Source organism: Oryctolagus cuniculus, chromosome 15 (assembly GCF_051225735.1).
Source record: "Oryctolagus cuniculus isolate XC-2025 breed Fujian yellow rabbit chromosome 15, ASM5122573v1, whole genome shotgun sequence".
NCBI classification, from domain to species: Eukaryota; Metazoa; Chordata; class Mammalia; order Lagomorpha; family Leporidae; genus Oryctolagus; species Oryctolagus cuniculus.
This window is the reverse complement of record NC_142881.1, coordinates 88,081,600-88,148,846: the sequence shown is the minus strand read 5'-3', so window position 1 is coordinate 88,148,846 and position 67,247 is coordinate 88,081,600. Positions and strand designations below refer to the sequence as shown.

General features: G+C 50.2%; 1 long non-coding RNA gene across 6 annotated transcripts; it reads right to left on the bottom strand.

Annotated features, from left to right (window-relative positions):
- Positions 1–11,046: 11,046 nt before the first annotated feature.
- LOC103345547 (uncharacterized) lies at positions 11,047–44,136 on the bottom strand. 6 transcript variants are annotated; one of them, XR_016221845.1, is made up of 6 exons: positions 43,231–44,136; positions 36,442–36,639; positions 32,251–32,383; positions 31,225–31,428; positions 23,194–23,282; positions 11,047–22,914 (listed from the first exon to the last, which is right to left on the bottom strand). It is a non-coding gene; the product is annotated as an uncharacterized LOC103345547 (long non-coding RNA). The 6 variants fall into 6 exon arrangements; XR_016221846.1 differs by having other exon boundaries at positions 11,047–22,911; XR_016221847.1 differs by having other exon boundaries at positions 31,225–31,425.
- Positions 44,137–67,247: the final 23,111 nt, after the last annotated feature.

Genomic DNA, 67,247 nt, shown 5'->3' with positions numbered 1-67,247 from the left:
GCTCCCACCTGCATGTGGGCAGGGCTAGAGGGAGGTGGGGCTGTGGAAGACCCTGCACAGTGAAGGCCAAAGCCAGCCGGCACTGGATCCCCTTCAACCATCTGAAGACCCCTGGAAGGCCCTGGTGCCCTGAGCCCAGTTATGGGGGCCAGGTCCACTCCTGTGAGCAGGGTGGGCACAAAGGCAGGTACTGGGGGCCCCCGCGGCAGAACCCAAGTGCAGCTGAGTGTGGGCTCTGCAGTCCTAGCCTCGGGCCAACAGAGTCAGCGGGACCGGGAGCAGCGCTGGCCTCTGGGCTCTGGTGGGGAGGGGTCCCCGTGCTCATCCCTGTTCCTGCTGCTGCCGCCATCAAGGACCTGGGCACCTGGGTCCCCATGCAGAGCAGAGATGGGTTTGTCCCAGCTCTAGAGGCTGGCGGGGGTGGGGGGAGCCCGGGTGGGGGGGCCCAGCGGCAGGCTGTTCAGGCACTGGGGAGGCCCCACTGTGCTTCCAGCTGCTGCCTCCCCTGGGAGCTTGTGGGACAGAAGCGGTGACAGCCATGTCTCCCTGGGAAAGGGACAGTGGCCCAGGGTCAGACGACAAAGGGTGCCCCTGCCACCTCTTTAGAAACCACATTCCCTGTCCCCAAGGGCCTGAACCAGACCCCATGTCTGCCCCACAACCCCAGCTCTCCCCCATCACCTTAGGCTCAGTTCATTTCCAGCCATTTAGGAGGGACTCAGATGCGGGTAACTCAGCCAATGCACTGTTAGGGCGCAGGAGGTCAGGTGGGGTAGTGCCAAGGGTCCTGAGTTGGTGCCTCAGTCCCCAGAGATGAGAGAGTGAGGCGGGGAGGTCAGGGCCATCCACACTTGGGGCTGTGCAGGAGGAGCCGGAGCTGTCCCAGGGCTCCCCTGGCCCAGGCTGCACACACCCTCCCCTCTGGGGCCAGCAGCCCAGAAAAGTCCTCAGCATCACACGGGGTGATGGGGACCCCATGATGAGGTCGGGGCAGGCACCCTGCAGTCCATACGGGGGCTGTGGAGAAGCAAACTGCATCTCCTCTTTTCCCAGCCAAGGCCATCGAACGGTGCGGCAGGCCCCTGGGGCAGGCACGCGTCCCCCAGAAGCACGTTCCTGCCCCCACTGCCACGAAGGCCAAGATCGCCATTCAGGACACAGTGGCAGTGTGGGAGCAGACCAGGGGTCCCGCTGCCCGGGCAGTGATGATCCATCCTCCAGAAAGCTTTGGCCTCCGCATCGCCGTGAGGGAAGGCATGGAGGAGGAGGAGAGCTGCGAAGGCAGCCCAGAGCCCCTCTGCCTGGGCTCCCCTGTGGGGACCGCAGAGTCTCCACATGTGGCCAGCCCCACAGAGACTCCAGAGAGCTCGTGGGGGAGGGGAGGGCTGTGCCAGTGTGCTAATCTCCCTAATCTGACGGGCCAGGGCACAGGGAGGACGACTTCTGATGCTGGCACCAGGAGGGCCTGTGGATGTGGGCTCCTCCACAAGCCTCGGAGCCCCCAGAACCAGGGCCCATGCAGGCCACCCCAGCCTGGGGGCCACGGCTGAAGACTCCCCCCTACTGGCATGGCAGCCCCACGCACTCTGGGGACAGTCATGGGCTGGAGCTGGCCACCTGGGCTGGGAGACCAGGCCCGTGTGCTCTCCCTGGCCTGAGGCCTCCTTACCTCCTACTCCATGGGGCACCTGGATGATGGGTGCCTCCTAGAAGAGGGGACGAGCCCACCACGTGTCCTGCCCAGCCTGGGCAGCAGCCTTCCATGTATCTTCATGGCATTCTATACACTTGATTGAGCCCCGACCCCCAGGCTCTTCCTGGGGCCAGGACACCCCATCTCTGGAAGACAGCAGCAGTACCAGGATCCACTGTACTACCTTCCCCCCACCCCCGCCACCCTCAGGTGCTGCTGACCCTGTATTACATGGTTATACTGAAACCTGTTTGCTCCAGTTTGTGACCCCGGCGCCCAGCTGCAGCAGAGCTTCCCGTGTTCCTGGAGAGCGTGGGTGGCTCCACAGCCCCCAGCCCCAGGCAGAGACCCGCTCAGGACCCCGCAGGCAATGCCTGAGATTCACCTGTGCCCTGCGGGGTCTGGGTCAGGGTGGGAGAGCAGCAGCTGTGAGTGCCCATGAGCTCTGGGACAGATCGGCACAATAGGAACAGTCATGGGGGGAGGGCCTGAGTCACCTCTATGCTCTCGTGGACCTGGGCGGCCATGTGCAGCACCCTGGCTTGCCCCCACGTGTTTCTCCCTTCCATCCTGCACGTTCTGGAACCCAGCTCCTCTTCACCCTGACCACGGGAGAGGGCACCGAGCGTGCTCGGCTGGGTCTAGGGGGATGCCAGCAGGGCCTTTTTGTACCGTTGAGCCCTGGTGTCTGCACTGAGCTGTGGGGGGAGGGCTGCCATGGGTGCTGTGGGCTGGCCCCACTCACCCCAGGCCCGGCCCTGGTCTAGTACAGTGACCTGCTTTGAGCCCATCCCCTCTGTCCCCACCTGTCCCAGTTCCGCACGGCCTCCTGTGCCACAGCTGTCTGCTGCTGCCTGCAGAGCTGGCTGCCTGGTGACTCCGGGTGCCCTCAGGGATGGGGACGGGGCCTCTCTCTGGGCTCGTCTGGGCTCTGCAGGTCAGCCCTTGGGTCCCAGCCAGGCCCGCCTGAGCCTGCACTCTGATGAGGGAGAGATGTGCCTGGGGTCAGAGCCTCCCATGGGGTGTTCCACAGTCCAGTTGTTCCCTTGAGTGTGTTCCCTTGACCTCCCCACCCCCATCAATAACTGCCTTTCAAACAAATCTCTAAAAATAAAACAAAATAAAATAAAATAAAATAAAATAAAATAGTAGTTACTATCAGACACAGAATCCTGGAGCCATGGCTGGAACAGAGCTCAGAGGGATTCTTGGGTTTCTCTAAGTTCCTGTGTTTTCCTCCATCTGGATGCTTGTACCATGGGTACTGAGTCTCTGTGATAAATTCACCAGGTTGTGTGCGTATGCATTCGAGTGCATGTGCTCATTTTCCTGCACGCATGTTATACTTCAGAACAATGTCTCCTGTTCCTGGCCTGAGCCTGGTAGCACTGGGTCATTCCCAGGTTTGCCCAGCCGTGTTTGTGAGGAGAGCAATTCCTCACAGCTCACATGAGTTCCGACCAGAAGCGGACGTGGGGCTGGTTCCTGCCAGGGAGCGGTGCTGTGCCTGGCAAAAAGGGGACATGTGACTGGCTGCACTTCCGGATCACAGCGCCTGGCACAGGCATGCTCCCCACCGGCAGGTGTCCTGGGGAGGTGTGAAACTGACACGCCCTGTTGCACCCTTTGTCCAACATGCCAGTGACACTTCTGGTCCCACTGCTCCACACTTGTGAAGCATGCAGATAGCAGGTGATGGCCCAAGTACTTGGACCACAGCCACCCTCATGGGAGACCTGGATGGAGTCCCTGGCTCCTGGCTTCTGTCTGGTCCAGCGCTGGCAATGGCAGCCATTTGAGAAAAGAGTCACTGGATGGCAGATCTCCAGCTCCCACTCTCTGTTCTGCCTACTAATTAAGGAGTAAAAATCACATACCCCCCCACACACACCCAAACACCTGACCCAGAGTGTTTATGGTTACCCTCAATTGACCCAGAGGTCCAGTTGAGACTCAGGGAAGAACTAATGGAGGGAAAGTCTCGCTCCCAATGCCGGAGGTGAAACTACAGCCCCACAGAGGGTGCTGGCCATAGCTGGTCCAGGCCAGGGGCAGGTGAATGGTGGCCCGAGGTGCACAATGTGACAGCAGGTGAGGTGGTCAAGCTAGAACAGACCACTGCCATGCCCTCAAAATAAAGGCAGCAAAATCCAATGCAACATGGCTAAAGAGATAAGGAAATGCACAATTGTAATGGAAGACGCTGAAGTCTCAGTAACTGAACAAATAGGATCTGTACGAAATCCCAAAATCATCAGCAATTGATTGGACTCCACCTAATTTAGAGAACACTTTTGCTGATGACAGAAGCATACACATTTTCCAATACACATAGAACACTGGCCACAATGCACTGCATTCCAGGTTACACAGCATAACTCAACAATTTTATAAATATCATGAATTATCTAATATATGTTGTTCTTTATAACAATAGTAGGAAAACAAAAATTATTAACGAAGATAATGGGAGAATGTCAAAATATTGAGAAATTTAAAACCGCAATTCTAAATGACATTGGCGTCAAGAACCAAATCAAAAGAGGGCAAGAAAAGACAATCAAAACAAAAGGAAAACACAGCATCCTCACACTTGTGCGATGCACTACTGGAGATGAAGTCAATGAAACATTCTGAGAGTTCCCCAGCACTACAGTCCCAACGTGGCGGCCCTGCCCCAGGGCCTTCTACCTCTTCCTCATCAGCCGTGTTCTCCCTGCCTCCCCAGAGGGCCTTACCCTGACTGACTCAACACCGGCTTCAGGCCTGATGGCCACAGCTGTCTGCACACAGGACCCTGATACAGTGGGTGTGGGCATGGTACCCTGTTATGGGTGGGGCTACCAGGAGTTGGGGCAGTAGAAGAGCCTGTGCAGTGAGGGCTGAAGTCACCTGGGCACATTTGGAAGCCCCACATGACATCAACGCATTTGTGGAGCCCCAGTTCCACCCTAGGGAGCAGGGGAGGGCACAGAGGTGGGACCTAGGGCAGCAGCCAGAGAGGCTGATGTGGGCTTTGCAGTCCTAGCCTCGGGCCAACACAAGTCAGCGGGACCAGGAGCAGCGCTGGCCTCTGGGCTCTGGTGGGGAGGGGTCCCCGTGCTCGTCCCTGTTCCTGCTGCCATCAAGGACCTGGGCGCCTGGGTCCCCATGCAGAGCAGAGATGGGTTTGTCCCAGCTCTAGGGGCTGGCAGTGGGGGCCCAGCGGCAGGCTGTACAGGCACTGGGGAGGCCCCAGTGTGCTTCCAGCTGCTGCCTCCCCTGGGTGCTCGTGGGACAGAAGCGGTGACAGCCATGTCTCACCTGGAAAGGGACAGTGGCCCAGGGTCAGATGACAAAGGGTGCCCCTGCCACCTCTTTAGAAACCACATTCCCTGTCCCCAAGGGCCTGAACCAGACCCCATGTCTGCCCCACAGCCCCAGCTCTCACCCCCATCACCTTAGGCTCAGTTCGTTTCCAGCCATTTAGGAGGGACTCAGATGCGGGTAACTCAGCCAATGCACTGTTAGGGCGCAGGAGGTCAGGTGGGGTAGTGCCGAGGGTCCTGAGTTGGTGCCTCGGTCCCCAGAGATGAGAGAGTGAGGCGAGGAGGTCAGGGCCATCCACACTTGGGGCTGTGCAGGAGGAGCCGGAGCTGTCCCAGGGCTCCCCTGGCCCAGGCTGCACACACCCTCCCCTCTGGGGCCAGCAGGCCGGAAGAGTCCTCAGCGTCACACAGGGTGATGGGACCCTGGGTTCAGGTCTCAGAGGCACACCCTGCACTGCAGATGGTGCCTGTGGAGAAGCAAACCACGTCTGCTTTCCCTTCAGCAAAGGCGAACGAGCTTTGCAGCACGGCCCTGGGGTTACCGCAGGTCTCTCAGGAGTCTGCTCCTCCCCAAAACCATAGAGGCAAAAGAAGATGGCGGAGGAGGGCCTGCGGGTGCCACTAGGGGGTTCACTCCCCCCAGAGGAGAGTCATCCTCTGAGAAGTTCTAAATCCCAGATGGCCCCTTGCCCACCTGCCCTGGCCCCACTGGTCTCACGTCCCACTCGGTCACCTTCAGCCCCAGGCACAGGGCTGAAGAGTCCACGCCTGCACCCTGTCCTTGGCAGCCCACTGCACGAGACACCGCTGTGTGGGGACAACAGCCCCGGGTGCCCTCACTTGCTAGTGGCATCTAAGCTGCCCACTCCCTGGGACAGCTGCTGGGTGGGTGGGCACAGTGACTTGTTGTATAGCCCAGACTGGGCAGCAGCCTGCCCTGTCTCTACATGGCTGCCCTCAGGGGCTCCTGTGCCCCTCCCTGAGGAGCCTCTCCCTGGTCATCTATGCCCTGACTCCAGTTGGGGATCATAGGTGCTGAGGGCATCCCCAGAGCAGGGCAATGACTCAGTTTATGGAGCAGTGCCTGATGCAGCTCCTCACCCTCCAGGGAACCTTATTCTTGATGCTGACCATGTATTAAAGTGTTTCTAGGTATTCAATTGCTAGCTTGGGACTTCTTTGCTTCAGTTTTTGCCCACCCCCAGCCCAGCTGCAGCAGAATTTCTCTGTGTTCCTGGGGAGCGATTGTTGGAGGCTCCACAGCTCCCATTCCCAGACAGAAACCTGCTCAGGACCCTGCAGGCAATGACTGAGATTCACCTGTGCCCTACAGGGACCGGGTCAGCACAGGGAAAGTAGCAGGCATGACTCTGGAACAGATCAGGACAATAGGGACAGTTGTGGTGTCACCTCTATGCTCTCGTAGACCTGGGCGGCCGTGTGCAGCATCCCTGGCTTGCCCAAATTCTGGAACCCAGCTCCTCTTCACCCTGACCCCGGGAGAGGGCACCCAGCGTGCTCGGCTGGGTCTAGGGGGATGCCAGCAGGGCCTTTTTGTACCGTTGAGCCCTGGTGTCTGCACTGAGCTGTGGGGGGAGGGCTGCCATGGGTGCTGTGGGCTGGCCCCACTCACCCCAGGCCTGGCCCTGGTCTAGTACAGCGACCTGCTTTGAGCCCATCCCCTCTGCCTCAACCTGTCCCAGTTCCGCACAGCCTCCTGTGCCACAGCTGTCTGCTGCTGCCTGCAGAGCTGGCTGCCTGGTGACTCCGGGTGCCCTCAGGGATGGGGACGGGGCCTCTCTCTGGGCTCGTCTGGGCTCTGCAGGTCAGCCCTTGGGTCCCAGCCAGGCCCGCCTGAGCCTGGACTCTGATGAGGGAGAGATGTGCCTGGGGTCAGAGCCTCCATGGGGTGTTCCACAGTCCAGTTGTTCCCTTGAGTGTGTTCCCTTGACCTCCCCACCCCCATCAATAACTGCCTTTCAAACAAATCTCTAAATTAAAAAAAAATAAAAAGCTGTACTTACTATCAGACACAGAATCCTGGAGCCTTGGCTGGAACAGAGCTCAGAGGGATTTTTTCTAAAGATTTATTTATTTGAAAGTCAGGGTTACAGAGAGAGTTAGAAACAGAGAGAGAGAGGTCTTCAATCCGTTGTTTCACTCCCCAGATAGCTGCAATGGCTGGAGCTGCGTCAATCTGAAGCCAGAAGCCAGGAGCTTCCTCCAGGTCTCCTACTCGGGTGCAGGGGCCCAAGGACTTGGGTCATCTTCCACTGCTATCCCAGGCCATAGCAGAGAGCTGGATCAAAGAGGGGCAGCCAGGACTAGAACCGGCGCCCATATGGGATGCTGGCACTTCAGGCCAGGGTGTTAACCCACAGCACCATAGCACTGGCCCCAACACAGAGGGATTCTTGGGTTTCTCCGTTTCTGCTTTTTCCTCCATCTTAATGCTTGTAGCATGTGTCCTGAGTCTCTGAAAAATTCACCAGCTTGTGTGTCTATTCATTTGAGTGCAATGTGCCCGTTTTCCTGTACACATGTTACACTTCAGAACAACGTCTCCTGTTCCTGGCCTAAGCCTGGTGGCACTGGGTCATTCTTAGGGTCCCAGTGCCTGGTGCAGGCTCCCTCCCCATGGTTGGCCACCATGGTGCCAGGTGACAACTCATCTGTGTGCTGCCGCATCAGGCGTCTGATGCCCCAGGCCCATGTCCAGTCTCATTGCTCCAGGCTGTGACCCAGGGAGGAGCCGCTGAGGGCCCAGGTCCCTGGGACACAGCCTCCCTCCCTCGTGCTAGTCCTGATGGAGCTCCTGCTGCCTGGCTTCTGCCTGGCCCAGCGCTGGCCATGGCAGCCGCGTGGCAGAGGAGCAGTGCGTGATGTCGCCAGCCTCTTTCTCTCTCTGAGAGGGCGTCCGTCTGGGTCCCCCCCCCCCCCCCAGGTGGCTACAAAGGCCAGGGCTGGGTCAGGCCAAAGCAGAATCAGGCACTTCATCCAGTACTCCAGGGTGGGGTCAGGGGCCTAAGTCCTGGGGCTGTCTCCTCTGCTTTCCCAGGCTGTGAGCAGACAGCTGGATCCCAAGGGGAATGGCATCGGGAGGGTCCAGGCTGTGGGGTAGCAGGTAAACCCCCGCCTGCAGGGCCGGCATCTCATATGGGTGCCGCTTTGAGTCCCTGGTGCTCCACTTCTGATGCCGCTCTCTGCTCTTGTCTGAGAAAGAAGTACAAGATGGCCCAAGTCCTTGGGCCCCTGCACCTACTCAGGAGACGCCCAGGAGGCTCCTGGCTTTCAATCTGCTCACTTTCAGCTGTTGTAGCCATTGGGAATGGGCCAGCAGATGGAAGACCTCTCTCTCTCTGCCACTCCACCTCTCTCTGTATAACTCTGAGTTTCAAATCAATAATTAAAGCCTTTTTAAAAAGGTAAAAAAATAAAAAAGGAAGATATAGCTATATATGAAATACTACATCAAGGCCCATTATAGAGTGTATTTAAAATTTGATAATATAAACATAACATACACTGTTAACACAGACTTTTAAAAAGAATTTAACTCAGTCTTAGAAAACATTTTGGTACCCATTCATTTTCTTCTTCCTTACAAATATAATAGAAGAAACTGATTAATTTTTATACTGGAAGGTGGGATTCTTTGGATATTTAGACAGTTGGATATTTCTAAAATTAAGGATTTGTAATGTATATTAAAGAGTTACATATGGTATCTTTAAAAATGTATTACAAGAATGCTGGTATTAACAACTTTTTTGCCAGGAGTAATAAATAAACAGTTAGGTATATACATGCACACGTGAGTACAGAAATATGCACACATAGACATAGGATTGCCCTTCCAAAACACCTGACTCCAGAGTTTGCTGGTCACCATCACTTGACCAGAAAGCTCAGGGAAGACCTGATGGAGGAGGAGGTCTTGGTCCCAAAGCAGGAGGTGAAACTGGAGCCCCACAGATGGTTTGGCCTCAGCAGCTGGTCCTGGGCATGGGCAGCTAAATGGCGGCCCTAGGTACAGAATGCGCCAACAGCTGAGACTGTGGCACTACCAGAGCTGACCACTGTGCAGAATGGCCAGGTCATGATGAGGACCCCTGGGCATTTCTGTGCCAGCAGAGACCTCAGGAGAGGGTCCCAGACATCCTGGCCCAGGGCCAGCAGCATGGGCACCAGGGGGGACAGAGTCCCCAGGCCCAGGCATGAGGCTGTGATGGCCCTGTGCATCTCAGAGCCTCCAGGACACCTCCAGCAGATATGAAGGGCTGTTGATATGAAAAGCAGGTGTCCAGGGTGGGGAAAGTAGATAGGGACAGAGGAGCCCAGCTCTGACTGGATGCCGCTGTCCCAAGTCCCTCAGTGCCTGGCCAGGCTCAGGGCATCCATGTGGTATCCAGGTGGCCATGTCTCCTTCTGATAGAACACAGGGTTCCCTGCTCCTGAAAATGGGTGAGCAGTCCACAACCACTCTCATTAGCAGGAGGCCTGGGTGTTGGAGGCCCTTGCTGAGAGCCCAGCCACCCTTCTGGCCCTGCTATCTCATCCCATGCCCTTGATACCTGTGGAGCTCATGGTGTGGGGACGCCTGTGTGTCGACCTCAGTGTCTTCATGGCCAGAGGCTGCACAACTCGTTCCCAGCCTGTTGGGAGTGGCAGAGTTCCCAGCTGCTTATTGATTCTGACCTTACCATGTGCCGGCTCTGCCCAGTGTGCAGAGACTTCAGACCGCACCCCTGCCCCAGAACTGAGGCCATCCTGGGCATCAGCACAGGAAGTGAGAGCTGTCTATGGGGAGCCCCAGAGTTGTGGAGGGGGAAGTAGTACATGGAGATCCCTTGGCTTGGGCTGTGGTGCTCCTTGGACACATGGATGCCAGGCTCAGGGAGGAGCTTCCTTGCCGAGGGCAGGGGAGGTAGCCAGGGGCTATCCCTGCCCAGCTGTCCCTAGTCCCTGTGCTCTCGACGAGTCATACTCCTGGGAACTGGCCACCAGGTACCCACCTGCCTGGATGTGGGGCTGTCCCCATTCTGATCGGGGGACAGACCTCTGGGCAGCAGTTCCTGAGGGCTCCCTGTGCTGGTTCACGTTTGCGTGAACAGCATTCGAGCTGTGTCCACAGGATCTGGGCACCACCCGAGCAGGGGGGCAGTTGTCCAGCAGGTGCCTGGGTCAGGGGCCAGGCTAAAGGCTTATTAAACCCAGCCTGAGGGAAGGCCAGTGGTGTGACATCCAGGGCTCTGGACCTGCCTGTGGGCACACAAAATTCAGACAGGGGTGGGGGGTTGTTGTAGCTGAGGGTCCTGCCCCTGGGTCTGTGCTGGGAGGAGTGGGGCCTGTGGGCAGGTGGCAGACTTGGAGGCTGTTCCCAAAGATGTCTAGGAGAGAGGCCCCGTGGCTGGATGGTGGGCTCTTATCACTAAGGGGGATGGAGCCATCTCAGGCCTTCTCTGGTGTGACTCAGCAGCCCCCCTTAGCATGGAGATAGGGGGTTCTGGCTCCATGTTGTGCCAGAACCTGGAGAGAAAGGTGAGTGGTGGAGGGATGGTGGGCTGGCAGAGGAGGGGTTAGCTGGGGAGCAGGAACCTCAGACAGCCAATGCACGGGGGGAGGGTTGGTGGGGAGGGGCCATGGGGGATGTGGTGGTCCCAGGTGCCTCAGCCCCAGGTGCACACTCAGCACTGAGCATCTCTCAGGCAGGCCACCCAGACCTCGTCAGTTCCAGGGTGACTTCCTGGGGAGAGCTGGTGTGGGGACACTGCTCCCTCAGCCCTGGGCAGCCTGGCCCTGCTCAGGACAGCAATCCCCCAACCGCTGTGGGGGTGCTGCCACACGCCCAGGAAGGCGGACCTCTGATGGCCTGGAGCCCCCACTGACAGCAAGGGCCCCTGCCTAGCCCTGGGCTCCCTGTGCTCATGGTCACCAGCCCCTCCCTTCCCATCTCAGTCCCCTGGGCTGAGGGTTGCGGGTTCATCCTGTGAGGCCCGGGCTTTGTGGGATATGGGGCGACGGCCTTCTTTGACAAGAAGCAAGTTTCAGTGAACATACCCATTTTATTAATGATCAGGCACACCTCTTAAAGGGCAGACAGAAGGGGCGTAGCTAATTCAGGGCAACACTAAGTCTATAGGATAGAGCCAATATTGGCCCTGCTAGGCTCCTCCATCAGCTTGAAGGTCACATGGACTAGAGCCTTCCCGATGGGCCTGGGCCACACCCGGAAGTATTTCCCTGATAGGCAATTACAGGGCCAGGGTGGGGGAAATGTGCCTGTGGCTTCTGCTGCCTGCCAGCAGTCAGGCTCATCTCCTGCATGGGCTGGGCAGGCAATCCCCCAGCTAGGGGCAGAATCACCCACATCACCCTGTCTATATGGACAAAATCTCTGCCCATAGTATAGCCTTTCACTCCGCCAGGCCCATCGTGTCCCAGGCCTTTAATCCACTTCCAAAGAGGAGAGCTTAGTCTGACTGGCAGGTGGGTGTACAGATGTGGTCAGGTAGGGGCATGAGGGCGTGGTCTTCCAGCTCACAAACCTAATCCTATATGCCCGCCTACATCACAGCCCCTTCAGAGACTCCAGTCCCTTAATCCTAAGGGATGCTGAAGGCTGTAGAATCATCACATCTTCTATAGCTGCTTCCTGCTTATGAGGGGCGTAGTGCAGGCCCTGCCTTGCTGGGGCTGGGAGTCTCTGCCTAGCTCATCCAACAAGTTTGCTTTGTGAGCTGGAGCGGTCTCGGTCCCTGCCAATGTCTGTGTCCCCTGCATGGTCAGCTACTCCCAGAAGTTAAGTTCTGAAACAGATAAGCTTGTTAAGTAGCATAACAGAAGTGGAACAGGACCAAGAAGTGAACAAAAGTCCAGTGCCCCATAAGATGGAAAGAATGTACCGTATAGACTCCCACATAGTGGGTGCTGATAGATTATAAACCCATTTCACTTGAGCGTAGATTTCAATAGAAAAACACATGAGGACTTGCATGTCAGTAGCAGCTCCCAGAGAGAATTGAGAGAGGCAGGCACAGGTGTCTGAAGGGACAGCAGCACTCTTGATGTGAGGACTGTCAAAGCTTTACTCTCTTTGCTCAAAGCCTCTACTTGGCTTACAGGAATAATCAGCTGTGTCTTTTGCAATTCACCTGAGAAGACTTAAGAGGTAGAACTTTCATCTTAACCTCACTGGGGTGGGCGTGCTCAGTAGCACCTGGTGAAGTCCCTTCCATGTAAGCTATAACTGACCTGAAGAGGATCCTTCCATGAATGCCTTCCTCAAGAATTCCTGAAGTTGGAACTTTGTTAACAGTGCCTTCATTCCTTGGAACACCTTTTGCAGCTAACCTCCTGCATGGGCTAGGCAGACAATCTCCAAGCTAGGCATACAATCACCCACAGATAATGAAACTGGTTCTTCCCTGGCCCACTAGGGAGCCAGAAGTGTCTGATCAGGGACCTGTCCACACCACCTCTCCATCTCCCTTGCTTTCCAGTGAGCAGAAATTGCCCCAAGACAGCATCCCAGGGGCAAAGGTAAGGACAAGTCCTTGGCCATGGGCCAGTCATCTGGAAGCAGAGCTGGGTGGAGGGGGCACATGGGGCTTGGCAGTGGTTAGTGGGAGTGCCATAAGGTCCTGCGATGCAGTACTTGCAGGGCACCTGCTGACACCTTAACACACTCACCTGTGCCAGAACTGAGCCACAGCTCGGGGTGTCTGCCTGTCAGCTGCCAAGACTCATTGGCATGGTTGGGAGTGACCTGGCTGGAGCTCAGGGGCTCTGCCTATTGGGGTGGGGCAGCTCGGGTCAGAGGCCAGGCCACCAACACTCCCTCAGACAGAAGACCTGGGGCTCACGGTCTGTGCCTTTTCTGGCTCCTTCCTTTGAGCACACACAGAGCTCCGGAGCTGCATCCGAGAGCCACTGTCAGAAACCTGCATCTGGGCTCATGCCATCCTGTCTCATTTTCCAGCATAAACAGGTGCGCAGGATCCAGAAATGGATCAAAATGATGAAAAACCACTCCAAATACCATGGCAGCGAGAAGGTACCGTGGAGCTGAGGGCCCCTCGGGAACACTGACAGCTGAGTTGGGGTTTGAGCAGTGCCCATTCCCGTGCCAGGCACCGCCTGCCTCTCAGATGCCCAGGGGCAACTGTCCAGCCCCCAGGGACACAGGTCATGTGCACCCCTTCCCCATACACGCAAGACACTGTCTTGGTAGAAAATCTGAAGTCACTGCTGAAGACAATCCCGCATGCAGGGCAGGTGTGGTTCCAGGAGCCCTATAGGGGGCTGGCAGTGCACGGTGGAGCCAGTGCCCCTGAGCCCTTGGCCCCCAGTCACTGTGGGTCATAAGGCCCCCATCTGGGCAGATCCTCCCTCTGCCAATACTCACGGAGCCCCTGGCTTCTCCCTCCTGCTGTCTCACCCTGCGCTCCCTCCCCGAGTGGCCACGTTCACCACTCACCAGAGCCTCCTCTCTCCTGTAGTTTCAGCAGAGAATCTACAAGGGCATCCATGCTCAGGTGCGCGGGAAGATGTGGGCCATGATGCTGGAGGTGGAGAAGAAGAAGGCCCAGAATCCAGGCAAGCACACGGTACGGCTCTGCACTCAGCTCAAGGGGGCAATGCGCCTTATTTGAAACCTAATGGCCAATTCGGTATACAACCTGGTGAGTATTCTGGGATCATGTCCCAGGTCCTACCCCAACAGTCCCCAGGAGCTTGGCAGTGTTGGGATGCTCCTCCCAGGACTAGTGCCCCACAGGTCGGGGTGGGGATGGAGATGAGCCCTGTGACTACGCTGTGGAAAAGATAGTAGAGATGCGTCCTGCTGATGCCATTGCACCTGTCAGATATGTGGCAGGTGCCAAGGGCCCGAATCCCACTCCACACCATGCCACTGCCACAACCACCCACTCAGACCTTTCCAATGAGGTGAGCAGGTGCAGGACTCCATGGGTGACCCACCAAGGCCTGGGCATCCCCATCCCGCTGACCTGCCACTGACCAACTTTGCCTGGAGCCCTGGGGCCTGGCACTGCCTGCACCCATGACAGAGGCACACTTCCCTGTTCCGGCCCTGGCCTGGTGCACTTCCTGGCTTACTTCTCCCTCATGTGAGAAAGTGCCAACAGGTCACCTGTGGAGCTCACGGATCCAGCAGCTACCATGGGTGTGGAGCCTGGATTCTTACAGCAGCCTGGCCCATCCTGACATCTTGGGGGTGCAAGGTGTCCTTGCTTCTGGTCTCCCCCCTGTGCTGCATGAGCTCAGGCCCTGTAGGATTCTCCAAGAACACTGAGATGTGGGCTCCAATTCTTAGGATGCCAACACCAAGTGGCAGGATTCAGGCTGAGGGGGCGGCCAGAGGGGCTGCCTCCTCAATCTTCCTGGGCCCTTCAGTGGGTGACCCTGGTCTCCCTGAGAGGTGGGCCATCCCAGGAGAGTTCATTCTTGCCAGGGGAGGTCAGCTAGAGGCATTCTGGGGTCTGGCAGGAGGTGGGCTACAGCCATGTGTTGGGGTTCTTGCTTATGTTCATGACCGAGGGGACTCTTTCTGGGCCCTGGCCCAACTCGTGGAAAACAGCAAGCACATGATGCATGGTAGGTGGTTGGCATGTGGGGACCAGTGCATGCAAGTCCATATACAGCCCTCATTGGCTCCTGAATGTGCAGGACAATGTCCCTGTGGTGGGGCTCCCTAGAAACCAGGGCTGGCAGAGGAATCCTAGACTGAGCCAGTCCCTTTCTCTCCCCAAAACCCAAAATCCTTGCAACCAACCAAGGCCATCGTGTGTGTGGGAACTTTCAGAACAAGGGGTCCTGTCATTGGTCATATGACACAGGTCCCGAGTGTCCCTTCTAACTCACAAACTCTATGCTTCCTCTCAAGCACAGAGCCACACCCAGGGAACTTGCAGAAGGCAGCATCCCCTGTGGGGTCACCCCCTCCTCACTCCTGAGTGTCAGAATGGTCAGGAGGCACCCAGTTTGACAGCACCCACCCCAGCGGGCTGCAGGGGCAGCCTGGCCTGGGCTGTACACAGTCACCCACCTGCACCCATCTCCCAAGCAGGTCCTCTGCCCTGGCCATGTTCGTTCCCACCTGCCCCTGGCCGAGCCTCCCCTGACCCTCAGTGCTCAGGTACACCCCACCCCGGCCTTGGGCTCTCCAGCCTTCCTAGGAGGAGGCTCTAACGTGGGGGTGTGGCTGATACTACTCAGGTTTCTACAAACCAAACACCCCAAAACTGGAGCGATTCCAGCAACACCTGGGAGATATTGTGCATCGCATGCTCCCCTCCCTGGAGACAACCGGGTAAGTAAAGCATCTCCTTTCTCCTCTCGAGGGACTCTGTGCTCAGGGAGCAGAGGTCAGAGAGGGGTCCTGACTCCCTCCTGGGCCAGGCTTTGCTTGGTTACTGGGGTCTGCAGCATATTGGGTGCTGGGTTGTTTTCCAGCACTTGTTCCCCCAGAGTTTGCGTAGATTGCAGGGAGACACTGTCCCCAGGGCAGAGTGGACTGAGGGACCTGTGTCCCTTCAGGAACCTGCATGGCTGGGAGAGGGGATGCACCTGCTGCTGGGCTTCCTGCACCCAGGGGCTCTGCCACAGGGCTCAGATTAGAGGGAGTCAGGCCTGAGGCCTGGGCCCTGGGCCCTGGGCCCTGGGCCCTGAGCCCCCTCTGCCTCTTCTTAGGAGAAGGAGGGTGTGTGCCTGGAGGACTCCACCACCCACTGGTACATCCAGTGCTTCCTGGATGGGGTAAATGCCCCAGGGACCCCTTGCCCAGGAAAGCCCCTGCCCCAGTGCCTGGCTCTCTGGTCCTGGTGGCCTGTGACTCTGAACAAGGCTGAGCTCCCCCAGCCCCAGCAGACACAGGAGGGAGTCTGCTGTGCAGACCAGGCAGGTCCTGCCCTGCTGAGGGTGGTCCAAGCTGAGGCTGAGCCTTAGGGCCAGCAAGGAGGGGAAAGGTCCCACCAGGACCCATCCTGAGAGCCTGGCAAAGGCCAGAGCCCTACAGTGAGAGGCAGGAGACCCATAGACCCCCAGTGGCAGAGGCTGGTGTCAGCACAGCCCAAGGACTGACCCCTCCCCCAGGACCCTGGGGTATCTGGCATCTCCAGTGTGGCTTCCAAAGTGTGCAGATGCCCAGGGTCCAGGACAGGACATGGTCATCACTCTGGGTGTGGTTCCCTGAGTGGGTGGGGGTGCCACTGTACACCCACCCCCTGTGGGCCCTGCTGAGGCCCTGACGCGTGGGGTCCTCCAATGCCTGCTGTCCTCCAGGCGCCTTTCTCCCTGGTTCTGAGGATGTAGGACATCTATATCCTTGAGAGTGAGCACGTGCTCACCACCATGACCTATACAACTCTCAAGGTCCATCACAGTAAGTCCTCAGAGCCCACCGAGGCCAGGGTGCAGGGATGAAGGAGCTGCCTGGCTGTGGTGAGATGGACTTATGGGAGGGACTAGGAAGTTTCTGAGTCCTGGGTCTACTTGGGGAGGGCACTGAGAAACCCCTGTTACACTCCCAACCCCAGCAACACACAGTGCACAGATTGGGATGGCCAGGGTCACTGCCCAGGGAAAGCGGCCCCTGGTCCTCCAGTGCAAGGCATGACATCCATGGGTGTCCAAGGGGGCTACTCTCCCCCCATGATTCAGGGGCTGGGCTGTGGAGCTGTCCTTAGGCCCTGCTTGTGGCTTTGGCTCCTTGGCTGACCTCCACTCTGGGGTAGAGTCGAGGCCCTGCCTTTAGCTTCCCCGCCCAAGTCTGGAGCAGGTGTCCTGGCTCACTGTCCCCAGGAGCCCGGAGCACAGCTGGACCCCCACTCCAGCAAGATCAGAAGCAGCCCTGCCTGCCCAGGGGGCCTCTCACAGACTGACCCCACGCAGGCTCCTGGCACTATGACCACAGCTGTCTGCACACAGGACTCTCCTAGCACAGTGGTGGGAGGGTCCTACCTGCATGTGGGCAGGGCTAGAGGGAGGTGGGGCTGTGAGAGACCCTGTGCAGTAAAGGCCAAAGCCAGCTGGCACTGGATCCCCTTCAGCCATCTGAGGACCCCTGGTGCCCTGAGCCCAGTTATGGGGGCCGGGTCCACTCCTGTGAGCAGAGCAGGTGCAGAGGCAGGCACTGGGGGCCCCTAGGGCAGAACCCAGAGTGTAGCTGTTTGAGATTTGCATTCCTAGCCTGGGGCCTACAGAGAGCAGCAGAATCCACAGCATTGCTCCTGGTGGGCTCTGGTGGGGAGGGGTCCCCATGCTAGTCCCCTGCTGCTGCCATCAAGGACCTGAGCACCTGGGTCCCCATGCAGAGCAGAGATGGGTTTTCCCAGCTCTAGAGGCTGGCAGTGGGGGCCCAGGGGCAGGCTGTTCAAGCACTGGTGAGGCCCCATGGCAGCCCTGCCACCTCTTTATAATCAGCACTCCCTGTCCCCGAGGGCCTGGCCCAGACTCCAAGTCTGCCCCAGAGCCCCAGCTCTCACCACCACCACCTCAGCCATTTAGGAGGGGTACAGATACCTGTCCTTAGGGTGGTCCTGTGTCAGGGCACAGGGACGTCAGGTGGAGCAGGTGTTGGGAACAGCACAGGGTCCTGAGTTGCTCCCAGTGGTCCCCAGAGATGAGAGAGTGAGGCAGGGAGGTCAGGGCCCCACCACACCTGTGGGGGCTGTGCGGGAGCAGCCGGAGGGGTCCCCAGGCTGCTCACACCTTTCCCTCTGTGGTCATCAGCCTACAAGAGTCCTCAGCATCACATGGGGTGATGGGGACCCCAGGGTGACGTCAGGGCAGGCAGTCTGCAGGCCAGATGGAAGCTGTGGAGAAGCAAACCACGCCTGTTCTTCCAGAAAAGGAAATAAACATTGCAGCAGGCCCCTGGGGCAGACACGCAATCCCCAGAAGCACATTCCTGCTCCCACAGCCCTGGTGGCCAAGATCACCGGGGAGGACATGCGGGCACTGTGGGAGCAGACCAGGGCTCTAGCTTCCCACCCAGAGAGGAAGCTCCCCTGTGGGGAACTCACAGTCTCCACGTGTGGCCAGTCCCTCTGAGACTCCCGAGAGCTCGTGGGGGAGGGGAGGGCTGTGCCAGTGTGTGAGTCTCCCAAATCTGAAAATGCCCCAACACACGGAAGATGAGGAGTCTTTCGATGCTGGCAGCCAGGAAGGCCTCTGGATGTGGGCTCCTCCACGGGCCTCAGAGCCCCCGGAACCAGGGCCCATGCAGGCCGTCCTAGCCTGGGGGCCACGGCTGAGGACTCCCTACCTGTACGGCAGCCCCACACACTCTGGGTACAGTCACAGGCTGGAGCCGGCCAGAGCCAGCCCTGTGCTTGGAGACCAGGCCCAGTGCCCTCCCTGGCTCAAGGCCTCCGTGCCTCCTATTCCACGGGACACCTGGATTATGGGTGCCTCCTGGAAGAGGCTGAGCCCACCATGTGTCCTGCCCAGGCTGGGCAGCAGCCTGCCGTTCTCTACACAGAGTCCTCTACACTGGATTCAGCCCCCCACCCACCCAGTGGCCCTCCCCATCCTCTTCCTGTTTCAGGGCAGAGGGGTGTCAGGACTGCTGTGGACATCCCCAAAGCTTGAAGATGACAGCACAGAGCCAGGAGCCACTGGACTGTTCCCACCCCCACCATCAAGGAGAACCTTTAGGCCTTTATTCTTGATGCTGACGTGTATTAAATTGTTCCTATGTATTTAAGTGTTAGATTGGAACATGTCTGCTCCAGTTTTGTGACCCGCATAGCCCAGCTTCAGCAGGGCTTCTCTGTGTTTCTGACGAGTGTTGGAGGCTCCACAGCCCCCACCCCAGGCAGAGATCTGCACAGCACCCTGAAGCTAATGCCTGAGATTCACCTGTGCCCTCCAGGGGGCTGGCTCAGGGCTGGGAGAGCAGCAGTGAGTGCCCGTGAGCTCTGGGACAGATCTGGACCATAGGGACAGCTGTGGGGGGAGGGAATATCCATACAATGTTTCATTTGACAATATTGCTAGAGGAAGCTTTACAGATACAAATGTATATATTAAATAATACAGATGTCAAGTCAATAAATTTTTACCTTTAAAGACTAGAAGAGCAGAAGAACCCCAAGGGTAATGGAAGGAGGTAAAAGAAAGATAAGAACTGCAATCAATCAATCTGAATAGAGAAAACACATGACCAAAATTCCATGAACCACAAGCTGATTTCTGCAAGGATCAGTGAAAATGACAAACTATTCTCTAGAGAAGACAAAAGAAAAGGAAAGACGCAAGTTATTTCAGATCAGAAATAAAGAAGCAGACATCACTACTCACCTCACAAAAAGGATCGGGGAACTCTATGGAAAATCATAAGCCAGTTCTTTAGACAACATTGATAAAGTGGATGATTTTCTGTAAACACACAAAGTGCCAAATGTCACTCATGTAAAAATAGGAAATCTGATCATATTGTACTCAAACAGATTGAAGTAGTAAGAAAGAAATCCCATGAAGAAATGTGCAGGGCCCAATGGCTTCACTGGTGGGATAGCCAACACATATCAAGGATGATTAAAACCAGAATTCAGAAACCCTCTCGATGCCGATGAAGAAGAAGTGCCTGCCATTTGATGTCAGGGCACCAGTATGAGCCTGATGTGAAAATAAAACTACATCATACAGAAAACTACAAACAAGTATCACCTGTGAATATACAAAAATGATCAGCAAATGGAATCTAGCATAATAAAAGGTTTACACACTCTGATTAACTGAGCATAATTCCAGGAATTCAAGGATGGTAAACACGAAAGGGCAATCAATGTAATAAACAGAATAAGGACACACACACAGGCCTTTAGAGACACAGCAAAGGTATCTGAAAAAACTGAGTGTGTCTCTATACCCCAAACCCATCCTCCTCTGACTATTTTAGTAAATAGTAAAACCTATGAGAGATCAGGTACGTTTTCAGAGAAGAACATTGACACCATATTGCATACAAGTGTGCTAGTCCCACAGAACCCAGATGTGGCATTATGTTCCTAGCCATCTTTCTGACTAGGAAATGACTTCTGCATAAAGTTTCAAAGGAAGACCACAAGGAGACCTTAGCCTCTCCTTCTGAGAACGGATAGTTACCAACTTACACCACCCACTGCTACCTGATCAAGTCTGGAAAGTTCTTGAAAAACCAAAATGCACCTCCCGAGGCAAGGGTTGTGAGAAGACAAGTTTGCCAGCTTTCACCTGGGCAATGCCCACAACCCACAGTGGTTGAACCAGACAGTGGACAACACTGAGTCAGGTGTGAGGGGTCTTCAGAGAGTTCATGGGAAATACACATTAACTGTTAAACTCCATTGATCCAGGGAGGTTTTGAAGAAAGACATAGACCACCATCAGGAGGAGGAAGCAAATCTTCCTGTTGGGCACCTGGATGGTCTATGATCTATGGTCAACATAGATATAATAGACTGATTCAGAAAGACACAAACTGCTAAAACTGACTCCAGTAAAACTAAAAACTCTGAATATACTTATAATTTGAAAAGAGATTGCTGTATCAGAAAAACAAAAAAACCATGAAGAAAAGTCCAGGACCAGATGGCTCCAAAGGCGAAAACACACATTTAAAGGATAATTGAAGTCCTTGATTCGCAAACTCTCCCAAAAAGGAGACAAATAGGAAAAACATTCCATTTTATTCCATCAGACCAGCATTAGCCCAACAGCCAACACAAACAGATCATAAAGAAAATGGCACACAAATATCTGTTATGAATGTGTCCCATGCCTCAACAAAAGGTTACCAAACCCTATCCAGAAGCCCAACAAAAGGTTCGCACACTCTGTGCATCTGGGAATTACTTCAGTAATGCAAGGATGGCTACCATATAAAAATCAATATATCACAGAACAGAATAAACATGGGAAAAGCCTACAAAGCACCCCTATAGACACAGCAACCTATTTTGCATAAACTTAATTACCTTTGAGATATTAAAGAAATCACCAAATTAGGAACAAAGGCCAACCTCGGCCGGACAACGATCTTTCATGAAAAATGCACACAGCGCGGCATCACACTGAATGCAGTAACCAGAAACCATCCTCGGAGCCCAGGAAACAGACAAGCATGTTCGCTCCTACTCCTGGGTCAGGGGGCTCAGAGGTCTAGAGCAGGGTGGCTGGGCCATCAACAAGGACACAAAGGGGAACACGGGCCGTTCCGGGAGCAGGCAGAGCCACCTCTGCTCTCCACAGCTGCTCACACACTGGGCAAAGTTCCAGGGTCCGCACAGCACCACTGCGACTCCGCCCACGCCCTGCTCCCTGCAGGACCCCAGAGCAACAGGCAAGGTGCAGAGGCCTGGCCCAAGCCAGCAGGGAAGCCCCCAGCAGGAACCCGGGACACCCCCTCACTCACCACAGGGAGCCCCGTTGTGCTTGCTGGACATAGGCCCGCGAAGGCCTTTGCTTCAATGCTGCCTCAGGCCTTCAGTGCAAGGCCCACCCGTGGGAGCCGCCGCCCAGCGCCCTGCTCCACCCACGATGCCCCCTGCAGTTCCCATGGAGCACCCAGGAAGCCAGTGGCCTCGGTGTGGTGAGGGCGCTGTGGCCTGCGCTGAGACCCAGCACACACAATGGCTGCCTCCACCCACCTGGGCCCCTGCACCCGCATGGGACCTGGAAGACTCCAGCCTCTGTGGCCATTTGGAGAGGGAACCAGCAGGTCAAGACTTGGCCTTCCAAAGAAGTAAATAAATCTTTTAAAAAAAATAAATGAACACCTGTGCATGGAATTCAAAATTTTTCATACCAAATAAACTTCTCTCTATTTCCTTATTTCTTTTCATCTGAAAGGCTCACCACACCACACACACACACACACACAACACACACAACACACTTATATCCACTACTTCACTCTCCAGTGTCTGCAATAACCAGGGCTGTGTCTCACGAACACACACGCACACATACACACACACAATCCAATCTGTAGCTCTGAATTCAAATACACAAATAGCCTTAAAAACATAAAATCAAATAGGGGCCAGCATTCTGGCATGATGGGTAAAGCTGCCGCCTGTGGTGCCAGCATCCCATGTGGGCACCGGTTCCAGTCCTGGCTGTTCTGCTTCCAATCCAGCTCCCTCCTTGCCCTGGAGGGCAGTGGAGGATGGCTCAGGTGCTTGGGTCCTTGTATTCCTGTGGGGGACCTGGGGAGGCTCCTGGCTCCTGACTTCAGATTGGTCCGGCTATTGCGGACTGTTGCGGCCACTTATGGAATGGACCAGCAGATGGTCCCTGCTACTGTTCCTGGGAAACAGCCGAGGATGGACCAAGTATTTAGGGCCCTGCCCTATGTGTGAGACCTCCATGAAGCTCCTGGCTTTGACCATCTCTGTAGCCTCTGTGGCCATTTGGAATGAACCTGTGAATAGAAGTACTCTGTCTGTCTTAACTCTGCCTTTCAAATAAATCAATCTTTAAAAAACATTAGAAACAAAAAAATGGTCTTCAGCAGGTGCCACTGCAGGCAAAAATGGAAATGAAAAGCAACCATCCTGGGAGAGGCAGAATCACCCCTGTTCTCCCCTAGCATGAGCTCACATTCAGAAAAGTGCTAAGCAATCCACAGCAGTAGTAGAACTCCCAGCATGAGAGCAATATGCAAAGAAGAATGGCATGGCACAGGCTGACAGGGAAGAATCACAAAAGGAAACTAGAAGTCTTCCTCACTCACCTTAAAAGGTCTCTATGCTGGATCAGAGAAACAAGTCCACGAGATTTTCCACTTCGCACGCTGCTTCAGCCCAGAGCCCGAGGCTCAGGCAGAGGTAGCAGCCGACCATGGACCTGAGAGCAGCTGGGCCAGGTGGCTTCCATGGAGCACCAATGGGAAGCAGCCGGCTGCTGGAAGAACCACCACACGTGGTGCTAGGTGCAAAGGCCTTGGTGAAATCCACCTCAAACACGGAGGCTGCACACACATTCCCTGGGAGAGAATCCGCCCCATCAGGGACACGCCCTGGGAGCAGAGACTCGGAAACTCACACACAGCCACCTCTAGCATCCAAGCTGTCAGAGGTGCCCAATGGAGGAGGGGCAGGCAGGTGATCACCCGGTCCCTCAGGGGAATCGGCTTCTGGCCCCCAGTGCGGTTTTCCTCTAGGTATCCACACTGACACTGACCTGGAACACGGAGGTCACAGAAGTGCCTGACAGCCACGTCTCCAGAAAGATGAAGCGCAGAGATGACACTGTCTTCCAGGGTTCCATGCCTAACACAGAAAAGTACATAATCATAGCATCAAGGAGCAGAGCAAAGGGGCTTATAAGCTGGTAAGAGGTCCACAGTTCATGTGAAATGGATGGAAACATTGATTCTAATTAGGCTGTGATACAGTTAAGGAATTTTTGCAAAAAGTAACGGAAAATTTTTGAAAGAAGGTACAAATATAGTGGGTTTAATTAAAATGGGTAAAATATGTCCTGGTGGATGTTCCAAGAAGGTGGAGCATGGAGGGAACTTACTAATCTTGCTCAGGAGAAGATAGTTTTTAAAAAGTAGAGACAAAGTAGCCTAAGGGAAGAGTTAGGGAAAAATGGTAGAAGAAACTCTACCAAAATTAGAGGGACAAGGTGGACCTCCATGGAGGGTGTGGGCGCCCATGGCTCAGGACTCCAACTTCTGGGAGCCAATGCAACAGCGCTGGAAAGTGAGGTGAGACTAGACTGCAGCAGTCCAAGCCACTGGTGAAAAAGCGGCAGGAAAAGCCTAGAGGGAACCAGCCTCGGTGCCCCATGGGGGAAAGTGTATCAGCCAAGTAGAGGAGGAAAAAAAAAAAAAGAGGAAGGGACGGACATGTTTCCCTCTCCTGAATCACTTTGCAATGGTGTACCACAACAAACCGATAGAGTGGGTGCCGTTTTGGATATACATACAGCTGCAATAGCTCGTGGCTACACCCGGCACCCAGCCAAGCAGAGACTCCTGACTCTGGTGGGGAGAACTAACAGGGGGCTAAGAGCTGGTGACTGTGTGAAGCTTGTGAACTGGGAATGTGAAAGAAACTGAGGGTGTGTGGGAGGAATCACGATGTGGCTGGGACTCTGAGTAGTCTCACTGGGAGACTCCACAAGCTCAGGGGTTCCTGGTTACCTGGTGAGAGACATTGCTGGGGAATCTGAACTTACACTGAGGACCACACAGATCCTTGAGCAGACAAATACTATATCCTCTGGGGCTAGCTTTCAGACACTGGTCTCCATAGAGGAGAAGAGCTCAGCTGAGCAGTATACCTTGCTTTTGATTGCAAAAATAGAGAAGATTTGCCACACCAAACCTGGGTGTATCACCTTAGGCACGCCCTTACCCCTGGAGAACTGAACATAGTTCTCTGGACACAACCACTACAAGCCTCTAGAGATTCACTGAGCAGACAGTCCACTTATCTACAGAGTCATAATACAATGATAAAAGACACTACAGCAAAAAAAATAAAAAAGAGGAATACCAAACATAGCTCATTAGATTATATAGAGTAATAAAAATCAAATGCACAAAGTACTAAAATTCATGCAGGACATGAAAGATAATTTATCCCATGAAATTGAGATCTTAAAGAGGAATCAAAATGAAATGAAGAATTTATAGAACATGAAATTGAGATATTAAAGAGAAATCAAAATGAAGAATTCAATAGGATAAATAAAAATGCAGTGGAGAGCATTAAAAACAGAATTGGTGAAGCAGAAGAGAGACTATCGAACTAAGAGGACAAAGCACAGCAAAGTATACAGTCAAATCAAGACAAGAAGAGGAAATTAGAAAACTGAAAAACACTGTTGGGAATCTACAGGATACTATAAAAAAAAAGTATGGGTACTAGGAGTCCCTGAAGGCATGGAGAGAGAGAAAAGATTAGAAGGCCTTATTAGTGAAATAATAGCAGAAAACTTCCAGGGTTTGGAAAGAAAGGGACCTCCAACTATAAGAAGCACACAGAACTCCCAACTGACATGACGAGAAAAGATCCTCACCATGGCATACTGTCTTCAAACTCACCACAGTGAAATATGAAGAGAAGATTCTAAAACGTGCATGAGAGAAACACCAGGTTATTTTCAGAGGCTCTCCAATTAGACTCATAGTGGACTTCAAACCCTACAGGCTAGGAGATAGGCAAGATACAGTCCAATTCCTAAGAGGAAAAAAAAAAAAAACTCATCCCAGAACATTATACCCTGCAAAGCTCTCATTTGTTAATGAAGGTGAAATAACAACAAACAGAAATTGCAATAATTTGTCACCTTCAGTCCAGCCCTGCAAAAGATGCTTAAAGATGTGCTGCACAGATACACAGAAACTCAGACACATGGTCATCAATACGAAAGAAGGTAAAGGAAGAAAATCTCTCAGTAAAAGGTCAAAGGAAGTTCAAAGTATAAATTATGAATGTCTTTGGAAGCTAGCAGGGCAAAGTCCTTCCTTATCAGTAGTCACATGGAATGCAAGTGGCCTCAACTCCCCAGCATAAAGACACAGACTGGCTGAGTGGATTAAAAAACAAAACTCATCTTTTTGATGCCTACAAGAAACACATTTCACTAACAAAGATGCATGGAGACTGAAAGTGAAAGGATGGAAAAAGATATTCCATGCCTACAGAAACCAAAAAAGAGCTGGTGTAGCCATCTTAATGTCAGACCAAATAGGCCTTAACACAAGAACTGTTAAAAGAGAGAAAGAAGAGCATATGTATAGAATGATTAAGGGACCAATGCAACAGCAAGATGTAACTATTATAAAGGTATATGCACCTGATTACAGGGCACCTGGCTATCTAAAAAGAATGTTAAGGGATCTAAAGGGAGACATAGACTACACCACAATAGTACTGGGGGAATCAGGTTTCTACTTTCAGCAATGGACAGATCAACCTGACAGAAAACCAACAAGGAAACAGCAGATTTAGTTGACTCTATAAAACAAACAGACCTCACAGATATCTACAGAACTTTTCATCCTACAGTTGCAGAATAAACACTCTTCTCAGCAGCACATGGAACTTTGCCAGGAGTGATGACATACAAGGCCATACAGCAAGTCGCAGCAAATTCAAAACAACAGAAATCATACCATGCATCCTCACGGACCACAACAGAATGAAGCTAGAAATCAGCAGCTCAGGAATCCCTAGAGCATATGCAAACACATGGAGACTGAACAACATGCTCCTGAATGAACAGTGGGTCACAGAAGAAATCAAAAGAGAAATCAAAACATTTCTGGAAACAAATGAAGATGACAACACAACATATCAAAACTTAAGGGATACAGCAAAAGCAGTGTTAAGAGGAAAGTTTATAGCAATGCATGCCTATTCCAAGAAATTGGAAAGGCACCAAATAAATGAGCTCTCAAAGCTTCTCAAGGATCTGGAAGAACAACAGCAAACCAAACCCAAAACTAGAAGGAGAACAGAAATTATTAAAATTGGAGAAGAAATCAAAAAAATTGTATCCAAAAAACAATACAAAGACCAATAAAACGAAGAGCTGGTTTTTGAAAAAATAAACAAAATTGACACATCATTGGCCCAAATAACCAAAAAAGGAAAGAGAACATCCAAATCAATAAAATTACAAATGAAAAAGGAAATGTAACAACTGACACCACAGAAAGAAAAAGAATCATCAGAAATTACTACAAAGAGCTGTATGCCAACAAACTGGGAAACAGCAGAAATGGATAGATTTCCTGGACACATACAACCTACCTAAATTGAGCCATGAAGATAGAGGAAACCTATACAAGGCCGGCGCCGCGGCTCACTAGGCTAATCCTCCACCTTGCGGCGCCGGCACACTGGGTTCTAGTCCCAGTCGGGGCGCCGGATTCTGTCCTGGTTGCCCCTCTTCCAGACCAGCTGTCTGCTGTGGCCCAGGAGTGCAGTGGAGGATGGCCCGAGTACTTGGGCCCTGCACCCCATGGGAGACCAGGATAAGTACCTGGCTCCCGCCATCGGATCAGCGTGGTGCGCCGGCTGCAGCATGCCAGCCGCAGCGGCCATTGGAGGGTGAACCAATGGCAAAGGAAGACCTTTCTCTCTGTCTCTCTCTCTCACTGTCCACTCTGCCTGTCAAAAAAAAAAAAAAAAAAAAGAAAGAGAGAAAACCTATACAGACCCATAACCAAGATGGAAATTGAATCAGTAATAAAGGCCCTCCCAATAAAGAAAAGCCCAGGGCTGGATGGATTCACTGCTGAATCCTACCAGACATTTAAAGAAGAACTAACTCCAATTCTTCTCAAGCTATTCAAAACAACTGAAAGAGAGAGAATCCTCCCAAATCCTTTCTACAAAGCCAGCATCACCTTAATTCCTAATCCTGAAAAAGATGCAACAGAGAAAAAGAATTATAGACCAATTTCCCTGATGAACACAGACACAGCAATCGTCAACAAAATTCTAGCCAATCAATCCAACAACACATCAGAAAGATCATCCACCCAGACCAAGTGAGGTTTATTGCTAGTATGCAGGGATGGTGCAATATTTGCAAATCAAACAAGGTGATACACCACATTAACAAACTGCTGAAAAAAATATGGCTATCTCAATAGATGCAGAGAAAGCATTTGATAAAATACAACTCTTTCATGATAAAAACTCTAAGCAAATTGGTATAGAAGGAATGTTCTTCAACACAATCAAGGCAATTTATGACAAACCCACGGCCAGCATCATAGTGAATGAGGAAAATTTCAAAGCATTCCCACTGAGATCCGGTACCAGACAAGGATGTCCACTCTCACTGTTGCTATTCAATATAGTACTGGACGTTTTCGCCAGAGCCATTAGGCAAGAAAAAGAAATCAAATGGGTACAAATTGGAAGGGAGAAGTCAAAATATCCCTATTTGCAGATGACAGGATTTTTTATATAGGGGATCCAAAGGACTCCACTGAGACTATTAGAACTCATAGAAGAGTTTGGTAAGTAGCAGGATATAAAACTCAGTACATAAAAATTAACATCCTTTGTGTACACAGACAATGCCATGACTGGGAAAGAACTTCTAAGAGCAATCCCATTCCCAATAGCTATAAAAAATCAAGTACTTTGGAATAAACTTAATCAAGGATGTCAAAGCTCTCTACAATGAGATTTACCAAACGTTAAAGAAAGAAATGGAAGAAATTCAAAAAAATGGAAAAATCTTCCATACTTATGGATTGGAAGAATCAATATCATCAAAATGTTTGTTCTTCCAAAAGCAATTTACAGATTCAATGCAATACCAATCAAAATACCAAAGATTTTTTTCACAGATCTAGAAAAATGCTGCTGAAATTCATACAGAGGCATAGGAGACCTAGAATAGTTAAAAAGCAATCTTTTACAACAAAAACAAAGCTGGAGGCATTACAATACCAGATTTTAAGAGAAACCATGGGGCAGTTATAATCAAAACTGCCTGGTACTGGGTAGACCAATGGAACAGAATAGAAACACCAGAAATCAATCCAAACATCTACAACCAACTTATATTTGATCAAGGAGCTAAAACCAATTCCTAGAAAAAGGATATTCTATTCAACAAATGGTCCTGGGAAAATGGGGTTTCCACATGCACAAGTATGAGCCAAGATTCCTACCTACACCTTATACAATATCCACAACATGGATTCAAGATCTAAATCTATGACTTGACATCATCAAATTATTAGAGAACATGGGAGAAACCCTACAAGATATTGGCACAGGCAAAGACTTCTTGGAAAATGCCCCAGAGGCACAGGTAGCCAAAGCCAAAATTAACAACTAGGATTCCATCAAATTGAGAAGTTTGTGTACAGCAAAAGAAACAGTCATGAAAGTGAAGAGGCAATTGACAGAATGGGAGAAATTATTTGCAAACTATGCAACCAATAAAGGATTCATAACCAGAACCTACAAAGAGATCAGGTAATGCCACCACAACAAAGCAAACAACCCACTTAAGAAATGGGCCAAGGACTTAAATACACATTTTTCAAAAGAGGAAATCCAAATGGCCAACAGACACATGAAAAAATATTCAGGATCACTAACCCTCAGGGAAATGCAAATCAAAACCAACATGAGGTTTCACTTCACCCAGGTTAAAATGGCTTTCATACAGGAATCAAGAAACAACAAATGCTGGTGAGGATGTGGGGGAAAAGGTACCCTAATCCATTGTTAGTGGGGATGCAAAATGGCAAAGACACTATGGAAGACAGCTTGAAAAGATACCTCAGAAATCTGAATATAGTCCTACCATACCACCCAGCCATCCCACTCCTCAGAATTTATCCAAGGGGAATTAAATTGGCAAATAAAAAGCTATCTGCACCTTCAAGTTTATTGCAGCTCAATTCACAATAGCTAAGACATGGAACCAATCTAAATGTCTATCAACAGAAGACTGGATAAAGAAATGATGGGATATGTAATCTATGAAATACTATACAACAGTTAAACAAAAGAAATCCAGTCATTTGCAACATAACAGAGGAATCTGGAAAACATCATACTGAGTGAAATAAGCCAGTCCCAAAGGGACAAATATCATATATTCTCCCTGATCGGTGACAACTAACTGAGCACCTAAAAGGCAACCTGTAGAAGTGATATTGACACTATGAGAAGCAATGATTTGATCAGCCCTTGTCTTGACTGTCGAGGAACAGCTTATTATTTTATTCCTTTTACTGTTTTCTTTTTCCACTTAATACCATTGGTTGAATTTTTTAATTAACACAGAATTACTCTTAGGTGGTTAAATCCAACTGAAAATTTATTGCTATAAAAATAATGAGTGGGAATAAGAGAGAGAAGAGATGTACAGTTCGGCACACATTCCTACAAACTTACACCTAAGTGTAAAGCTAAAAACTTGCCATGGGACTCCAAATCCCATGAAGTCGGCAGGTACTAATGCCACTATTACTAGTTAAAATGATCATTTTAAGTGTGTAACTGATCATAAAGATAGGAATAAGTGTCAAAGGGATCACATGAATAAGACCAAGTGTCTGCAAATATCAATAGATAGAATGAAAAAGGAGGTGGGATGGCGCTGTGCTGTAGCAGGTAGAGCTGCCGCCTGCACTGCCGGCATCCCACATGGGTGGCAGTTTGGGTCCTGGCTGTTCCACTCCTGATCTAGCTCTCTGCTAAGGCCTGGGAAAGCAGCAGATGGCCCAAGTCTTTGGGCCCTGCACCCATGTGGGAGACCCGGAGGAAGCTCCTGGCTCCTGGCTTTGGATAAGCACAGCTCCGGCAGTTGCAGCCAGAGGGAGTGTGAGCCAGAAGATGGAGGATTTCTCTCTCTCTGCTTCTGCCTCTTTGTAACTCTAACTTGCAAATAAATACATCTTTTAAAAAGCATTGAAAAGGAGAATATGATCCAACATGGGAAGCAGACCACAGACTCATAGAATGACAAACACACTAAACAGTACTCTGGCCTCAGAATCAGCCTTTACAGCATTCACATCTGGCTAAAAAGCCCTGTGAGCATTTCAGGCATGGAAAGCCAACACTGTGGCAAAACATGGCCTACATGGAAGATCTCTGTCAATGACATCCCAGTGGAAAGAAGGGATCATCAAAGAAGGAGGTATATTTCTCTGAAGGGAGGAGAGCACTTCCACATTGATTATGGCCCTGTCTAAATAATGACAGAGTTTGTGGACTCAAAAGGCTACAAGCACTACAGACAAGCAAGAAATGTGCACATGAGCTGACCGTTTTTGGTTCAACTTCAGTTTTAATCTACAAGACTCACCACCTCTTGTCTCTACGGGAGTCTGATAATTGAGCAACAGCTCGCAAACATGCATGCAACAGCATGTATAGTCTTTTGAAAGAACGTCAGAGAGTCTTTTTTCATACAAAAGGAGATAGCACAGTAAAACAAAAAGGCTAGAATCAAAGATATACTTTATATAATACAGCAAGGACCAATTCACCATGAAGACAACAATCCTCATTGTATACGCACCTCACAAATGAGCTCCGATAGAAGACAGGAAAACTGTTAAAATGGAAGGAGAAATTGAAAACACAGCATGCTCAAACTTGTGGGATGCAGTACTAGAGATTAACATGAGCATTAAACACTTCTTTGGGGGCAGGTGTGTGGCACAGTAGTTTGCAGGCTGGACCAAGGGGGCACATGAGGGCTCACCTGTCGAAGCTCTGTCCCAGCCACAGGTTCTGACAGGGGTCACGCCACATCCTCCTCTCCTCAGCCTGCTGATGACATTTCTGCTGGCCTCGTGACATAAAGTTCTTTTCTTCCACAATACACATATCTCTTCATTTCCTCCAAAATAAAATTATCTTTCCATTTCACTTTCCTGTGGCTTTCTGAAGTACTCTCCTGCATCTACTGAAGACATTGAATGCACAGTTACAAATTTCCCAGCAAAGAAAATAATAACCCCTCCTTGTTCATACAGCTCAACTAGTGGATTCCACCCATACTTTAATGAAGGAATAACACAAAATCTACACAAATAATTCAAGAAATTAGAAGGTGAAATACTCATTTTGAGTGATTTGAGTTAGTGTAATACCCAAATCACAAAACATACCGGGGCCAACACTGTGGGATAGTGGATAAAGCCGCTGCCTGCAGTGCCGGCATCCCTAGTGAGCACCAGTTTGAGTCCAGCTGCTCCACTTCCCATCCAGCTCTCTGCTATGGTTTGGGAAAGCAGTGGAAGATGGTGCAAGTCCTTGGGACCCTGCACCCACGTAGGAGACCCAGAAGCTCCTGGTTCCTGGCTTCAGATCAGCGCAGCCCTGGCCATTGAAGCAAAGTGTATGTGTGTGTGTGTGTGTGAGTGAACCAGCATATGGAAGACCTCTCTCTCTCTCTACCTCTCCTTCTCTCTATATACAGCTCTGACTTTCAAATAAATATATAGATCTTTTAAAAAAACATATTACTGGAAGAGAACCTATGCACTAAATTTCTCAAATCATAAAATCTTCCAAACCATCAAAAAATATTATCAGAATAAAATCTGGTGTTATAAAAATGTACCATGACTGAATGGGGTTAGTCTTACAAATGGAAGTTTATTCAACATTAAAAAACCCATCTATGTAATTCACATATGAATGTAAAGCAAAAAAGCAAGAGTTGCAGAAATTAATAGATCAGCAGTTACAAGAGCAGTATGGATACAGTTGAATAAAAACGCACCATCAATCACCTGTGCATCTACTGGGCATGGAGAAAATGCTCCATCCAACAACAACAGAATCCACACTCTGCTCAGGCCCACACAGAACATTCACGCTGACCACCTCCACGGCTGTGAAGCACACGTCAACACCTAAGAAAGAATAGGAGTCACAGGAACTAAGCTCTCAGCTCATAATGGGCTCCAAATGAGACGTCAGTGACACAACTGGAGAATCCCAAATACTTGGAGATTAAGCAACAAACCTCAAAATAATGCGTGTTTAAGGAATAAATTTCAAGAAAATTGAAAAATACTTCAAATTAAATGAAAGCGGAACTATATCTTGCCAAATTATAATAATGAATACATCTTTTAGAGACAATCAAGATCAATAAGCTAGGCTTTCATCTTTGAAAATCAGAGGAAGAAGATGAATTTAAAAATAAGTAAAATAAGTTAGAAGTAGAAATCAATGGAAGGGAAAAAAAGTACACCTGTAGAGAAAACTATCAGAACTAAAATTGGATTTCTTGAAAATATCAACACAATTAAAAAACTTGTTGTCAGGCCTAACCAAGAAAAAAGTAAAGAACAAGTATAAATTACCAATCCTATAAATGAAAGAGGCGACATCATTACTGACACAATGGACCAAAAATAAACCTAAACCACAATGGAATAGAACAATTTTGTTTCCAAAAACTTGACAAGATTAATGAATTGAATCAATTCCATGAAACATACAATGTATCAAAATTCACACAAGCAGAGCTGGAAAATTTGGAGGTTCCATAACAATTAATTAAATTTTATCAATGATTAGTAATGAAAGTGCCATGCCTAAATGATTTCCTAATGAATTTTATCAACATTTTTAAATTGTTATTCTAATACATTACTTATTTGAAAGCCAAAGAAGAGAGGGAGGGAGAATGTACCCATCACTGGGACATTCCGCAAAAATCCACAACAGCCAAGACTGGGCCAGGCTGAATCTAGAAACCAAGATCCTAATCCAGATCTCCCACGTGGTGGCAGGAATCCAACTACTTGAGCCATCACTCTTGCCCCCAGGGTGCACACTGACAGGAAGCTAGATTAGAAGCAGAAAAGAAACCAAACCAAGTGGCCAGTGCTGTGGCGCAGTGGGTAAAGACACAGCCTGCAGTAACAGCATCCCATATGGGTGCCAGTTCAAATCCCAGCTACTCCACTTCTGATCCAGCTCTCTGCTATGGCCTGGGAAAGCAGTAGAAGATGGCCCTAGTCCTTGGGCCCATGTACCAGCGTGGGAACCTAGAGGAGGCTCCTGGCTCCTGGCTCCTGGCTTCAGATCAGAATAGCTCCAGCCATTGTAGCCACCTGCAGAGTAAACCAGAGGATGGAAGACACCTCTCTCCCTCTCTCTGCCTCTGCTTCTGAGTCTCTGTAACTAGTACAAGTAAATAGAGAATTAAAAAAAAAAAGAAAAGAAATCAAACCAAGGCATTCCAATATGGAATGCAGACATCGAAGTGGTGTGTGTGTGTGTGTGTGTGTGTGTGTGTTTTACTTATTTTGACAGAGTTATAGGCAGTGAGAGAGAGAGAGACAGAGAGAAATGTCTTCCTTCCATTGGTTCACTCCCCAGATGGCCGCTATGGCCGGCGCTGTGCTGATCCGAAGCCAGGAGCCAGGAGCCAGGTGCTTCCTCCTGGTCTCCCAAGTGGGTTCAGGGCCCGAGCACTTGGGCCATCCTCCACTGCCTTCCTGGGTCACAGCAGAGAGCTGGACTGGAAGAGGAGCAACCGGGACTAGAACCCAGCACCCATATGGGATGCTGGCACCGCAGGTGGGAGATTAACCAAGTGAGCCATGCCGCCTGCCCCCAAAGTGGTGTTAACACTATGCCAACATACTTCCTCTCCACCAAACATTTTCAAAAAGGCTAATTCTCTATGATCTGTTCCAGAAGATAGTAGAAGGAATACTCATCCTATGATGCCAAAAATACTCTAATATCAAAACAAAGTAAAAACATATACCAGAAAACTCCAGACCAGTATCTCTCACGAATATGCATAGAAACGTCCTCACTAAAATATTCACAAATTGAAGCCAATAACATTTATAAAGAATCATACACGGAGGCTGGCACCACCGCTTGCAGTGCTGGCAACCCTTATGGGTGCCGGTTTCAGTCCCATTCAAATTGCTGCTCCGATTCTGATCCAGCTCTCTGCTATGGCCTGGGAATGCAGTAGAAGATGGCTCAAATGCTGGGCCCCAGCACCCACATGGGAAACCCAGAAGAGGCACCTGGCTCCTGGTTTTGGATTGGCTCAGCTCCGGCTGTGGCAGTTAACTGGGGAGTGAACCAGCGGATGGAAGACCTCTCTCTCTCTCTGCCTCCTCTCCTCTCTCTGTGTAATTCTGACTTTCAAACAAATAAATAAACCTTAAAAAAAGAATCCTACAGCACAACCAGTGAAGCTTATTCCAGGTCTGCAAGGCTACATCGACATGTCAAGTACCAGCCAGTGAAGTACATCACATCAACAAGCTAAAGAACACCATCATCACGTGGTGGGCTGAGACAACATCAGACAACATCCAACATTCTCTCATGACACAACCCTGAGCTAACTAGGAACAGCGTGGAACTTTCTCAATCTGATAGGGAATGTCTACAAAATGAAAATTTTACATTATATTTCTAAAATCAGAACAAGGCAATAATGTCATCTCTCACCACTGATTCAGCACCACCTGCTGGACACTCTACCTAATGCAATCTGAGAAGAACAGAAAATAAAAGCTGTATGAACTGGGGAGGAGAAACACAATGATATTCGTTCACTGGTGAAATGATATCATACACTATAAATCTGTAAGAATCAGAATAGGAAGGAAGGAAGGAAGGAAGGAAGGAAGGAAGGAAGGGGGAACGGCAAAGAAACTCTTGGAATTAATGTGCTATTCTAAGAAGGTGGCAGGATTGCCAGCGCCGTGGTTCAACAGGCTAATCCTCTGCCTGTGGTGCCGGCACACCGGGTTCTAGTCCTGGTTGGGGCGCCGGTCTGTCCCGGTTGCCCCTCTTCCAGTCCAGCTTTTTTTGCTATGGTCCAGGAGTGCAGTGGAGGATGGCCCAAGTCCTTGGGCCCTGCACCCACATGGGAGACCAGGAGAAGCACCTGTCCTGGTTTCAGATCAGCATGATGTTATGGCCACAGCGCACTGGCTGCAGCGGCCATTGGAGGGTGAACCAACGGAAAAGGAAGACCTTTCTCTCTGTCACTCTCTCTCTCACTGTCCACTCTGCCTGTCAAAAATAAATAATAAAAAAAAGAAGGTGGCAGGATACCAGGCTAGGATGACAAAGTCAATTGTAGGGCCAGCTCTGTGGCGTACCAGGTAAAGTCGTGCCTGCAGTGCCGGCTTCCCATAAAAGAACTGGTTCGAGTTCCAGCTGCTCCACTTCTAATCAAGCTCTCTGCTATGGCCTGGGAAGCAAGAGAAGATGGCCCCAGTCCTTGGGCCCCTGCACCCATGTGGGAGATCCAGAAAAAGTTCGTGGCTCCTGGCTTCGGATCCCTGCAGATCCTACCAGATCAACCTCTGTCTATAACTCTGCCTTGAAAATAAACAAGTAAATCCTTAAAATCGACAGAACAACAGAAATAATGAACCATGAAAATGTGAAATCACTCTGTGAAGTTCTCATTTATTCAACACTGACCTATGGGTTCACTCTAATCCTAACCAGGGTGTCAGCACATTCTTCTGTGGATGTCAACAAAGTGACTGAATGTCAAACAGAAGGGCAAAGGATGCAGAAACCTGTATCACACTGCAGGCAAACCAAGAATAAGAACTGAGACTACAGCTCCACAACCTACTGTCCAGGGTGGGTATCTCACCTGGCATTTGGTTAACAGGCTGGATAAGACAGCCGGCCCCATAGGGAAGTGCCTGGCTTGCAAACCTGGCTCCACCCTTGACTCCTAATTCCTGACAGTACAGATCCTGGGAGGCAGCAGTGATTGCTCAAGTGAATGCATTTCTGCCACCCAATGGGAGAGCTGGAGTGAGCTCCTACTTCCCAGCTTTGACCCAAATTCCAGACACTCCAGGCAACGGAAGACTGACCCAGGGAAGGATGAACTTGATCTCTCTCACTGTGTAGACAGAACACGAGGGGCAGGTGGTCAGCCTGGCAGGGGACACACCAGTTCAGATGCCTGCATCCCAGATTGCAGCACAGGGTCTGACACCGACTCAGGCTCCTGACTTCCGGTTCCTGTTCATGCAGGCCCTGGGGGGCACTGGTGATGGCTCAAATGACTGAGTTCCTGCTACTTTGGAGGACACCTGGATTCTCTTCTGGCTCCCACTATTGGCTTCAGCCTGCTCCAGCTGTGGTGGGGCTGCAGGGAGAGAACCAGATGATGAGAACACTTTCTATATACTGATCTCTACTTCCACATCTATTTCTTTGTCTCTTTCTGCCAATAATTAAAAAAAAACAGTTCTATATTGCATGTTGCCAAGTATATTGCCTTCTGGAAAAGTCAGAGAATACAGACACAGTTCATAGATCAACAGTTGACAGGAGTAGGGAGAAGGGTGAATGGGTGGAGCCCCGTAGATTTACAGGACATTGAAACTACTCTGTGTGTCACTGTATTAGTGGACTCAGGGTGGCATGGATTTGTCAGAACCCACAGAATGTACAACACAGAGTGAGCACTAATGTAACCTATAGACATTACCTAATAATACTGCTGTATCTCCACAGTGGATCAACAATTGAACCAATATGTCACACTCAAGCAAGATGTTAATTCGATGGGGGACACACTGAAACTTGGGGACGATACAAGAGGACTCTCTGTGCTGTCTACTCTGTTCTCTGCAACCAGAAACAGTGCTGAAAAACAATTCCACTGACTGACCAAACAGGACAACTACAGACTGGGAGAAAATATTTGCACATCAGATACTTTAGATAAAGGAATTGAATCTGGAAACATAAATACATTCAAAATTCAACACTAACAAACCAAATAAATAAAAGCAAAATAAAATGGAAGAAATATTAAACAGACAATACACAAACACAGACATTCAAACAGCAAATAAAAACCTGAAGAGATGCTCCACGGTATTCCTCAGTAGGGAAACCTGAATTCCTATAACAGTGAGATACAACAACCCATTACAATGGTTAATACTGACAAGAAGGAAAATGATACCAAAATCCTGGGGAGAATATAGAGCAACTAAAATACCCACACATTCCAAGTACAACACTTACTATTTCTGTTCATTTGTACTTATTTATTTCAAAGGCAGAAATCAGAGAGACAGAAAGGCCTCCACACTGCTGCTTCACTACCCAGAGGCTCCAAACAGCTGAGGTAGGACCAGGGGGAATCTAGAAACTGGGAATTCAATCTGTGTGGACTCATCCTGTGAGGCCTGCACTGCCGGGATGGTGGGACGACTGCGTTCTTCGACAAGAATCACCAGAGACAAGTTTGGTGAATGTGTCCATGTAAACGACCAAGCATAAGCTTTTAAAGGGCAGGCAGAGGGGGCATAGCTAACTCAGGGCAACACTAATTCTATACGATAAAGCTGATGTTGGCAGAATGCGCTCCTCCATTTAGCTTGAAGATCACGAAGCCTAGGTAGCCTTCCTGATGGGCCTGGGCCACACGTGGGAGCCATCTACCAGATTGGCAATCACAAGGCTCTTCAACAGAAGGCGGGGCTGAGGGAAATGTGCCTGGGGCTCCTTCCACCTGCCAGCAGTCAGGTTAACCTCCTGCATGGGCTGGGCAGGCAGCGTCCTGGCCAGGCACAGGATCACCCACAAACCTTAATCTGCCACGCTACAGTAGCAGGGAATCACCTACTCGAGCCATCACTTGTGCCTCCCAGGGTGGGAATAAGCAGGAAGTTGGAATGGAAGTGGAACTGAAACTCAAAACCAAGCACTTTGATTTAGGATGCAGGTATCATAAGCACCATTCTACCCACTAATCAAACACCTGCTCCAAGCAGCAGGTCTACAAAGGGCTTTGACCAGGACCAGCACTGTGGGGTAGTAGGCAAAGCCCCCGCCTGTGGTGCCGGCATCCCCTGTGGGTGCGGTTCACGTCCTGGCTCTGCACTTCTGATCCAGCTCTCTGCTTATGGTTGGGAAAGCAGTGGAAGGTGACACAAGTGTTAGGACCCCTGCACTCACACAGGAAACACAGAAGCAGCTCCTGGATCCTGGCTTCAGATGACCATGTTCCAGTTGTTGCAGCCACTGGGGCGTGAACCAGTGGATGGAAGAGCTTCCCCCTCCTCTATGCTTTGACCATTTCCTTAAAGTGAAACATCCCGTGAGCAGGCGACCCTGCAATTCCATCCCTATACATTTACTCAAGGGAAATGAAACCACAGTCACAGAAAAACTAGCTGTTACAATTCACAGTGCTTTACACGTGATCTTCAAAGCCAGGAAAGGCCCAGACGGCCTTCAACAGGCAAGCAGTGAATACTGCCTGCTGGGAAGGGTAGGCGGGAGAGGGCGGGGAAGGCTGAGTGACACCCACCAAAGTTACAATCTGACACATTCCCAGCATCCTAAAGCACAGGGAGCATCACTGCGCACAGAAACCCACCATGTTTCTGAGAAGACCTGGAAGACAGGAGCGCCGAGGCTCTGATATACAGAAATATAAGAGATGGACGTGTTCATTACCCTGATTGATCATGACAACTGTATACAACTACGAAATCACAATACCGGGGCTAGTGCCATGGCTCACTTGGTTAATCCTCCGTCGGTGGTGCAGGCATCACTCATAGGCATCGGTTCTAGTCCCGGTTGCTCTTCTTCCAGTCCAGCTCTCTGCTGTGGCCCAGGAGGGCAGTGGAGGATGGTCTAAGTCCTTGGGCCCCTGCACCCGAATGAGAGACCAGGAAGAACGCCTGGCTCCTGGCTTCGGATCGGCGCAACGCCAACCTTAACAGCTATCTGGGGAGTGAATCAATGGAAGGAAGACCTTTCTCTCTGTCTCTCTCTCTCACTGTCTATAACACTACCTGTCAAATAAATATATGTAAAAAAAATAAATTACAATACCATACTCCACAAAGATAAGTGTTACATCAATTAAATCTTCAAAATTCTAAAAATTTAAAAAATGAGCAATGTCTTGGACATTACATGATGGAGTGCTGTTGTGAACAGACAAGAAGCATGAGAAAAAGTGCTCACCATGAATAGTCATAGGGAACACACAAATGAAGACCACGTGGGGTACACCTACACCCTAAAATCCTTAATGTGAAGAAAGACTGACGGCAGTGAATGCGGAGGAGGGCGAGAAGCTGGAATTAGCAAGCAATGGCTGGACAGAGTGTAAAATGGTGCAAACATTGTAAAATCCTTTGGCAAGTTCTTCGCCAGGTAAGCATACACTCCCTTCAGAAGCTACTATTGCACAGCTAGGTATGTTTCCTCTAGAACAATGAAAATATGCGTCCACAGACTGGGACAAGAACACACTTCACAGCAGCTTTGCTTGTAACAGCCAAAAACTAGAAATGATGCGAATGGCCAATAGAATACCCAATAGTGGGTAATGGGGCCGACGCTGTGGCATAGGGTGCTAAGCCGCTGCCTGTGACACAGGCATCCCACACTGCTGACCTCTTCCCATTCAGCACTCTGCTATGGCCTGGGAAAGAAACAGAAGATGGCCCAAGTCCTTGGGTCCCTGCACCCCCGTGGGTGACCAGGAAGAAGCTCTTGGCTTCACATCAGCCCAATTCCTACCATTGTGGCCATTTGGGGAGTGAACCAGGGATGGAAGACCTCTCTCTCTCTGCCTCTGCCTCTCTGTAACACTGCCTTTCAAATAAATAAATCTTTAGAAAAAATAAGAGCAGAAGAAGAAGGGGTAAACAGCATGGTTCTACTCATGCCCAGTGGGTGTTTGGCTATAAAGGGGAGTGCTCAGTGATCTGTGCAGCATCGTGGATGCTGAGCCACAGGCTCTGGAAACAACGTTCCATTTGGGGAAGCTTCACAACAGGCAAAACCCACTTCACAATGTTCAAGATGAGCACAATGGAGAAATAATTCGGAAATTACAAAGTTGTAGTGCATCAAAATAAAATTATATTTTAATTATCTAATGCTTCAAGAACCTTTCTGAAGCACCTCAATGGACTGGAAATGGACAAGAGGAGATGTTCTGGGGCCATCAAAATTCTGAAACTTAGGAGAAACATTGTGCTTAATGGTACAACTTAGCACCCTCCAAGGCCAGGAAGAGCAAGCATTCTAAGCAGCAAGGAAACATATATGACCCCCACAAAGCCTCCCACGATGAAGAGGAGTGACCCAAATAAGGGAGGTCCCTCATCACACACAGGCCCAATTCTAGAACAGCTGCCACTTTAGAGGCCCTGGGCATCACTGGGATCTGAGCAAGAGTGGGTTCCATGGCTGCACACATTTATCAAACTCATCAAACCATACCTCAGATCTGTGCACGTCACTGCATTTAAATTACACCTGGGTATGTTAAAGTGGCATAACAGGTAAAGCCACCACCTACAGTGCCAGCATCCCATATGGATGCCAGTTCAAGAACCAACTGCTTCACTTCTCATCCAGCTCAATGCAGTGGCCTGGGAAGGCAGTAGAAGATGGCCCAAGTCCTTGGAACCCTGCACCCTCATGTGAGTCCGCGAGGAGGCTCCTGGCTTCTGTCAGCTCAGCCCGGGCCTTTGCAGCCAACTGAGGAGTGAACCAACAGATGGAGGACCTCTCTCTCTCTCCCCCTGCTTCTTCTCTCTTTGTGTAACTCTGTGAACTAACTAAATAAATGTTTAAAAAAAAATAATAAAGCATCCACTCACACAGTGGCTGTGTGACAACTACCAGTGGCTTCCATCACAACTCACTGGAAGAGTGGAAAGGCCATGGACAGCCAGGGCCAGCTCTTGTGGACAGGAAGCATCAGGACGCACACAGTACTGATGGGGAAACACAGCAGCACCCATGCCTGAGAAAGCAGCACCAGAGATGAACACGTGCAGCCGATGCCACAGCCCCTGCAGGTGCACTTCCAAGAGAAGAATGGGGGGGGGGGGTCAGGTGCTGCGGTCAGCATTCCAGTGCACAGTCAGTCACAGAGTATCTGGACTTCAATGCACACGGCACAGCTACTCCAATACATCAAGAATGCAGCCAGAGACTACCGTGCACTGGGAATGAGCCCTTGACAAAGACCTGAAAGAATGGAGACTCACAAAGATAATCGTCCAACATACCAGCGACACTTCCGGTCCCAATGCTCCACACTTGTGAACCACGCAGGAAGCAGGTGATGGCCCAAGTACTTGGGCCACAGCCACCCTCATGGGAGACCTGGATGGAGTCCCTGGCTCCTGGCTTCTGTCTGGGCCAGCGCTGCCAACGGCAGCCATTTGAGGAAAGAGCCACTGGACAGCAGATCTCCAGCTCCCACTCTCTGTTCTGCCTACTAATTAATGAGTAAAAATCACATAAACACACACATACAGACACACACAAATACATACACACACCCAAACACCTGACCCAGAGTGTTTACGGTTACCCTCAATTGACCCAGAGGTCCAGTCGAGACTCAGGGAAGAACTAATGGAGGGAAAGTCTCGCTCCCAATGCCGGAGGTGAAACTGAAGCCCCACAGAGGGTGCCGGCCACAGCTGGTCCAGGCCAGGGGTTAGGTAAATGGTGGCCCGAGGTGCACAATGTGACAGCAGGTGAGGTGGTCGAGCTAGAAGAGACCACTGCCATGCCCTCAAAATAAAGGCAGCAAAATCCAATGCAACATGGCTAAAGAGATAAGGAAATACACAATTGTAATGGAAGACGCTGAAATCTCAATAACTGACCACATAGTCTGTAACGAAATCCCAAAATCATCAGCAATTGATTGGACTCCACTGCCATTCAGAAGCACTTTTGGGGTCGGGGAGCCATCGAAGCTCTCTCCCGCACTGCCCCATCTATAACTCCGCCTTTGACACAAACCTTTCAAAAGAAAGAAAACGAGGACGTCCTCTGAGGCGGCAGAGCCCGGGGGCAGGCTGGACCCGAGCGCAGAGGGGTTCCCGGCTTTCTCTGAGTCCGCGTCTCCCGGGTGCAGGCGGTGTAAACGCACCAGAGGCCGTGCGCATTCACTCGGGCTCCGGGCCGTGTCCTGCACACACGTCACACCTAGAGCAGCCGGCCCAGAGAGGCCGACCGGGCTCCTGCACGGACGCGGCCCAGGCTACTTCTGGCCGGGGACGGGAAACCCAAAACCGGAACCGGGCTGGGCAGGTTCTTGCTCTCCAACCGCCGCCCCGCCCCGTACCCGTCACTCTCCTCCTGCCTCTCCCACGCGCACCGCTTCCCCTCCCTCCCCCACCTCCGCGCCCCTTCTCATTCTGCCCCTCCCTTCCCCTCCTGTCCCCACCCCCTCCCGCGCACACCCCTGCCCGCTCTCTGCCCCCCTCCCCTCCTGTCCCCGCCCCCTCCCAAACACACCCCTGCCCGCTCTCTGCCCCCTCCCCTCCTGTCCCTGCCCCCTCCCACGCACACCCCTGCCCGCTCTCTGCCCCCCTCCCCTCCTGTCCCCGCCCCCTCCCAAACACACCCCTGCCCGCTCTCTGCCCCCCCTCCTGTCCCCGCCCCCTCCCACCCACACCCCTGCCCGCTCTCTGGCCCCCCCTCCTGTCCCCGCCCCTCCCACACACACCCCTGCCCGCTCTCTGCCCCCCCTCCTGTCCCCGCCCCCTCCCACACACACCCCTGCCCGCTCTCTGCCCCCACCCCCGGCCCGGCCTCCTCCCACACACACCCCTGCCCGCTCTCTGCCCCCCCCGCCCGGCCTCCTCCCACGCACACCCCTGCCCCTCTCTGCCCCCCCCCAGCCCGGCCTCCTCCCGCGCGAGCCCAGCGCCCCGGCCCCGCCTACCCGGTGACAGCAAGGCCTCCTCAGCTGACCACACCCCGCGCCCAGCTCCCCCAGAGAGGACCTCGCTGTTCCTCAGGGCAGGCATGGAGTCCTGAGGGTAACGGCCGCCTCAGCCGCAGCCTACCTGGCCCCGGCCTCACCCGGGGGCGCTGGGTCTCCCTCAGGCTCGGCCAGCAGCGTCCAGGACGGCTCCTCAGGGCCTGCGCTGGCTCTGGGCAGGAGCGGACAAGGCGCTCACTCCCACCTGAGCACCGCGGGTCAGGGCGGCCATGCGTGCAGAGGCACTTCCGGGTCCAGCGCCTGGCGCAGGCGCACTGCACACGGGCGGCCGCCATGGGGTCACATGACACATCTGCACGCTGCCGCATCAGGCATCTGATGTCCAGGGCCGCGTCCAGTCCCGCTGCTCCAGGCTGTGACCCAGGGAGGAGCCACTGAGGGCCCAGGTCCCTGGGACCCGGCCTCCCTCCCTCGTGTGAGTCCTGATGGAGCTCCTGCCGCCTGGCTTCTGCCTGGCCCAGCGCTGGCCATGGCAGCCGCGTGGCAGAGGAGCAGTGCGTGAGGTCGCCAGCCTCTTTCTCTCTCTGAGAGGGCGTCCGTCTGGGTCCCCCCCCAGGGGCTACAAAGGCCAGGGCTGGGCCAGGCCGGAGCAGAATCAGGGCTTTTACTCAGTACTGCACAGTGGGGTCAGAGGCCTAAGTCCTGGGCCGTCTCCTCTGCTTTCCCAGGCGGGATCCCAAGGGGACCGGCTTCGGGGAGGGCCGGGCTGTGGGGTAGCGGGTAAAGCCCCCGCCTGCAGGGCCGGCCTCCCATATGGGCGCCTGTGTGAGTCCCGGCTGCTCCACGTCCGATGCTGCGCTCTGCTAGGACCTGGGAAAGCAGCACAAGATGGCCCTAGTCCTTGGGTCCCTGCACCCACTCAGGAGGCCCCGGGAGGCTCCTGGCTTCGGATCTGCTCACCTCCGGCTGCTGTGGCCTATTGGGGAGTCGGCCAGCAGGTGGAAGACCTCTCTCTCTCTCTCTCTGCTTCTCCGCCTCTCTGTGTGTAACTCTAAATGTCAAATACATAATTAAATCTTTCTTTAAGAAAAAGTAAAAAATAAAAAAGGAAGACATAACAATAAATAAAACTCTTCATCAAGGCCAACTACTAGAGTGTATTTAAAATTTGATACTATATACATAACATACACTGTTAACGCAGACTTTTTAACTCAGGCTTAGAAAACACTTTGGTACCCGTTCATTCTCTTCTTCCTTACAAACATGCTGTGTGGGATTATTTCTGACTTACACGTGAAGAAATCTTTGTCATCTACTTATTCAGACACTTATGCACCCACTTGTACAAGGACCAGAAATACCTGTGCTCTACACAGTTCTCTTCTGAACACAGGTCTGTCCTCCATAGTCTAGCCCTGCATTTACCATATGGATCGTGTTTTACATAGGACAAATCATGTGTCTCACAAACAAGATTGCATGCATAAAGGTAGTATCTGGGGTCACTGTTGACATTTTCTACATGGACTTTATAATGGTGGTATTTTTAATCTCATTTCTCAATGTTCGAATATGGCTTAAATTTTAATTTTGGTATAATAGAAGAAACTGATTCATGTTTATACTGGAAGGTGGGATTCTTTGGCTATTTAGACAGTTCGATATTTCTAAAATTAAGGATTTTGTAATGTATATTAAACAGATACATACTGTATTTTTAAAAATGTATTGCAAGAATGCTGGCATTAAAATCTTTTTTCTTTGAATAATAAGTAAATAAATAGGTATGTATATACATGCACACAAGAACACAGAAATGTGCACATACAGACATAGGATTGCCCTCCCCAAACACCTGACTCCAGTGCTTTCTGGTCACCATCACTTGACCAGAAGGCTCAGGGAAGACCTGATGGAGGAGGAGGTCTTGGTCCCAAAGCAGCAGGTGAAACTGGAGCCCCACAGATGGTTCGGCCTCAGCAGCTGGTCCTGGGCACGGGCAGCTAAATGGCGGCCCCAGGTACAGAATGTGCCAGCAGCTGAGACTGTGGCACTACCAGAGCAGACCACTGTGCAGAATGGCCAGGTCATGAGGAGGACCCCTGGGCATTCCTGTGCCAGCAGAGACCTCAGGAGAGGGTCCCAGGCATCCTGGCCCAGGGCCAGCAGCATGGGCACCAGGGGGGACAGAGTCCCCAGGCCCTGGCATGAGGCTGTGATGGCTCTGTGCATCCCAGGGCCTCCAGGACACCCCAGCAGATAGGAAGGGCTGTCAATATGAGGAGCAGGTGTCCAAGGAGGGGAAGGTAGATAGGTACAGAGGAGCCTAGCTCTGATTGGATGCCGCTGTCCCAAGTCCCACTGTGGCTGGCCAGGCTCAGGGCATCCAAGCGGTATCCAGGTGGCCACGTCTTCTTCCAATAGAACACAGGGGGGCCTGCTCTCCAAAATGGGTGAGCAGTGCACACCCACTGTCCTGACACCCAGTCAGGAGGCCTGGGTGTTGGAGGTCCCTGCTGAGAGCCCAGCCACCCTTCTGGCCCTGCTATCTCATCCCATGCCCTTGAAACCTGTGGAGCTCATGGTGTGGGGACGCCTGTGCGTCGACCTCAGTGTCTTCATGGCCAGAGGCCGCACAACTCGTCCCCAGACTGTTGGGAGTGGCAGAGTTCCCGGCTACTTGTTGATTCCGACCTGCCCATGTGCCAGCTCTGCCCAGTGTGCAGACTTCAGACCGCACCCCTGCCCCGGAACTGAGGCCATCCTGGGCATCAGCACAGGAAGTGATGGCTGCCTGTGGGGAGGGCAATGAGAGAAGGAGAGAAAGGAAGCTGTGATGACTGGGACTTTTCAGGGCATTCCTGGGTGGCCTCCCTGCCCTCCCATCTGGGTAGAAAGTTCTAGATGGATAAATCAGTGCTGACTCAAGGTGGGTCAGCTCAGGTGTGACAGGGACACTGGGGTGGGCTCATGGACACAGGAAGCTCCCTAGCAGATGAGGGGCTAATGGTACATCCAGAGTGGAGAGTCCAGTGGTAGATGGGTGGGGATGGGGACCTGGGCACGGTGTTCTCTGTGCCTGCACAAGGTAAGAGGACAGAGGCCAAGAAAGGCCCTTGGAGGGGCAAGGACAGACTGTAGCACCAAGATGGAAGCCTGGGGGTTCATGTGGGACCCAGGACTAAGGAGGTGCTGGGTGAGGGCTGAGCCACTTTGCCCAGGAAGAGCAGGTGCTGGGAAGCCCTGGGCTCCCCCAGAGGTGATGAGCAGGGGGCTCTTCCTCATCCCTGAAGGGCCCGTGGCTGAGCCCAGGCTGTGGGTGGTCCTGAGTTGTCACTGCCACAGCTATGGTGGAATGGTCAGGAGAGGCCTGTGCTGGGGTCTCAGCAAGGGCAGGGAGGGGCTCCAGGGACAGGTGCATCTTCTGTTCTTTCTCATTCCCCTCCAGGGCAAGGGCAGAGGGCCGATGTGGAGAGGACCAATGCTGTGGCCACCACCTGACCCTGCAGCCCAGAAGCCATGTCCCAGCGGTGAGGGCGCCCCTCCCTCCTGGCTTCCCCCTTCCCTGGGCCAAGCTGGCGGGCACTGTGCAGCTGGCAGTCTTTGGACCAGAGCAGGGCTTGATCCTGGGCACCTCCTGAGCCCATCAGCACTCGTCCACTCAGCCTCACCCATGCATGCTGCACTGAGGTGCACAGGTGTGCACGAAGGTGGGTGCATTCCAGTCCTGCCAGGCCACCCACACCTCACGTGACCTGTGTGCCCCTCATGTGGGGGAGCTGCCCCATGGGGCTGTGCCCTTGGCATTCCCCCATCCTCACTAAGAAACAGCCCAGGGAGGCAGGCTGGGACAATTGCAGGACACCTGGTGCCACTAAGTATAGCCAGCATTCCAGGAGGTGACAATGACAAAGTCCAAAATAAGCATTTGTGGGGCCAGTGCCATGGTTCACTTCATTAATCCTCTGCCTGTGGTGCTGGCATCCCATATGAGCCCTGGGTTCTAGTTCCAGACTAGCTCTCTGCTGTGGCCCAGGAACGCAATGGAGGGTGACCTAAGTGCTTGGGCCTCTGCACCTACATGGGAGACCAAGAGGAAGCACCTGGCTCCTGCCTTCAGATAGGCATAGTTCCAGCCATAGCAGCCATTTGGGGGGTGAACCAATGGAAGGAAAACATTTCTCTGTCTCTCTCTCTCTCTTTCTCTCTCACTGTTTGACTCTGTCAAATAAATAAAAAACTAAATAAATAAGCCTTTGTGTGCTTCTGATGTGGAGCCTCCAGCCCCAGGGAGAGCCTTGGAGCAGACACATGCTGGGTATCCACGTGTGCTCACGTCACACAGAGGAACACGAGGCCGCACAGTGAAAGGCAGCTTCCCTTTCACCAGGCAGACAGCATAGGGAGTACATGGAAGGCAGCCTGAGCCAGAGCCCATGTGGCTGAGCCAGGCCCACAGGGGCCTCCTGGCCTCTGCAGAGCCAGTGCTTAGCACGACCGGCCAGGTGCTGCTGACAGTGACCCTGGGTCTCCCAGGGCTGGGTGTCCTGGCCATCAGCAGTGCTGGGAGCTGCGGGCCTGTGGCTGCTCCAGCCCCACATGTGCTGTCTCTGCCCTTACTGCCAGCACTAGCCTGGAGTTACCAGCATGCGGATGAGGTGCTTGTCCGGAGGAGTCACAGTGATCTGTCTGAAGCCCTGGTCAGTGTCAGGACAGGGCCCTGGGTTCTGCTGTAGATAGTCTGAGCTAGGCTGGCTTGAGGTCCAGTTGTCTGCTGGCCACTGCCATCCCCTCCATCCCAGGAGGGCCCCCTGGTGCCAACACCTAACGTACCAGGGAGGAGGAACAGGAAGAACATGGGAGGGGACAGTGGGGGTGGGCAATGAAGGGATGGGGCCTTTCTGGGACAGGAGGTTGCACCACTGGCAATTCCAGTTCAGGTCATTGCAGGGGCAGCCCCGAGTGTGGGGACCTCAGGAAGATGGACAGGCCATGATGGGGCTCCCTGTGCCACCTTGTGTTCATAGAGAAAGGCTTTCACAGTGGTGCTGTAATAAAATTGCAGAGGAATAAAGGAGGGGCAGGAGGTGCAGGTTGCCTGGGACTTGGGACCGTTATGGCAGGTGGCAGAGGGCCCAGGCACCCCTGGTTCCGGGGCAGTTCTGCCAGAGCCCTGCCCTCTTCACCTGGGCCCTGGGGAGAACACAGGCCCCACTTCTGGTGACCTGTAATGAAGCCAGGACTGAGGACCCTGACCCCTGCCACAGCAGAGCCCCTTGGGATTGGCTGGGAGGCTTCTGTGATGTCACAGGCACTGAGGATGCGCACTCTGGGCTGGGAGGCGACCAGTGTCCAGTACTGCGTCTACTGCCCAACTGACCAGGTGTTGGTAGTGTAGGCAGGAGGCACATTTGACAGAATCGAATGGATTCATGATGGAGGTGAGTGGGACTGGCTCTCTGTGTGGCCTGTGATGCGGGGAAGGTCGCGCCCAGGTGGTTGACACTGGTCTTCCACGCTGGGTCCCATAGGCGATGTGGCTGTGCCTGTGCGTGAACACCACGGGAGCAGAGCCCTTGGCCCTGGGACTCAGAGTGGTTCTCAAGGAAGGGCTGGAGCAGCACGCTGGAGGGGTCTGGTCTGTGTGCTGAGGTCACGTGCTGTGGGTGGGAAGGGCCCTAGCACGCAGGCTCACCTTGTGCTCCCTAAGCACCACTGTCAGAGGTGATCTCTGCGGCCGGGTAGCCACAGCTCTCAGCCGTGCACGCAGGCCCATGGCTCACCTGAGTTGCAGGGCAGCTCCAGAGCGCCCTGTAAGAAGTGGCGGCCAAAGGCAGACTCAGCGTTTCCCAGCACCTGCCCAGCCCCTGTCTCCCAGGACTCAGATGAGGCCCCGCGATGTCTCTTGAGGTTGACTAGAGGGACTCGAAGTCCTGCCGGACTCCCAGATGCCCTGAGCAGTGCTGCTGAGCTGGCCTCTGCCTTTACTCCCAGCCACCCCTAAAAGAGAACTCAGTGCCTGGGTGTTTAGGTGGCACAGGAAGCCAGAGTGGGCTTTCAGGTGACCTCAGCTGAAATCCGGAATGAGGAGCACCTGATGCTTTGGGAAGAGGCTTTCTCAGAAACCCTTCAAGCACATTGGAGGGCACTGTGCTGAAGTTGGAGGGAAGTCCTCGCTCACTCTGTGTGGCAATAGCAAAATACCTGAAGCTGCGTTGCTTAGAAAATGAAAGTTCACTTTAGCTTGTGGCTTGACCAGCCCGAGAGTGTGGCACGGGCACCAGCTTCTGGTGAGGGCCTCATGGCAGATGGCATTACCCAGCAGGAGCCTGAGTGAGATGGGGGAGAGGAGGACCAGACCTGTCCGTGATAACAACCCCAGGGCAGGCAAAGTGGGGAAGACACCACTGGGACACCTGCATCGCATACTGCACCACCCGGGGTCCATCCCCAGCCTCGGCTCCTGAGTCCAGCTTCTTACACACGTGCACCCTGGGAGGCAGTGAGGATGCCTCAAGTATTGGGTTCCTGCCACCCACGTGGGAGATTGGGGTTGAGATCCAGCTGCAGCCACTGGCAACTGCAGGCCTCTGGGGAGAACAGTGGAAGGAAGCAACCACCCCCCCCCAAGATCCATGAATTAAAAATTTGTAACAACCCCCTGATAATAAGGAAACATTTGTAGCAACAACAATGGGAACTAATCCCTGTGCATCCTAACCCACCACAGAAGACTAGCGTCAGTCCATTCAGGAGCTGGGTTGGGGCCCATGCTTTCCTTCACCCCCAGTGAAGGAACATACAACCTGGAGAACACTAACCCTAGGGAATCTGAAGAAGGAAAGCCCAGGAGAGAAAGAAAAACCCATGGGCATCTTCCACCCAATTAAGAATAGTTGACTGCTGAAGCTGGGTGATTCCCCACTCATCATTCATTGTGTAATTTTACAGTTCTTTGTGAATCTCCAAAAGAGTGTACAATGAAATTTAAAAGAGGAGAAGCTGAGTGGGGAGGGGGGGAATAAAAGAGTAAGTAAAACCCAAGTCTTGCTGGACAGCACCTCTGGACATGACACAGCTGTGCACTCATTCACACTCCACAGGGGAGGCCAGCAGGTATGTGGGTGACCAGGGCCCTGGACACTGTGGTCCCCATGCCAGGGTAAAGGAAGTGGGCAGAGGAAGAGAAACGGGCCCTTGAAGGGAAAAGAACAGACTGTGGCCCCAAGATGGCAGCCTAGGGGCAGTGTGGGGCCCAGGACCAAAGGGGTTCTGGGGGAGGGCTGAGCCACTTTCCCCAGGGGGAGCACCCTGGCTATCAGCACTCCAGGGAGCTGTGGGCATGTGGCTGCTCCTGCCCGACATGTGCTGTCCCTGTCCTTAAGGTCAGCAGCAGTCCGGTGTTACCAGCATGTGGCTCAGGTGCTGGTGCCCAGGAGTTCTCAGTGCTCTGTGCCTGAAGCCCTGGTCAGTGTCAGGACAGGGCCCTGGCTCCCGCTCTGGACAGTCTGGGCCATGCCGGCTTGAGGTCCTATGCAGGTGGTGCTCAGCGGGCCGCTCCCCTCCCCCCATCCCAGGAGGACGCCCTGTGTCCACCTCCTAAAACTCCTGGGAAGAAGGGCTGGAGCAGAGCAGGAGGGGTCAGCAGGGGTTGGGAGTGCTGGGGTCGGGCCTGTGGTAGGACAGCAGGCTGCAGCCCTGGGAGTCTCCGTTCAGGTCATTGCAGGGGCAGCCCCGAGTGTGGGGACCTCAGGAAGATGGACAGGCCATGATGGGGCTCCCTGTGCCACCTTGTGTTCATAGAGAAAGGCTTTCACAGTGGTGCTGTAATAAAATTGCAGAGGAATAAAGGAGGGGCAGGAGGTGCAGGTTGCCTGGGACTTGGGACCGTTATGGCAGGTGGCAGAGGGCCCAGGCACCCCTGGTTCCGGGGCAGTTCTGCCAAAGCCCTGCCCTCTTCACCTGGGCCCTGGGGAGAACACAGGCCCCACTTCTGGTGACCTGTAATGAAGCCAGGACTGAGGACCCTGACCCCTGCCACAGCAGAGCCCCTTGGGATTGGCTGGGAGGCTTCTGTGATGTCACAGGCACTGAGGATGCGCACTCTGGGCTGGGAGGCGACCAGTGTCCAGTACTGCGTCTACTGCCCAACTGACCAGGTGTTGGTAGTGTAGGCAGGAGGTACATTTGACAGAATCGAATGGATTCATGATGGAGGTGAGTGGGACTTCTCTCTGCCTGTGCTGTGACATAGGGACTGTCACTCCCAGTAGGTGGCACTGATCTCACATGCCTATGTCCATGGATGATGCCACTGAGCCCTCAGTGGCACCCCCTGTGTGTAGGGCATATACACAGTCGCCTCATTGCTCACTCTGCTGTGCAGTGGGTGAAAATGTGCCTTGGTGTGGTCTGTGTTGGCATGTGGGTTCAAGACTAGGCCTGCTCTGCTCCCCAGATATGTGGGAGCCGGGAGTGGGGCAGGGAGACCTCTGTGCTTGGGCTGTGGTGGCTACTGAGGGTAGCCAGATGCCAAGCTGGGTGAGGAGTGTCCTGTCCAAGGGCAGGGGAACAAGCCAGGAGCTCACCGTGCTGACCTGACCTGTCCCATCCCAGAGCCCTGGACCAGCCATACTCCTGGGACAGGCCACCAGGTGTCACCCGCTGTGCTTGCTGGTTTTGGTTGTTTCTGTTATCAGTGGTCTCCAGCATCTAGAATATTTGGGGTCCCATCCATGCTCCAAAACAGGTGAGGCTAAAAGCAGTCCTTTGGGGAGCCCCCTAAAAATTCTGAACAGTGGATCATGTTTCAGCCCTCTCTCTTCCTCCTAAGGTGTAAGCCAGTGGTGGAATCTTCCCAGTCACACCACCCTGAGCCCGAGAGAGGGGCTCTGGTCAATGAGCCCATATTACTACAGACTACCACCTTTGTTCTCAGTGGCATCAGGCTTGTAAAACATCTGGGACCCTTCAACACCAAAAAGCAAATGAGATAGAAGGCATTCCCTTGGGATGCCCTTAGAAAAATGGCATTTCTGGGTGCGTGGTTCAATTCTTTCTCTACTGAGGTGGAAGCTTGCTTTAGGATTTTACTATTTATTTTTATTTTTTTATTTATTTATTTTTTTTTACCTACTGGCTTTGCCTGGAGCCACAAGAGGCTCCATGGTGAGTGTGTGTGACCTTGTCCAAGGAGCCTTTGCTTTCAACAACTTCCAATCTAGAATACTTCCCTGTCAGTGCTCAGATTCAGGTAAAGCAGAAACCAATTCCTGGGGCTCCCTGCCCCTAGACACTGGACATTCAGTCTTCCCTTCCCTTCCCTCTCCATGGAGAAGTTTGGAGCTGGAGGGGCTCCCCGATCATGTGATGCTGTTCCAGGAAGAGCATTCATAGCAAGAGCGAGTCTCAGATTATCCTTCCAGCTTCTGTGCCACTGCTTTTGTGTTTGCCTGAAGCGCAGGAGCCCCTCACCCAGCAGCTGGGCTCGTCACAGAGGGAGGGATACTGGTGTTGATTGGCTGTGGCCAGGGAAGAAGTTGGAGTACATGGATTCCTATTCCACTGTCTTGCTGCAAAGCACATTTCCTTGGTTTTACTCTAAAAGTTTTAAAGTTTTGCATTTTGCCTTTACATCCATGATTCATTCCAAATTAATCTGAGCTGGATGTGAGGTTTAATTATTTTGCATATCACATCCAATCACTCCAACACCACTTGTTGAAAAGATGATCCTTTCTCCATGGAACCTCTTTTGTCCCTTTGTGCACAACCAATAGAGCGTATCTGTGCACATCTATCTTTGGTACCACTATGCTATGCTATTTTTTTTTTATCTTTTATTTAATGAATATAAATTTCCAAAGTACGACTCATGTGTTACAATGGCTTCCCCCCCCATCCGTCCCTCCCACCCACAACCCTCCCCTTTCCCACTCCCTCTCCCCTTCCATTCACATCAAGATTCATTTTCGATTATCTTAATATACAGAAGATCAGCTTAGTATACCTTAAGTATTTCAACAGTTTGCTCCCACACAGAAACATAAAGTGAAAAATAATAGATGATTTTTTTTAAATGATGATGAAATCAGATCAGACCTATTGTCATGTTTAATCCCAGTGAGAGTCAAGTTGGGAATTGATAATTTACTATGCTATGCTATTGATTTATGTGTCTCTATAAATATTACATTGTTTGATTACTCTGGCTTTTTAGTAGGTATTAGAATCAGTGTGATGTCTGCAGTTGTATGCTGCTTTTTTGAATTTGTTTATTCTAATGCTTTGCATTTCTATATAGTAGAATCTGTCTATATCCATAACAAATCTTGCTTGAGATTCTTATTGAAATTGAATTAAGCTTTAAATCAACTGGGGAGAATAGATACCTTTACAGAACTTTTTTAGAAAGAAATTTAATTTTAAAATTAAAGTAAATAGCACTAAGGAAGCAGGTAATCATTGATATTGAGAGATCCTGGGGGCATATCAGTCTCTCTTTTTAAAATTCTTTAATTTATATAAGGAGAACAAATTTCATGTATTTCCTATATACACATTTAAGGGCGTAATGATACTTCCCACCCTAACCTCCGTCCTACCCTCCCTCCTCCTTTCTTAGCTTTTACTTTCTTTTAGTTTTTACAATGGCTTATTTTCAGTTTATTTTATAATCACAAATGTAACCTTCCACTAAATAATTCATTAAGTAGGAAGTAGAAAAACCACTGTTCCTCAAGAGTATAGAAAAAGGCTGTAAACAATTTCCACATCTCAAAATGTCAGTTTCACTCATATATATTATATTATTTTGTACTCTTCATATTAGTTACCATAAGGCAGGGAAACATGATATTTGTCTTTTGGGGACTAGCTTATTTCACTAAGTATAGTGGTTTCCAGTCACATTCATTTTGTTTAGTCATCAACTGATGGACATCTGCATTGATTCTATATCTTTGCTATTCTGAATTGAGATGCAGTAAATGTGGGGATACAAATAACTCTTTCATATGCTAATCTCATTTCATTTGGGTAAATTCCTAGGAGTAGGGCCATAGGGTAGATCTATTTTCAGATCTCTGAGGAATCTCCATACTGTCTTCTATAATGGTAGTACCAGTTTAGATTCCCACCAGCAGTGTATTAGGGTACCTTTTCCCCTACATATCATCAACATTTTTTGAGTTTTGGTCTTCTGTATGTAAAATCAAACTAAAAATGAACCATAATGAAGAGAGAGATGGGGGAGGGAGGTGGAATAGGAGTTGGGGGAGGGGTATGGGGAAAGAACCACTATATTCCTAAAGTTGCATCTATGAAAAAATGCATTCATTAAATAAAAACTTAAAAAAAAAACCTGTTCATGTCCTTTGTCCATTTCTTACCTGGACTGTTTGTTTTGTTGTGGTTCAGTTCCTTGACCTCTTTATACATTCTGGATATTAATCCTTTAGTTTGCAAATATTTTCTCCCACTTAGTTGGTTGCCTCTTCACTTCATTGAGTGTGGTTTTTTTTTTTTTTTTTTTGGCAGTGCACAATCTTCTTACCTTTATGAAATTCCACTTGTCTATTTTTGTTTCTATTGCCTGCACTTCTAGGGTATTTTTCAAGAAGTCTTTGCCTATGCCATGTCTGCAGAGTTTCTCCAATGTTTTCCTCTAATAATTTGATAATATCAGGCCATAGATCTATAACTTTCTATTTTTGAGTTGATTTTTATATAAGGTAGGGGGTCTTGTTTCATACTTCTGCATGTATAGATATAATTTTCCCAACACTATTTGTTGAAGAGACTTTCCTGTCTCCAAGGATTAGTTTCTGCAAGATTAGTTGGTGGTAGATGCATGTATAAATTTCTGACATTTCTGTTCTGTTCCATTGCACATGTCTGTGCACCAGTACCAGGATGTTTGGATTATAACTGTCATGGAGTATGATGTGAAGTCTTGTATTGTATTGTCCTGACTTTCTTTTTGTTGTTTAATATTGCTTTCACTTTCGGGCTCTTTTGTGTTTCCATATGAATTTTGACATTTTTACAGTTCTGAGAAGACTGTCATTGGTATTTTGATTAGAATCAAATTGAAACTGTGAATTGCTTTTGTTAGTATAGACATTTTGAAAATATTAATTCATTGGGGCCAGTGCTGTGGCATAGCAGGTATAGCTGCTGCATCCAGTAGCAGAATCTCATATGGGTGCCAGTTAGAGTCCCAGCTGCTCCTCTTCTGATCCAGCTCCCTGCTGATGGCCTGGGAAAGCAGTGGAAGATGGCCCAAGTCTTTGAGCCCCTGCACCCACGTGGGAGACCCAGAAGGAGCTCCTGGCTCCTGGCTCCTGGCTTCAGATCAGCTCAGCTCTGGCTGTTGTGGCCATTTGGGAGTGAACCAGCATACGGAAGATCTCTCTCTCTCTCACTCTACCCCTCCTTCTCTCTCTGTGTAACTCTTTCAAATAAATAAATCTTTTAAAAAAGAAAATATTGGGCCGGCGCCGCGGCTCACTAGGCTAATCCTCCGCCTAGCGGCGCCGGCACACCAGGTTCTAGTCCCGGTTGGGGTGCCGGATTCTGTCCCGGTTGCCCCTCTTCCAGGCCAGCTCTCTGCTGTGGCCAGGGAGTGCAGTGGAGGATGGCCCAGGTGCTTGGGCCCTGCACCCCATGGGAGACCAGGAAAAGCACCTGGCTCCTGGCTCCTGCCATCGGATCAGCGCGGTGCGCCGGCTGCAGCGCGCCGGCCGCGGCGGCCATTGGAGGGTGGACCAACGGCAAAGGAAGACCTTTCTCTCTGTCTCTCTCTCTCACTGTCCACTCTGCCTGTCAAAAAATAAAAAAAAAAAAATAAAAAATAAAAAAAATATTAATTCTTCAAATCCAGGAACATGTAATACTTTCCCATCTTCTGCATTTTTTGTGTGTCATCTATTTCTTTCATTAGTGTTACGTAATTCTCATTGAGGAGGTCTTTCACATCCTTGGTTAATTTACTTCGAGGTGTTTAATTTAATTTTTTTTTTTTTGACAGGCAGAGTGGACAGTGAGAGAGAGAAACAGAGAGAAAGGTCCTCCTTTTTGCCGTTGGTTCACCCTCCAATGGCCACCACGGCCTGTGGGCTGAGGCCGGCGCACCGCGCTGATCCGATGGCAGAAGCTAGGTGCTTCTCCGCAGGGCCCAAACACTTGGGCCATCCTCCACTGCACTCCCTGGCCACAGCAGAGAGCTGGCCTGGAAGAGGGGCGACCGGGACCGAATCCGGCGCCCCGACCGAGACTAGAACCTGGTGTGCCGGCGCCGCAAGGCGGAGGATTAGCCTAGTGAGCCGTGGCGCAGGCTGGAGGTGTTTAATTTTCTTGTAGCTATTGTGAATGGGATTGTTCTTACAAGTTCTTTGTTGGCCATTCTTTGTTTGTGTATACAAAGGCTATTGATATTTTGAGTGATGATTTTATGACCTGCAACTTTACTAGACTCTTATGAGTTTCTAAAGTGTCTTAGTGAAACCTTTTGGTTTATATATATATATATATATATAATGCAATATTATTCAGCCATAAAGAAGAGTTAAGTTCTGTCATTTCCAGGAAAGTAGATGGAACTAGAGGATATCACGTTAATTGAAATAAACTGGACACAGAAACACAAATATCATATATTCTCTTCCACATATTAGAATTAAAAAAAGAAAAAACAAACTCAGCATGACCACAGAATTTCCATATCTAGTGGTTAGGAGAGATGGGAGGGATACAGGGAGTTTGGGTTTAAAACAATAGGAGAGACTGGGTGTGGTTTATGGATTGTGACAAATATGCTAATACAAGATGTTGATCATAGGGGAGGCTGGATGTGGTGTATACTGGAAAGCCCCACAATTTTTGTTTTGTAAATTTAAAACTATTCTGAAATAAAAAGTTAGAAAAAGACTGTGAATCAGAGAAATACAGACCGACAAGCAGGGGTTTCCTATCCACTTGTTCATTTCCCAAAATGCCTGGAATACCTAGGTCTGAGCCAGCCAAGAAGCCAAGAACCCGGGACTCAATCCAGGCCTTGCTTTTGGTGGCTGGCACGGACCCAAGTACTTGAGCCATCCCCTGATGCCTCCAAGTCTGTGCATTAGCTGGAGGCTGGATCAGAAGTGGAGCCAGGATTCCAGCCAGCCACTCTGATATAGGATGCAGGCATCCCAAGCAGTGGCTTAACCCCTGACCCAACTGTCCATCCCAGTCAAGTGTGGTTTTTACTATATCTCTTTGTATACATTTTTAGTGGTTTATGTATTTAACTTTTCCGTCTACATAGAATCGCTTTGTCACTGAATTTGCATGTGTAACTCTTACAACCATACGCGTCTTCCACTCTCCCCCTATATGTTTCAGTTATATGTGACATATACATTGAAAAACCCTTGGACAATGCTATCTTTACTTTCCATTTTCAAACATGTGAAAGAATTCAAGAAGATAAGAATAGCCCATTAAATTGACCATTTCTCTTATTATGTCTAATGGAGCATTTTATTCTGGTATCATTTTCTAATTTTCACTGTGTGTAAAGAACGTATTTTAGCAATCCCTTTGAAGTTGTCCGCCATTAAAATTCTTAGTTTTCCTTTATCTATAACACCTTCATTTAAGCTTTATTCCTAAACATCCTTTTGCTAACTATAAAATTTCAAGTTAATTATCTTCTTTCAGTAATTAAACATTATGTCACTCCTGTAGCTTCTGGTTAGCACATAATAATCATTCAATTTTTCTTGCTTTACAAGTAATATGTCCTTTTTTCTGGTTGATTTTATTACTTGTCTATAGTTCACAGCTATTTGACTATGATTTGTATGAGTGTGGAATTTCTTTGCGCTTAACCTACACAGGGTTCATTCAGTTTCTTGAATCTGTGGGACTATGTGGTTTCCTAAGTTTAGGAAGCTTCCAGTCATTATCTCTTGAAATGTTTTTTTTTTTTTTTTTTTTTTTTTTTTTAGCACTGAGTTTTTTTTTTCTGCTATCCTGAGACTCTTATGACAAGGATATTAAACCCTTTGTTATTGCTCTACAAATCTCCAAGTTTTCGTTCATTTGCTTTAAATCCTTTTTCCTTCCAGTTTCAAGGTTGGAATATTTCTACTGATCTATTTTCAGTTTAATTCCCATTTAATCTGTAATATCCAGTATGTGTTGGGACACATTCTATGAGTTTTCTGTATCAGTTATTGTATTTTTTCAGGACTGATATTTCTGTTTTGTTCTTCTTTGGTCATAACTGAGTCCTATTTTTCCTGCTAATTTTAGAGTGCTTGCAATTGTATACTGAAGCATTTTTAAATAGTTTGTTTAAAATGTTTGTTAAATATTTACATTTGTACCATTGTAGTGTTTGTGTCTCTTGATCATCTTTCTCCCATGAGAATTGAAATTTCCTTGGTTCTTTATTTGCTGAGTAATTATGGACTAGGAATCATGCATATGGCCTGCAAACTTTAAAAAGATTTATTTTATGTAATTGAAAAGCAGAGTTAGGGAGGGAGGGAGGCAGAGAGAGAGAGAGAGAGAGAAAGAGAGAGAAATCTTCTACCTTCTGGTTCACTCCCAAAATAATTGCAATAGCCTGGGCTGGGCCAGGCTGAACCCAGGAGCCAGGAGAGTCATCCGGATCTCCCACGTGGATGTAGGGGCCCAAGCACTTGGGCCATATTCCACTGCTATCCTAGGTGCATTTGCAGGGAGCTGGATTGGAAGCGGCACAGCTGAGACTGAAATTGGCTCTCAAATGGGATGCTGGCATCACAGGTAGCAGCTTAACCTGCTGTGCCACAATGCTGGCCCCAGCTTGTAAACTTTTAAATTCCTTTGGTGAATGGTGATATATTTAATTTGGCAAGAAATTGATTGGTTAAGTTCAGGGCAAAAGTCCCATCTCATCTTCTGTAGGAAGTGGCTTCATCATCAGTTCAGTTCTCAAAACCATCACAAGAGCTATTCGATGCTTTATTATACTGGTTAGCAGCAGATCCAATCATACATGGTTTTGTATTAAGCTTTGAAATTGTTTAAAAATTTAGTGGCTTCCTTTCCTGAGGTCTCTTTCATAATCTTCCCAACACATTTAGTTCCCTGAGGCTTCCCTTCAGGTGCTGTAGTCGGGAGCGTGGAGCCTCACGGTTCTCTGTGCCAACTCCTGTGACTGCACCTGTGTCCTGGACCAGGCGTCAAGAGGCCCCAGGATCAAAAGCCAGGGTACACTCACCACTGCTGTGGTGGGATTTTAGGTTTCTGTCTTTCCAATCCTGCTACTACTGCTTATTTTCAGAGTTCTGGAATAGCTGATCTATACACCCTCTTTGATGACTACCTTTAGTAGTAGAGAAGGATGCAATGTGTAGAACTGGCTTCTGCCATTGCTATGGAGTCCTTGATTTCTGCACATAACTTGCACCCAGTCTTGGACCTCCAGTTTATTTGTTTTGTTTTGTTTTTAAAGAGCTATAGACTACCATTCCTTGATTTCTATTTATATTTGCTTTTTAAAAGATTTATTTATTTATTTGAAAGAGTTATACAGAGAGAGAAGGAGAGGCAGAGGCAGAGAGAGAGAGAGAGAGAGAGGTCTTCCATCCAATGGTTCAGTCCCCAATTGCCTCTCAGTAACTCTGCCTTTCAAATAAACAAATAAATCTTAAAAAATATATAGTGATACTTCCCTTACTCCCTCTTTCTTCCTCCCTCCCTCTCTTCCTTCCTTCCATGTCTTTCACCTTTGATGTTTTGTACCTCCTCCTGTTACCTCATTTTCCTTCTTCCCCAGTACAGGCCCTATACTGAGTCACTATATTGTGCAAATAATTTTTATGTTGTAACTTCCTTGCCAGCCCTACCCTGAGCACCACCTGAGGTTCAGGGAGACGTTTTAAGGAAGGCCTGATAACTACTTCCCTGCACTAATGATCCAGCACATCAGCAGGGCAATGCAGGCAAGATTGAATGATTTCCCCACGGGTATATAAGCTTCACAAGAAAACATTTTCAAGTTAAACTAAACAGTGGAGAAACCACTCCCTAAAGACTTAATTATATGCTCCTTTATCACCCTGAGCAACAAGGAGGCTGGGAAATGAACTTGGCACCTTCCATGTGAAGCCCAATGGGCAGAGAAATCCCGTGTGGCAGCTCCTTACTTGGCATCCAGGAGGACACGGGCCCCAGACAGCCCCGGAGAGCTCTGTGCCAGCCTGAAAGTGTGGCATCACAGTTACCCCCAACAGCTCTGCAGCCATGTCTGTTCACAGCCTCAGGACCAGCTGGCACTAAGTAGGCAAGTTAACAACCTCTGCCTCTCTCCCACCTCCACTTCCTCTGCGCCCTCTTGCTACAAACAGCTGGGTTTAATAAGCACCTCCTTTAAGCCTCTTGGTGCTCTGGGTGATCCTTGCCATGTTGTGGATGGAAGCTTGTTATAGCCGTGGATTCATCTCTCTGATACTTCACTGAACACTGCGCTTAGTGGGAGAGGCTTGGAGTGAGTGTCAAAGGAATGAAATCTAGCACTGATTCTTAAAGCGTGGGCCCTGGGTCAGTAGCAATACATCACCTGGAAGCTCGTTAACAATGAGTTAGCAATGTGGGTCCCAGCCACAGAATTAGAAACTCCTGGCCGGGGGTGGGGAGTGGGGGCAAAATCTGTGATTTAAAAAATCCTCTGAATCATGTGAGAGTACCTTCAAAAGCTTGTGGGGGAATGAAATTAAAAAATAAGTTTATGGAGCCGACACTGTGGCGCAGCAGGTTAAAGCTCTGGCCTGCAACACCGGCATCCTGTGGGGCACCAGTTCTGGCTGTTGCACTTCCAATCCAGGTCCCTGCTAATGGGCCTGGGAAAGCAGCAGAGGATGACTCAAGTCCTTGGGCCCATAATGGGAGGCCTGGAAGAAGCTCCTGGCTCCTGGCTTCAGACTGGCTCAGCTCTGGTTGTTGTGGCCATTTGGGGAGGGAACCAGTAGATAGAAGACCTCTCTCTCTCTCTCTCTCTCTCTCTGTAACTTTGTCTTTCAAATAAATAAAATAAATCTTTTTTATAAAGATGTTTATTTTTATGCAAAAATTTGAAATCTGTTGTAGTCTTTTCATAATATATACATTCCTTGAGATTTTAAGATCTTCAGACTGACGTTTTATAAAGCTTTATTTATTTGCAAGGCAGGGTTACAGAGAGAGAGATCTTCCACCTGGTGGTTCCCTCCCAAAATAATCACAATGGCTGGGGCTGGGCCAAGCCAAAGCCAGGAGCCAGGAGCTTCATCCAGGTCTCTCACAGGGGAACAGGGGCCTGAGTACTTGGGCCATCTTCCACTGCTTTCCCAGATGCATTAGCAGGGAGCTGGATTAAAAGTGGAGCAGCTGGGACTCGAACCGGTGTGCGTATAGGATGCCAGCACTGCAGGCTGGGGCCACAGCGCTGGCCCCTGATAAACACTGTTTTACAGACTAGACTTCATAAATATGGCATCATCTAATCTCCAGGTATAGTCCACTCAGATAACTTGTTGAACCCTTCCACAGTTCTGACCATCTTACATACTTGGGTTGGGTCCCAGATGGTTTTATTAACATAATGCATTGTAGGTAATCTGACTCATTACGCCTGAGATGGAAATAGAATTATATGCTGTATTAGAATTTGTAGTTGAACAAAGTTTGTCTCGTTTACAAAGCATCCTCCCAAATCATCATAATCTTTAAGAGAAATACTGAATAACTAAATAAAACTTTAATTACATGAAAAATCCTCCTTCACTTCAGAGGAATTTTGAGCCAGTGAAAAAAGCCTGTAACAGTAGAGGAACTGAGCCTGATGCTTCTGCATTGGGATTTCCTTGCAAACAGCATGAAATAAATCACATAAAGGCACATCAGCTCTTCTGAAGGTAGGGCCACCTGGAAAACTCAAATATTTTTACAAGTTTCCTCAAAATTATCATACAAGATATGAGATTATTTGAGCAGCAAAGAACCAGAGGAGATATTTTGTTGTTAACTCCTAACTGCCTCCACAGAGTTCCTCCCCTTAGACTAGACTCAGAAAGAGTGTTTGCAACAATTAAAAATATTTTTCACCTAAATGTCACTATTCAGATTATTATAATACTTCATTTTGTTGTATTTTGTTTCTGAAGAACAACCATTATTTCAATGTTTTGAAAGTATTTTATTTTCTTACAAAATTACTATTTGCTTATAAATTATATGAAAATGTCAGCTTGAATTGAGCATTTACTTTCTCCATTCTCCGTTTTGCGGGGAGGGGTGTGGGGAGCAACTGGGAGCAACTCGGACTAGACTAAGTTACTGGAATTAAGACTTATTCTATGCATCTGCTCTCCCACAATATGGTGCTGAGAAGGGAGAAACAGCTTCTACACAGCTGCCTCCAGTTCACCAATAAACTGTAGGACCCGCTCCTGATTGGAGGAGAGCAGTGTACTCGGCGTGTGGGTAGCAGAGTTGGGATTGGTGGAAGGACTATAAAGGAGGAGAGAGACAACATGCACCAAGAACATCTATCTGAAGGAACACCTGTGCAGCCCCCGAGAGAGCCGGCCGGCGGTGTGCCGCTCCCCCGCGGAAGTGGGGAAGGTGGCAGGGGGAACCCCCCTTCCACGGAGGTGGAAGGGTCGGTAGCCAACCCGGGAAGAACCAGCAGCAAACCCGGGGAGGGCCGAGCAGACAAAAGAACAGCGCAGGGTCCTGTGTCATTCCTCCACGAAGACGGGGAGCGACATAATGGTGCCGTGACTTGGATATGAAGCCTAGGCAGGGTTCAGTGTCGCTCCTCCACGAAGAGGGGGAGCGACAGAGGGGGACTGTGCCTTATATTTCATGAAATGCATCTTGATAAGTTTAAAGTTTGATTAGTTTCACATACCTGTACACTTGTGTAACCATCACCTTAATTAAGATATGGATCATTTTTGCATTTCCCAAAACTCTCCTATTTTTTCCCAATTACAGATGGCCTTTCACCCCAGTAGAAAACCATTGTTCTTGTTTCCATCATTGTACAGTAGTATTCCCTATTTTAAGCCTCACATAAATTAAACACAGGCAATGTACGCTTTGTCTAGCTTCTTTCGTACTTCCAGTTTCTGAGCTACTCACATGATGTACATAGCAGCGGTTGGTTTAATTTTATTGCTAACTTGTAATCCACTGTCATGATGACTACTGATTGTAACTGTTTTTCCTTGGACGCATCCATCTTCCACACATCTTCTTTGATGAAGTATTGCTACCAATGTTTCCCGTTTCTCTATTGGATTTATTATCTTCTTATTGAATTATGAGCATTCTTTATTTGGATATGTCATTTTCCAAGATATACATTTGGAAAGTATTTTCTCCAAGTCTGTGGCTTGATTTTAATTCCCTAGTTATTTTTTATTTTTTATTTTTGGAAATAGACTTAAAACAAAAAAGAGTTCTTCCTCACTTCTGCGAGTTGGCAATCTCGGGAGTTTTCCTGGGGTCCCTGATGTGGCTGCAGTATCTCATCAGTGGTTGGAACTGGGAGGCCCAAGGGACCTCAGTTGCATGTCTGGAGGTTGGTGCCAGCTGTCATCTGGTCTACCTCTTCCTCAAGGAGGCTGCTCCTCCCTGGTAAGCAGCCTGGACTCACTCACGACACAGAGGCCCAGGGTGCAGGAGACCGAGAGCAGAGGCGGCAATGCCCTCCCAGCCCTACTCAGAAGAAACGTCGCGTCACTTGAGTTGAAGCCTGGCGTTCATGTCTGTGTTGCCCTTCACTAGTGGTGCCCCAGGTTTCTTCTGGTTCTGACTCCCTTCTGTCTGCAGGGCTTCCTTTATCGGTTTTTTCCTTTTGTTTATCATTCATTCATTCATTCATTCATTCAAGTGGGCAAGTTTCATGTATTTATGTAGACAGTTTTAAGATCATACTGATGTTCACCCAGCCCTGCCTCCCTCCCTCCCTCCTTCCCTCAGTCTCGCCCTCTCTCCTTCTTCCTTTCTTATATTTCTTTTATATAATGTCGTACTTTCAATTTATTTTGTACTCACAAGCTAAACCTACCACTAAAAAAAGATTTCAACAAGTAGTAAAATTAAAAAAAAAAACTATTCCTCAAGAATATAGACAAGGGCTATACACAATAATCACATCTTAAAATGTCAATTTTGCTCATACAACTTACTTTTTTGTACTCTGTGTATTAGTTGCCGCAAATCAGGGGGAGGGTCTCCTGGGGGCCAGCGATGTGGTGCAGCAGGATCAACCCCTGCTCGCAACACCTGCATCCACATGCTGCATCCCAGCTGCTCTGCTTCCAGCCTACTCCCTGCTAGTGCTCCCGAGAAGGCAGCAGAGGACAGCTCAAGTGTGTAGCCCCTGCCACTCACTTGGGAGATAGAATGGAGTTCCTGGCTCCTGGCTTCAGCTGGGTCCAAACCTAGCTGTTGCAGCTATTTTGGAAAGTGAACCAGCAGCTGGAAGATTCTCTCTCTCTCTCTCTCTCTCTCTCTCTCTCTCTCACTCTGCCTTTCAAATTAAAAATAAATAAACAAGAAAAATAAGAATACTTATTAACTGTAAAGTGGAGAGCTTTAGCTGACACTACATTAGTCAAGTGATAAAAGTTAACATCTCCAGTTATGGGATAAGTCAACATCAAGGACTTTTGGTGTTACACTGAAAAGAACACAGCTTCACTTCCCTAGTATTCTAGCCAAACATGCCTAAACTTAACCTAATCACAGTGAAACAGCATACAAACCAAACTGGTGCAAGACTCTTCTACTGAATAGACCTGACAAGTAAACACAACACTGGATCTTGGATTGGATACCACATTAAAATTTGAAGGGAGAACAAGACAGTTATTGTCATTTGTTTTTGTTTGCTTTGCTTTTGCTATAAAGAACATTGTTGAGATAACTACTAAAATCTGGATGGGGCCTGTGGATTCGATTGTGGTATTGTATGAATTTTGATGTCTTAATTTCTTTTTTTCTTTTTTTTTTCTTGACAGGCAGATTTAGACAGTGAGTGAGAGAGACAGAGAGAAAGGTCTTCCTTCCATTGGTTCACCCCCCAAATGGCCGCCCTGGCCGGCGCACTGTGCCAATCCGAAGCCAGGAGCCAGGTGCTTCCCTCTGGTCTCCCATGTGGGTGCAGGGCCCAAGCACTTGGGCCATCTTCCACTGCCTTCCCGGGCCACAGTAGAGAACTGGACTAGAAGAGGAACAACTGGGACAGAATCCGGCACCCCGACCGGGACTAGAACCTGGGGTGCCAGCGCTGCAGGCGGAAGATTAGCCAAGTGAGCTGCGGCGCCGGAGATGTCTCGATTTCGATTACTGTGCTATAAAATGTAGGACTGCCATCCTGGAATACTGCAGACTGGGTGGCTTAAAAATAGAAATAACTTTTCTGGGGCAGGGGTTACGGCATAGTGGGTTCAGCTGTTACCTTCAACGCTGGCATCCATATGGGTGGTGTTTCAAGTCCCAGCTACTCCACTCCCAATCCACCTCCCGCCAATGGCCTGAAAAAAGCAACAGAGGATGGCCCAGGCACTTGGGCCCCTGCCACCCACATGGGAGACCCAGAAGAAATGCCTGGCTCCTGGCTTTGGCCTAGCCAAGACCTGGCTCTTGCAGCCATCTGGGGAGGGAGCCACTCTGTTGTTCCCTCTCTCTCTGTAAGTCTGATTTGCAAAATTAAATAAATAAAACTTAACGAAAGAAATATATTTTCTAACAGTTTATGATTTGGGATTCCATTTTCATCTTGTCAACTCTTTTTTGTTAAAGATTTATTTATATATTTGAAAGGCAGAGTGACACACAGAGACAGAGCTCTTCCATGTACTGGTTCATTCCCCAAATGGCTGCAACAGCCAGGGCTGGGCCAGGGCTGGGCCAGGCCAAACCCAGGAGCCTGGAACTCCATCCTGATCTCCCACATGGATGTCAGGGGCCCGCGTGCTTCGGCCATCATCCACTGCTTTCCCAGACACGCCAGCAGGAAGCTACATCAGAAGTGGAGCAGCAGGGACTCCAACCGGCATTCCATTTGGGATGTTGGCATCGCAAGCAGTGAGTGGTTTAACACAGTGAGGCAGTACACCATCCTCCAGTCTTGTCGACTCGTCATTTACTCAGGGGCAAATTCAGATTACGTCTTTCTGTCCCATCAATCTTTCCTTTATTATATATGTCCTCCTTTTCATTGTGTAAAATGTGTTTCTCTCAAAGCACACTGTTGTGACACAAGGGAGCAATCAACACAGAGGCAGGCCGGGCACTCTTGCTCTCAAAAGTGACCACTTAGCTGGCTCTGGGGAGCCAGCGCTGCCTTCATTTTCTGCCCCTGCTCTCAGCTCCTAGAGAGGTTTGGCCACCTGAGCTGTCTGCTCGCTGGCTGGAGACAGCCTGCTCGTGCACGCCCTGTTGCTTCGTGTGGGAGGTTCTCATCTCATGCAGTGGGACACGGAAAGGTGGGGTAATGAGAGAGGGATAGTGCGCATCAGGGAGGGGGTGTGCTGTGGAGTAGCTGTGTGGAGACAAGTGAGTGTGTCGGTGGGTGCCCCTACAGCTCACAGGCCTGCACCTGACCTCACAGGTACACAGAGAGCGAGGCTGCCTGTTGGGCTGGGGCAGAGCCAGATCTTGCACCAGAGCCCCGAGCACTGGCCCAGACTTGGGGGGCTGTGCAATGTGGTGCTTTCGCCTGCTTCCTCCTTTCCGGGGCTTCTCTAGTCAAGGCTGCCATGGAAGACAGCACCCTGTATTGATGTGAAGCCTTCTGCACTACAGAAAGCATGGGGACAGGCTGTGTCTGTCAGGGACACTGGGAAGACAGATGCACAGTCGCCCCTGTCCGGGACAGCAGGAGCTGGCTAATGGGTCTCCTTCCTCTCCTTGCTGTCAGACCTGGGCAAGCTCCTCACGTCTTGGAAGAGACTACCTAGAGGAGGAGGAAGTAGTGCCCTCGG